Below are 57,459 nucleotides of genomic sequence, written 5' to 3' on the forward strand. Positions count from 1 at the left end.
TTCCGATTGGGCGGCCAAGGGCCCAGGACTTCGGGACATTAGGGAGGGCAGGAGAGGCCTGTCCTGTGCCTGGAACGTTCTGCACGCCAAACCCGCCCTTTCACACCCACTGACGTTGCTGCCCCCGCCCCCCAGGAGGGTTGCAAGGATCACTCAGCACCCGTAGGGCCGCTTCTTCATCTGGGGAGAGACGGAGGCAGCAAGCAGGTCCCCAAAAGCAGCTTTCCGCTGCCAGTCTCTCTGGAAAGCTCATCTCTGCACAGCCTGTGTTGCCTTTTTTTCTATTCAGTGGTGATTTTCTTGTTGATCTGTAAGTATTTCCCCATACTGGGGGAGTAACCCTTGCTGGGTAAACAAATTCCACATCCAGCTGGGGCTCCCCTCTTTCCTTCGGTCACAACACTTTACACCCTAACCCCTGGACCTGCTCCCACGTGGTCCCCCTGCCTGCAGCACGGGCTTCCTGGGCCTCCTCTGGGAAGAGTTGCCCCTCGGCACTCTGTGCTGCACACGTTCTGGGTGTTTTTTAGAACTTGTCATCATAGAAGGAAAGGGGCGACGTTGCCACCCCAGAAAGCAGGAAAGACAAGCACTTTTTGGTGTCCTGAGGCAGGCTCTGCATGTTTGTGTCTCTCCCCCCAGGCAGGGGTGCCTGGAGGAGGGTGGAGTGTGGGGAGGGCTGGCCAGAGACCTGGGAGTTGAGCGTGTCTGAGGGCCCCAGGGCAGGACTCAGCTCACGGGGGGGGGGGGGGGGGGGGGGGGGGGGGGGAGGAATCTGCTCACAGCCAAGCCACCCCCACTCCTGTCCCTGCCCCTGTCCTCCCCACCCCAGATGGACCTTCCGAGCTCCCCAGCAGTCCTGCACACGTCTGTCCCCCCAGACGGTGGGCTCTGCGAGTGCAGGGCTCGCACCTGTTTATAAGTAAATGCGTTTATCTCCAGCCACAAGTGGCTATACCGGCCCACAGGTGCACCCGCCTTCCCCTCTGCGCGGAGGGTCTGAGGAAGGCCCCCAGCCTCCGGTCAGAGGGCCACCAAGCACAGCACTCATCAAGCCTGAGAATGACGGCAGAAAGGTGAGCTGCCCCTTTAGTTTCTTCCCAGGCAAAGCCTCCAGACTACAAAAACATTTTCATTTAAATTCTCATTCCACATTCATTCACAGAGCAGCTCTGAGCAGGGATTTCATTAAAGGCTTTAATAGATTTTATAGGACTTGTCACATCCGGAAGGTGATGGAGCAAATGCATTTTCTCTGCTTCCAGAATTTCAACAGCGACTCAGAAAACAAATTTACCGTGAAAATGCAGAGCAATCAGCCTCGTACCAACAAGGAGGAAGGAGCCTCGCTCCAGGTAAACAGCGCACGGGTGACCCGCCCTCACTGCCCCGGACACCAGGGCCACGGCCACCGTGGAAATCAGATGACGGGCGAGGCCCAGGGTGTGCAGAGGATTTTGTCGGGAACAAGGGAACAAGGGGGGTCCCCTGTGGCAGCACGCCCGGCGGAGCCAGACACCTCGCCTGGGAGCCGGTGGCGTGGTGGGCAGGGCTGCCCTCTGTGTCCACAGGTCCCCTGGTCTGAGGCAGGGGAAGCAGCTTGAACTTTGACCTTTCCCGCAGGACCCCGGGTCCTCAGACGGGGGGCGGGGGGCGCGGGGCGGTTGTGGGACAGCTGCCACTTAGCTCACCCACGTCAGAACAAAGATACACAGGGGGGGCGGTCAGCTCATAAAGATTTGTCCGGACTGTCCTGCTGTTAAAACTGAGAGCCTGGAAACACCCCATCCAGGCAAACCAGGCTCAGCCTCTCAGCCCGCCGTCTGGGTCCCCGAATTCTGCTGTCACCAGCAGAACCAGTCTCTGTCCTTGGATGCCCCTCCCCTGCCAGGGCACTGGCAGCCTGCGGGGTGGGCCTCCTGTGGTCCTGGACCCTCCCCACAGCCGCCCCAGGGAACCTTCTCCTTCAACCCGGCCAGGAGCTGTGCGGCACCCCTCTGCACACCGCCTCCCACGCTGCCCCCACGCTGCTCCGCGCCACCCTCGGTGGCCCCGGGTCCCCTGCTCCCCGCACACCAGGGCGCCGCCATCAGCAGCTCCTACAGGACGACGGTCAAGCCCCTCTCTGGGTCTGCAGCAGACCCAGGCTCCTTCTCCCATCCCCGCATCTGCACGTCAGGGCCCCGCCCACGAGGACCTCGCCCACCTGGACCCTGAATTTCCAACAGCTAGGCCCGGTGTTCAGGGCATTATCAAAGCAGGGTGCCAAAAACAATTGTTTTAATAATTGGGCTTTTTGAGGATGAGCCTGAGGCCGCAGAGGCCAGCATGACATTGCAACAGCCTGAGGCGCGCCGTGTGTTCTCCCGGCACCAAATATGGTACTTGATACCTAGGAATAAACCTACCTAAGGAGACAAAAGACCTGTATGCAGAAAACTATAAGACACTGATGAAAGAAATTAAAGATGATACAAACAGATGGACAGATATACCATGTTCTTGGATTGGAAGAATCAACAATGTGAAGATGACTATACTACCCAAAGCAATCTACAGATTCAGCGCAATCTCTATCAAACTACCAATGGCATTTTTCACAGAACTAGAACAAAAAATTTCACTATTTGTATGGAAACACAAAAGACCCTGAATAGCCAAAGCAATCTTGAGAAAGAAAAACGGAGCTGGAGGAATCAGGCTCCCAGACTTCAGACTATACTACAAAGCAGTAATCAAGACAATATGGTACTGGCACAAAAACAGACATATAGATCAATGGAACAGGATAGAAAGCCCAGAGATAAACCCACACACATATGGTCACCTTATTTTTGATAAAGGAGGCAAGAATATACAATGGAGAAAAGACAGCCTCTTCAATAAGTGGTGCTGGGAAAACTGGACAGCTACATGTAAAAGAATGAAATTAGAACACTCCCTAACACCATATGCAAAAATAAACTCAAAATGGATTAAAGAGCTAAATGTAAGGCCAGACACTATCAAATTCTTCAAGGAAAACATAAGCAGAATACTCTTTGACACATATCACAGCAAGATCCCTTTTGACCCACCTCCTAGAGAAATGGAAATAAAAACAAAAATAAACAAATGGGACCTAATGAAACTTAAAAGCTTTTGCACAGCAAAGGAAACCATAAACAAGACAAAAAGACAGCCCTCAGAATGGGAGAAAATATTTGCAAACGAAGCAACTGACAAAGGATTAATCTCCAAAATTTACAAGCAGCTCATGCAGCTCAATATCAAAAATCAAACAACCTAATCCAAAAATGGGCAGAAGACCTAAATAGACATTTCTCCAAAGAAGATATACAGATTGCCAACAAACACATGAAAGAATGCTCAACATCATTAATCATTAGAGAAATGCAAAGCAAAACTACAATGAGATATCATCTCACACCATTCAGAATGACCATCATCAAAAAATCTACAAACAATAAATGCTGGAGAGGGTGTGGAGAAAAGGGAACCCTCTTGCACTGTTGGTGGGAATGTAAATTGATACAGCCACTGCAGAGAAAACTTTAGAGATTCCTTAAAAAAGTAAAAATAGAACTACCATACGACCCAGCAATCCCACTACTGGGCATATACCCTGAGAAAACCATAATTCAAAAAGAGTCATGTACCACAATGTTCATTGCAGCTCTATTTACAATAGCCAGGACATGGAAGCAACCTAAGTGTCCATCATCGGGTGAATGGATAAAGAAGATGTGGCACATATATACAATGGAATACTACTCAGCCATAAAAAGAAATGAAATGGAGGTATTTGTAGTGAGGTGGATGGACCTAGAGTCTGACATACAGAGTGAAGTAAGTCAGAAAGAGAAAAACAAATACCATATGCTAACACGCATATATGGAATCTAAAAAAAAAAAAAAGGTCTGAAAAACCTAGGGCCTGGACAGGAATAAAGACGCATATGTAGAGAATGGACTTGAGGACATGGGGAGAGGAAAGGGTAAGCTGGGACAAAGTGAGAGAGTGGTATGGACATATATACACTACTAAATGTAAAATAGATAGCTAGTGGGAAGCAGCCACATAGCACAGTGAGATCGGCTGGGTGCTCTGTGACCACCTAGAGGGGTGGGATGGGGAGGGCGGGAGGGAGACACAGGAGGGAGGGGAAATGGGGATATATGTATATGTATGGCTGATTCACTTTGTTATAAAGCAGAAGCCAGCACACCATTGTAAAGCAATTATACTCCAATAAAGATATTTAAAAAGACAAAAAAAAAAAAAAAATAATTGGGCTTTTTCTCCCAGAAGTTTCCAAATTGTCATCCTGGGGCAAATCGTCAATGCTTAGGACTTTGTTACACCAACTAATGGCTTAACGTTGTTTTAATGTTGAATTTTACATCAAGGAGCATCCTAACTTTTTGGGCGCGCTGAACGAGTGAACGAACAAATGAGTGAAGGACGGAGGGGGCAGCAAGGGGCCCTCGTTCTGGTCCCCCCTTTGGGAGGAGGGGGGACCCCTCCCCAGCCCCACAGACCCTGCTCTGTTCATCTCCACACGCCAGCCTCAAGCCCCACTGCCCCAGGGACCAGATTACTGGGCAGTCCCAGGCAGGAAAGGCCATCACAGACGTGTCCAGCTCGTGGTCAGCTCATTTCACACGGGCCCTTCCCCTCGGCCTCCGAGCCCTCTAGCCCCTCACCCAACCCTGCACCCTGGGGGGCTCTGTCCAAGTCCCCTGGGGAGTCCTCAAACCACCCATTTCTAAGTCAGTGTGTTGGCATAATACCTGGTTCCCCATCCTGTGCTGATGTGTCTGGCATCCAGCCAGGCCCACTCTGCCCAGAGCCGGAGGTGACCTGCAGGTGTGCCAGTGGACCACCTGCCTCTGGGCTGCTGGTGGGATCTGTCCAACGGGGAGCCCCCAGGAGATCAGGGCGCCGTCCTCCCTGCACGGGCCTCACTCCCAGGTCTCAGCTCCTGTTGGGCAGGTTCTCCGGTCCCCTCAGCTCTAAGGGTGGACCCCACTTCTCACTAGTGGTTTCTCTACCCCCTGCCCACACCTTAATCCCTTTATTCAGCTCTCCTCAAATTTCCCAATTTCAGGATGACGTCTGTCTGCTACTGGACCCTACCTGACACAGATTCCTAACTCGGATCTTATACCAAAATAAGTTCTAAATGGGTCAAAGATGTAAATGTTTAAAAATAACCATAAAAGTACCGGAAGGAAGAATGCAGAGCATATTATGAGCTCACAAAACCAAACTGTAAAATTACATGATTTAAAATTTTCTACGTGGCACAACTACTTTAAACAAAGCAAAAGTCAAATAACAGACGAGGAAAAATATTTGCAAATATCTAAGGATAAAGCCTTGCTATGTAAAGAGTCTGTCCAATCAATAAGACAAGGTCCGACAATCCAATAAAAAAAACTGGGTCAAGGCTGTTTACAGAACAAGGGAAACTATAACTTTAAAATAAATTAAAAGTTGTTCAACCTGACTCACGGTACGAGAAATGCAATTCTGAACAGCAGAGATGCTCTTAGATTGCAAAGATCCAAAGGTTTCCTAACACAGCTATGCTGGGAGGCTATGGGGGACAAACCACTTGACTCACTGACGTGGGCAGGTATGGGGCGAGCTCTGCGGAGGGCAATGTGGCAGCAGATCTTTCAAAGCGAAGACCGTCCGGCACGTGCAGGAGCCTATCCTAAAGCCCGCCCGCCGCTTGCAAAGGCACAGGCCCAGGGACATCGTGGGCGACACTGTCCATGAAAAAAAGACCACCTAAATGTCCATCAGCAAGGGCTAAGCAACACTGTGGACGGGACTGCCCTGCCCCGCCCCGTGTGGACAGGCCCGTGGGAGTGAGCTGTCTGTGGTGCTCAGAACGGCCTGCAGGCCCGCAGGCCACTGACGGAGGGACCACAGGTCCCTGGGGAAGCGGGGGAGAGGGGTTCTTTTTCACCACGTCCCTCCTTGCTGGGCCATTTTCCTCTTGAATCATCTGCATGTACGGCCTATTCCCCCTCCCAAAAAAATAAAAATAAAATATATTAAAATATTTAAATACACATTGTTTAATTCCCAATCCTCTAGCTTATCCACTCGGGATAAGAGGCTCTGACCCTGGGGCCTGGGGATGGGGACCCCCAAGTAATTCTGAAGTGTTGGTGGCCGGGGCTGGGGGCAGCCTCTCTGAGAGTCTAGCGGGGGGCGTGTTCCGCCCACCCCACAGAGGGGCCCCAAGAACGCTGGCAGCTGTCCTGAGGGTGAACGCGGCGAGACGCTGCCCCTCTCTGGAGGGTGAGGGAGGGGACTTGGTCTGGGGACCCAGGGGGGTCCCCAGGACCCTGTTGAAATGGGGTTAGGGTTCGGGTTAGGGTCACCTGGGCCCACTTCTGTGTGGTCGGGCTCACTGTGAGGGACCTTTCTGGAACGGCCGCGGATCCCGGGGAGGAAGTGTGGCCTGACGCCCCCCACCAGCCCCCGGGGCTCCAGCAGCACAGAGCTCAGGCCGGGGGATCATGAGCACGGGCAGGGAGGAGGGTCCCCGCAGGATGTGAGAGAGGGGCCAGGGCAGGCCTGGCTGGGGAGGACATGGGCTGCCCGTGCCCCCCTGGCCCACAGCCCCTGCTCTGCCCGGGGCGCAGGCCCAGCCAGAGGCCTCAGAGCGGCCGTGAGTAGACACGGGAGACATGCTTCCACACAGCGGGATCTGCACCACAGCCAGTGTGTCTATACTGCAGAGGGTCCTCCCCGCATCTCCCGCAATGCGTCCACCTTGCAGCGCGCACACAGTGACGCGGCGACACTGCAGCACACTCGTCCTCCAGCGCGTCTGACCGCGGGGGCATCCGCCTCGTGATCTGTCTCCGAACACACGTGCGTCCGTACAGGCACACGTCTAAGCCACCCTCAACGCCCCGCCTTCTTCCACGCGGCCTCCCCCGGCCTCCCTGCAGGAGCCTCCGCACAGACACCCACGCTGCTCTCGGCCCGGGAGTTAGCACACAGCGAGTGAAATAATAGCTTTGGACACGAGGGCCAAGGTTTTACCTTCGAAAATTTATCCTTTAACATTTTCTAGAATTAGTTGGTTTTTGGTTTTTGTTTCAAAAGCCTCATGCTGCCTTCCGGGAAAACGTCCAAGCTCCTCCCAGTGACACACCCCCACCCCACCACACCCCACCTCCCCCTCCATCCCGGGCCAGGCTGCACCTCCCACCAGGCTCCGCCTTTCCTGCAGGCCCCGCACTGCCTTCTTCCCTGTTTGGAGCACCCTGGCACGTGCACTGTTTGTGTTTCCTGGCCCCCCACCCGCCCTAGCAGAAGCCCACAGACTGGGGGGCTTAAAACAACAGAGATTTATTCTCTCACAGTCTGGAAGGCAGATTTCCAAAATCAAGGTGGGGGCAGGGCCACCCTCTCTCCGGAGGCTATAGCTGAGGCTCCTTCCTCACCTCTTCCAGCTTCTGATGACCCCAGATGTTCCTTGACTTACAGACACATCACCCCAATCTCTGCCTCTGTCATCACCTGGCGTTCTTCCTGTGTCTTCTGTGTCTGTGTCCAAATTTCCCTCTTTTAATAAGGACTTGACTGCAACTAGTCACATCTGCAAAGACCTGACTTCCAAATGAGGTCGCCTTCACAGGGACTGGGGGTCAGGACTTCAACATGTCTTTCTAGGGACACAATTCACCCCACAGCAATCATTAATGAAGAAACCAGTAACATTTTACAACCCAGGTCAAAGAAGAATCCAAACCACAGACACATCCACGGGCAACCCAGAATCCTGAAATGAATTTGTAAGTACAAGCAAGACCGGTCAGTACCCAAAGGGCAATCATCAATTGCTTTCCACTGGACAAAGTTAATTTGCATTTCTATGAACAAGAATTGTTTGCATTACTATCAATTTTCTGCCATTGTAGAGCTATAAAACAGTTCAAAGACAATGAAAGACAAAAAAATCTGGAAGAGTGAGCCAACAGGACACCCAATACATTTTTTGACATTTCAAAGTCTTTTGCAATTTATCCTGACAAAATTTCAAACACACACAAAAATAGAGAGAAGAACACCAGTACCGCCCACGTGGGCATTGCCAAACTCTAAGATCAGCTCCGGCCACCTTTGTTTCGTCTATTCTACACCCACATCCGCAGGATCATCTTGACGCAAATCCCAAACACGATCACATCATTTCATTCATGAGTATTTCCATGAGCAGTCTGCAAAGGCTTTCAGAGAGAGACAGGACATGATCCTACCGGCTTTTAGAAAAACCACTCTCGTTACCAAGTAGAGAAGGGACTAAAGGAAGAGACTAGGAGGAGGCAGGAGGGAGGACTCCACCACACCACACACACACGCACACGTGCGTGCACACAAAACATGCAGTGTGTGCACGTGTGTGGATACACCGCACATGCGCGCGCGCACACAGGTCCACACGCAGGCATGCACACAGCACGTGCACGCACACCACAGGTGCCTCTGCATACTTGCGTGCCCACCACACGAGCCCCCCTTCTTGGATGACGCCTTCACACAGAAATATCAGGTCCCCAGAGCCCCTCAAGCTATGCAGGCCTGAGCCCTGCGGCTGCCCTCAGCTCCTGCCTCATCTGTCTAACCTCTTGGCTCCAAGCAGCCTCCGGCTACCCAGACTTCTCTCCAGCCTCCAAAGACCCCCGGCTCCTCTCCTCTGCTATCTGGAAATGTAGGATTTGACCACACAGCGTTGCCCTCCAAGCTCCCCGCTGCCCCTGCGCAGCTGAGCAGGAAGCCAACTGAGGCTTCAGGCAGGGACCGAGTCCAGGCCCCCCACAGGGGCCCAGGTTAGTTTAGACACTTGAGACCCATTAAGCCCCTCCCCACAGACCTCTGCACCTCCCCCATCACCATGTCAGCTGGCAGCCGAGAGTCCGGCCTAGGTCTCCCAGCACCAGGGCTCCCCTTCTTCCTGCCCTCAGGGCTGCTGGCACCCACAACTGCCCTCCAAGCCACACCCCCACGTTCAGCCAGTCCGTCCCCAGGCCCTGCCTGCCGGGGCTCTCCTCCCCACCAGGCTGGCGTCTTAGCAGCTCCATTTCCCACCAGCCACCTACTGCCAGCCTCCACCCTTCCGTCCACCTTCTGTCCAGCAGCCACTGAAACGCAATGTGACCGTGTCACTGCTCTGCCTAAAACCCTCTTCGGCCCCAGGTCTACTCCCAGCGCAGCCCCGCCTGCCCTGCCGCCTCACCCCTCCCCAACTCCAGCCACGCACCCCAGCCTCTCCCGCTCCCCCCCATGCTCCTCCATCCCTCCCTGACCCCTAGGAGCACAGCTCAGAGGCCACCTCTCAGGGCTGGCCCGTCCAGACAAGCCTCTAGCATGACGAAGATCAACTCCAGATGGGGCTTCCCTGAATCCCTGGGTCACGCCCCTCAACAGGAGCGCACAGCTGGGTTGAATGAAGCCCTGCCACCAAGCCTGGGGTTCCACCATGGGGCCTTCGTTGGGTGTGTCCAGGCTAGACTTTGGGAAGGGCGGTGAGGCTCCTGGGCTAGGTCACAGGACATCCCCCTGGGTCACCCCCCAGGCCATCGGTCCCAAATCCTCGGCAGCAGTGCTCAGAATTGGCCACTGGGGGTCAGGGTTGAGCTGCACGATGAGAACCCGGCTCCGCTGGAAATGGAGAGACCCCACCCACCCACCCAGCCCTGGGGAAAATGGCTACCCCTGCGTGGTCAGGCAGAGCTGATCCGGGAGGGCCTCTTGGAAGAGGGGGGCTTCGAGGTGCTTCCCTCACGACAGAGCTCCACACCTCGGGCGAGCGGCTGGCCACCAGGTTTCCCAGCTCCCTGCACACGCTGGTGACCCCCTCACACGCCTCCTCCAGGAATTTCTTTCTGCCTGCAGGTCTCGACCTCTCAGCGGCCTCCTGTCCCACTCACAGCGGACGTGAGGCCAGAGTTCACTCCAAGCCCCCATCTAGCTGCCGGAGCCCAAGGCTGAAACCCCGGACCAGGCCCAGAGCAGCACGGGCAGGTGGGACCGGGGCGGGGCTCCTTCCAGCATCAAAGGCACTGAGTGGGGCAGAGCCCTTGCCCGCATCATCTCAACTTAACCTCTCCACGCTGTGAGGCAGGAGAAGTATGATCCGCATTGGACAGGTGAGGAAATGGAGGCTCAGAGGTGTTGAGTACCTCACCCTGGGTACTCAACAGCAAGGACAGAGCTGGCTCTAGACCTGCACTCCCGACCGTCGCCTGGAGGTGTGGACAGACCTCAGGTGACTCCTGTCTCCACAGCACAAGTGCCAGCTCTGCTCAAGCCCACACTCCTCCACCCTGGGAAGGAAGCCGGGCCTCGGAGTTTCCAGCCGCTCTAGCGTCCGCCCATGGACACTGCTGACGGCGGCAGCTCCCTCGGGAGCTACACCTGCCTGTTGCTCAAGGATGGCACCTGCCAGGGGACCCCCTACCAGAGCCTCCTGCTCTCGCCTGTGAAGTGGGGCCAGAGCAGCCCTGCCTCCTGGGTCACCGTGGGATGGAGAAGGCATGGATGTGCCAGGGCTCCGCCAGTGCCTGGCACACAGCAGGCATTTAAACCAGAGGAGACAGACCAAGGGGATCAGCAGAGGGGCCTCGGGCCTGGGTGGCGACGGGGGGACAGGGGCTGTCTTCTGGCCGAGCCCAGGCCTGGCCACACCAGGCAGCCTCCCCTGGGGGCAGCATCCTCTCACGTCCCCCCCGACAGGCCCCCCGGGTAAGTGGTTTGTCCAGGACCAAGGGGTTTCCTGGAATGTGGACGTTCAGGCCTGAAACGTGGACAGTCACAGGTAAACGGGGGGGGCCGGCCACCCGCCGTCCCAAAACGGGGACATTGGCGGTGACAGGGTCACGGGCAGAGAGGCCCTCGAGAGGACACAAAGCGGACACCGGGAAATGTCCCTGAACGAGACCTGTTGGGACGGGGTTGCCATGGTGACAGGAGCACCCACACATGGGCAGGGGCGGGTGGGAACTGGCCCTGCTGCTGACTCAGCAGGGCTGGGTGGGGGGCCCACAGCCTCCTCCGGACCCGGCAGTGCCTGGAGCACCAAGAAGAGGCCCGGGAAGGAAAGACACCCAGGTCCTGGGCTCCAGACGCAGTTCTGAGGACACAGCGGCCACACTCCGGGCCTCAGTCCAGCAAGGACATAGAGAAGAAGCCCCTGAAGTACCTGCAGGGCCTCTGGGCACAAGAAGGTGGCCCTGATCGGGGCAAGAGGCCACCACGCAGCCGGGTCCCGGCTGACACTGCCACGCGTCAACCAGCTCCTCCGTGCCCAGGCTGGGCTGGGCTCTGCTCTGCTCCAAGGTGGAGCCATGAACTCCATGCCCACAGCCCCTGCGGACCCTGATCTCCCCTCAGGGGCCCTCCCAGACCACGTTGGCCCCTCCCAAGACACCCTCGCCCAGCCCAGCCTCTGACCTCCTCTCTACCACTGCCAAGTCCACCACCACGGCACGAAGGAGCTGTCTGCACAGGCGACGTCCCCACGCACGCGTGCTGCCTTCCCACCCTCCCGAGTTCCCGGCTGATGCCAACGGAAGCTAAAATTGTGGTGGGCGAGGTGAGGGGAGCTGCCCTGTCTGGATTCAAACCTCTGTCCTCCCCCAGCGCCAAAAACACCGGTGCCCAGGGCCTATGCAGCTGGACTCTCCCCACAGATGCTCTAGGACCCAGCAGGCCAGGCCAACCGGGTCAGCGGGGCTGTCCCTCCCTCCCCACTGCGACCCACAATTTGGAGCCAGATGGGGGCTGAGGTCCCAGGCAAGGAAGTCTGAGCTCCGCCCGGGCCCCAGGCCTCACGTGGGCCCCGGCACCAGCCCAGTCGAGCCGCCCTCGCGACCTGCACGCCCGCAGCCGCGGGAGGCCTGCTGCGCACGCTCCGCTCCAGACGCGGAAACGCCGCTCCTGCCACGCCTTCCTCTCCTGCTGGAAGCTCCCACCGCCTGCCATCCCTGGGGACGGAGGAAGGGCGCCTCCCTAGAGCCCAGGGCTGAGCGCACCGTGGTGGTGACAGGGTGGTCCCAGACCCCAGCCCAGGGCTCTGTGGAGGGTCGGGCGGAGAGGACAGATGTGTGCCCCACGGGACACACGACCAAAAGGGCCAGGACAAAGGGCCTCTAGACCTGAGTCATCACCCACAGTTCCAGCCAGCTCAGACCCTCCGCCCGAAGCCCCTCCCCCACCCCAAGCCGCCGGCTCTAGGCTGGGTAGAGCCGCAGTCCTCAGCTGGGCCGGTGGGTCCAGCCCCCTCTGCTGACCGCTGCCAGGGTGACAACAGAATGGTCCTCCCACGAGCCCTGGAAAGAGGCTCCCCACCCCGGGTCGGGCACACAGAGAGGCAACACTGTCATGTGGCCCAGCAGAGCTCATGCGAGCACAGGGCCAAGGGCTAGGGGGGCGTCCAGGGCAGCCCCACCTTTAGGAGACCCGGGTCCCCGAGCTGCGGGTGCCTCCCTCTGGTCCTGGTGGCACCCCTCCTCCAGGTACTCGCTTGTGCAGCCAACGCCCAGCCCTGCTCAGAGCCCAGGATGCCGCCTCCCTGGGCCCCCTGCCCGGCCGAGCCCTGCCCCCTCCCCGGCACTGCCCCCCTGTACCGTCTCCCCAGCCCTAGGCGTGGCCCCTCGCAGACCCCCACGTGCTGATCGGCGCTCCTGCCACAGAAGCCCTCCCAGCGTCGGGTCCTGCAGGGCCCTCAGAGCCCTGCGGACACCAGGCCTCCCCAGGCGTCGCCCACAGCAGGACCCCAGAGGCCACGGAGAAGGCCTGGCGGTGGACAGTGCCCTGGCAGAGGCCCCTCCCGGGGTTCTGAGCCTTGTGGGAGAGCCTCGGGCGCGCAGACGAGACACAGCAGGGCGGCGGGGTGCTGCCCCGTGCAGACCTGAGGGGGCCCAGAGGTGCGTTAACAAGCCACGTGTGCACGTGTCAGCCTGAGGGGGAGCACGCTGAAACACACACGTGTTCACCACACGTGTGCATCAAGCATGTGACCACGGGGCTCCCGGCCTGCCCTGGCCACCTCCCCCATCACAGATCCCCCAGCGAGTGACGGCCCCTCACCTGAGCCCAGCCTTCCCCTGCGGAGGCCCAGTCTCTCAGAGACCGGGCTGGGCAGCGCCCACTCCAACCCAAATGGACCTAAAGGCAGCAGGCAGGACACCACCGTGCGCAATCTGGAACGAACCGGGAGGTTCATGTGAACGTCGGGGAGGGAGGGCGGAGCACCAGGACCTGCGGGGGGCGGGCGGGGAGGGGGGGGCATCGCGCGCTGTCCTCGGCTTCTGCCGCAGGCTCAGGCCAGGCTGCACCCTCTGAGCTTGGGGTTGGCGCCAGGCAGGTGGGAAGGGGGAGGGAACAAGCAAGACCAGAGGCCCCTGGCCCAGCAGGACCCATCACCCTGGCCCTACCAGCTGCCGGCTTGGTCTGTCCTCCCCGTCCCACGGACAGAGAGCTTGGTCCAAGGTCAGCGAATCTGGCCTCTGGAGCATCCCAGACCCACTGGGCCCAGAAAGCAGCTGAGCTGTGTGGCCATGAGGCCACGTGGAGGGACAAGCACTGCCCCCCTCCAGGGTCATGGGGAGGCCTGGTCTCCTGTCTGACTCAGGATTCCGCAGGAGTTGACTCGAGCATGAACCAGCCTTGCCTGCCCACCAACCTTCAGTAAGAATTCACGGACAGGGACTTCCCTGGTGGCGCAGTGGTTAAGAATCCGCCTGCCAATGCCTGCCAATGCAGGGGACACGGGTTCGAGCCCTGGTCCGGGAAGATCCCACACGCCACGGAGCAACTAAGCCCCTGCGCCATAACTACTGAGCCTGCGCTCCAGAGCCCGCGAGCCACAACTACGGAGCCTGCGCTCCAGAGCCCATGAGCCACAACTACGGAGCCTGCGCTCCAGAGCCCGCGAGCCACAACTACGGAGCCTGCGCTCCAGAGCCCGTGAGCCACAACTACGGAGCCTGCGCTCCAGAGCCCGTGAGCCACAACTACGGAGCCTGCGCTCCAGAGCCCGTGCTCTGCGACAAGAGAAGCCACCGCAACGAGAAGCCTGCGCACCGCAATGAAGAGTAGCCCCCGCTCGCCGCAACTAGAGAAAGCCCGTTCACAGCAACGAACACCCAACACAGCCAAAAATTAATTAATTAATTTTAAAGAAAAAAAAGAGTTCATGGACAGACCCGGAAGCCAGGCTCACGGATGCTTCCCTCCTGGGTCCGTGTCTGAGCGCTCTGCCGCCCGCATACACACTCCCGCCACCCACGTGCTTGTCCGAGGGCCCAGTCGCACCTGTGACCCCCTCCCGCCCGAGACACGGAGGCACCTGCTCCCCCCCTCCCACTCCTGCCTGCGCTCTGAGTGACCGGGGGACCAGTCCACAGACACTCCGTGGGCAGTAAGCCCTCCCAGGAGACAGGCCCCAAGCTCGCGCAGGGCAGGGGGCCCCCGTGAAGCCCCCCGCCGGGCCCAGTAGGCCTGATCGTGGTGGCTGGCGTCTGGGCAGGAAGGAGGGGGACAGGGCCTTACCGCCCCCGCCCCTCCTCTTGCTGGGGAGGGGAGAGGGAGCCCTCTGGTAACCGACTTAACAACCCCCCCAGGCTGAGAAGGGCTGGTGCCCAGGGGAGCTGCCCGCCTCCTCCGTGCTTCCTGCTTCTCAGCACGGGGAGGGGGCGTGCGGGCAGGGCAGGCCAGGGGGCCTCAGGGCACCCAGCCTCCAGCCCAGGCTGCCCCTCCAAACCCCACATCGCGAAGGCCTCGGACGGGTTTGGACTCTGCACTCCATCCTGACCTCCAACCTTCCCGCCCCTCCCAACCCCCAGGCCAGGGCTCCTGCCAAGGCGCCCTGCTCCCCGCACCCCACACCCCTCGGACCCTCTTGGCCTAAGGACCTGGCCGACCCATCCTCCCCTCCTCAAAACTCTCAGGAAGGCCAGAGCCCGTGTCCCTAGAAGGGCGGACCAAGCTCCTCCCTCTCCCGTGGCCGTGCCCCACACACGCCTGCCAGGCCTCTCCCGTCTCCTTGGTTTCAGCACGAGCATCACCTTCTCTACAGGACCACCCTGTTGATGGACAGGTGTCTCTCTGCTTTCTTCCTCCTAGAGCCCCTGCCCTCCAGCTAAACCTTGCGATGCACTTGGCACTTCCCGATGTTGTTTCCTGCCTCCCCCAGTAGAGGGGCGGCCCTAGGAAAGCAGGAGTTTCCCCTTCTTTGTTCACTGCTCTTTTCCTAGATGAATACTTGCAGAGCAGACAAATGACTCTGGGCCCAGGGCTGGGATATTTCGGAGCTGGCTGAGCAGGAGCCCCTGTGGGACCCCAGTCTGGCTGCCCCAGGCCTCTCCCACCGGCCCTGAGCCCAGGGTCTCCCTCCTGGCCTAGCCCAAGGAGATCAGGAACCGTCAAGAACCCCCAAGCCATGACCTGCCCCTGGGGACGGCTCAGTGCCACTAGTGCTGAAGGAGAGAGAGGCAGCTGGGCGCCGGGTGGCAGGGCCAGGGGTCCGAATGGCTAGGTTTGAAACGGGCCCTCTCAGTTTGGCCGAGTTCTCTCTCTGCTTCCCTGGAATGCGCTCTGAATCACCTGTCCCTTCTCCGTGAGCTAAGCCTCCCAGCCACCTACTCAGAGGCAGCACTTACCGTTCAGGGCTATCTTCTGAGCCCTCAGTAGGAGAGCAAGAGAGGGGACGGGCCTGGGGACAAAGCACACACAGAGGCACGCAGGGCCGCACGCATCCGCCCGCGCCTGCGCGTGTACGCGTGTCTGCGTAAGTGCGTGCGTCTGCCGCGTGCATCTGTGTGATGTGTGCACGTGTGTGTGTGTGTGTGTGAGACGACCATCAGGTTCAGGTGGAAGGTGGTTGCCACACCAGGTGAATCACACACAGCTGTGAAAGCCGCTCGACTGAGCTTGCCCGTGACTCGACGCTGTCTCTGGTCTCCGGGCCCACCAGCCACACTGGGCTGGGTCAGGGCGGCTGCACCCCCCTCCCTTCTCCCTCCTCCCTGCGCAGGGGTGGGGAGGGAGGCTCACCGCCAGGACCTGCTTCCCCCCCACCCCCCCGCCCAACAGCAAGCGGCTGCACAGACGCGCACACGCGCGCACACACACTCACACTCACACCGCGCAGACTCCCACGGGCTCCCATTGCGCAGGCCCCAGCCCCCGGAGACCAGGCAGAGGCCTCGCCCCTCCCCTGCGGCCCCCACCTCTCTCTCCACAGCCTGAAAGCCCTCACAGGCTGGTTGGAAACAGCCGATTCATTTCTGAAAATGGAACTCATCTCCCCAGGATGACACGCACACAATGCCCCACCCACGTGCAGACAAAGCCCCCTGCTGCCCCGAGGGCCAGAGAGCAGAGGCTGAGGCGCCCCCCACCGCTGGGCCGGCGTGAGGGGCACCTGGGGGGTCACCACACCTGCAGGCCTGGTGCCCCCTCCTCAGCCCCCCCAACCCCTGCTGCCCCGGGGCCCCCATCCTCTCAGCTTCCGCCCCCAGCCCCCTCAGACGTGACGGGCCGGGTGGGGAGCCAGCAGCCCCCAGGACAGACTCAGGAGAGCAGAGAGCAGGCTGAGAGGGGCTCGGAGCCCCAGACCCTGGCAGACACTGGTGGGGCGAGCAGGGACCCCAGACTCACGGTTTGCCTCAGAGGAAGCCAGGGCCATGCTGGGAAACCGCCGGGAAGGTTCTTGTAGCTCTGGCACTGCCTGCTCCTCCCGGGGCTTGAGGGGAGACCTGCCTAGAGCAGCCCGGCCCCGGGCAAGTCTGGGGTGGCATTTGGCATCCTGCTGAGCTGGGGCAAGAGCAGGAGGGGCAGGAGGGTGAAGAGCCCCCGTCACAGGCCCACGCTCGGGGGGCACCAGTCGGCCATGTGCTGAGCCCCGGGCCCCCCCAAGACACTCAGGAAATAGGGACCCCCAGCACCCATCCCGCGGGACACCCACAACCAGGCCCAGAGAGGTGAGCCCTGCCCCACCCCCAGGACAGCCGCTGAGCGACAGGAGGCCTGGGCCACTCCCTACAGGCCCAGCACCAGGGCAGTGGTCAGCCATTCACCCCCCAGGCCAGCCCGCACGCCGGCTCACACATAGGCCACACGGTCAAGGGGAACGGGCGGCCCATACACCAGGCCTGAGCCTCTCTCCGTCCTGTCTCTGGTGTCCAGGAGCTGTGACCTGACCCAGCACCCCTCCCCACGCACGAACCCCCCCCAAAATCACGAAAGTCAGCCCCAGATGCAGGGGCCTCTCCTCACGCTCACCCATCCCCTGGCCTCGGTGGGTCTCAGGCTGGGGCACCAACGACCAGTCCAGAACTTGCCCCACCCAGACCAGAGGGCAGCTCCCTCCCTCCCAGGCCAGGCCCAGCTGGTCACCTTCTCTCTGCTTCTCAAAGAGAATCTCCTCGTCCAAAGCTGTGAAGCTCGTGTAGCCCACGTGGGACCGTGAGTATCCCGAGGAAAGTTCTAGCCCCAGTGCCCCCGTCCCCACCTCACACCAGAAACAAAAGCCTGTGTGTAGAGGCCGCTTGGAAGCACAGGGTTCTTGGGGGACCGGGGGACTAGGGGTCCCACCTGGGGGCAGCCCACTGGACGAAGGCTCGGCCCTGCTGGACAGCTGGAGCCCCTGGCCAAGGCTCGCAGCCCTCGGTCTCCCAGAGCCTGCAGCGCTCGCAGCCCAGGGCTCCGCGACAGCCGGGGGACCCCCTCCCCCCCGCCTCCTGGCACGTAGCAGCGCTGCCACGAGGCTGGAGACTCTTCGGGAAGCCAGCTCCCTCCGAGGCTGCCAGCGAGCAGGTCCTAAAAGCCCCCCCGGTGGTTAAGGACGGACTGGGACGCTGGCAGGGGGCCCATCGGTGGGGGCCACACCTCCCCCCTCCACCCCTGAGGCCGCCTGAGCTGGCCACCACCACATGTCACCCAGGCCACCAACTTCTGGCCATGTGTCTCCAGACAGGTCAGTGAGGAAAAGTGCTGGTGGCCACACACAGAGGGTCTGCAGCTTGACTGGGAGGGCACCGCTCCAGGACTCCCGATTCGAAGGGGGCCAGGAATATGATGGGAGGTGCATTTTCGAAGGGACTGTCTTGACTTATGTAGCTTGTGCTTTGGGGTGTGGCCGGGACAGGGGCTGGGGTCGGGGTGGGGGGGCAGATCCAAGCCCTCCCTTCCCAGAAGGGTGGTTGGCAGCTGCTCTCTGCAAGAGGAGGGGGCCTTGGGGGAGGAACCCAACCAGCCGAAAGTGCTGCCCAGGAGGAGGTGCCCACGCACTCTGCCAGGCTCTCTCTTGCCACTGGAAAGGGGTGGATGGACAGAGACGCCATGAATCCTTGACCCCGGCAAAGTGGCCACGGCTTCTGCCAGAGAACTTGAGGCAGCTACCATTCTAAGCTGACAGCCAGATCCCAGAGTTTCTGGTTGTTTCTTTCTCAGAATCCAGCCCAAGGAGGCCCCTGCCCAGATTCCCAGCTCAGAAGCACCTCCCACCTGCCCAGGGCACAAACCATTATCGGTCCTGCCTCACGGTGGAGGCCACGGGGCCGGAGGGCCTGGACAGCCGAGGCTCCCCCTTGCCAGGCACAACGGGCGCCGGCCTCTCTTGGGACAACGGCACCAGACACAGCGTCGCGTTCCCTGAGCCGCTGCCGGCTCTCCACGAGCTCCTGTCAGTGGTGTACTCTGTCATCTGCGCCGTGGGGCTAACGGGCAACGCGGCCGTCATCTGTGTGATCCCCGAGCGCCCAAGGTGAAGACGGTGACCCACGCGGTCATCCTGAACCTGGCCACCGCCGACGGACTCTTCACACTGGTGCGGCCCACCAACATCGCCGAGCACGTGCTGCAGCGCTGGCCCTTTGGGGAGCTGCTCTGCAAGCTGGTGCTGGCCATCGACCACTGCAACGTCTTCTCCAGCGTCTGCTTCCTGGCCGCCGCGAGCATGGACCGCTACCTGGTGGTGCTGGCCACGGCGCAGTCCCGCCGCATGCCCCGGCACACTGTCCGCGGGGCTAAGATCGCCAGCCTGTGCATCTGGCTGGCTGTCACTGTCACAGTGCTGCCCTTCTTCACCTTCGCCGGAGTCTACAGCCATGAGCTGCAGGTCACAAGCTGCGGGCTGAGCTTCCCACGGCCTGAGTGGGCCTGGTTCCAGGCGAGCCGCATCTACACGCTGGTGCTGGGCTTCGCGGTGCCCATGTGCACCCTCCGTGTTCTCTACGCGGACCTGCCGCGGAGGCCGCAGGCCCTGCGGCTCCACTCCGGAGCCAAGGCTCTGGGCAAGGCCAAGCGGAAGGTGAGTCTCCAGGTCCTGGCTGTGCTGGCCGTGGGCCTGCTCTGCTGGACGCCCTTCCACCTGGCCTGTCGTGGCCCTGACCACAGACCTGCCCCAGACGCCACTGGTCACCATCATCTCCTATGTCGTCACCAGCCTCAGCTACACCAGCTCCTGCCTCAACCCCTTCCTCTAGGCCTTCCTGGACCAGAGCTTGTGGAAGAGCCTCCGCCCCACGTTCCGGTGCCCGGGGGCATGAGCGCCCCTCCTTCGCGGCCCGCGCAACCGTAGAAAAGCTCTGTTCCTGCAGAGCAGCACCCCACCTGTTCACGCCCCATCACTATTTCCTCCAGACAGAAAGAGAAAGACCCACGAAGGCTGGCCACCGAGCCCGCAGAGGTGGCCATGGACCCACCCCTGTCTCTGCCTCCTAGACAGCCCTTGGGTGGCCAGCTGCAGGGATTCAGGTCCTGGCACAAGAGACATCCTGGGGGGCACCTGGGGCAGCAAAGCCAGGTGTTGCTGTAAAAGCCGAAGGTGCACATCAAAGGAGGCCACGAAGCACACTCTCACAGCCCGAAACTCAGGTGACATTTCACCAGGAGGCCTGTGCCCGTGTCCCCTCCTGGCTCCCTCAGCAGGGCTCAGGCTCCCTTGAGCACCCCATGCCCCTTGTGCCCTTCACGCCAATGCCTGTGGTCCCCCCCATGTCCTTCTTCCAGGACCTCTGGACCCCCACCGTCTAGAGGGGGCACCTGTCACTTAGACAGGCTAGCACCTGGACCCCTTCCTCCCTGAGGTGTGGCCTGCGGTCGAGACTCAGCCAGCAGGGGCTCCACACTGAGCCTGGGGGTGGGATGGGAACACTTAGGGGCTGGCTGCTCAGAGACCATTTCTGCCACTGGTGGGGGGTCAGAGGACAAGTCCCTGAAGACCGCTTTGGTAGGCCTCGGCCAGGCTCCGCACTCTTGGCCCCGTGGCTCCCAGCTGCTTCCAGGCCTGGAGCTCCAGCCTTGCCGTTCCGTAAGTCACCTGCCTGGCACCCAATAACCCTTCGAAGCTTATGGGGCCCCAGGTCGGTTTTAGTGCTGTGACACAGCTCTGGCCAGTCTGTCCAGCTGGCAAGCAGGACACACCTTTCGCCACGCGGTGAGGTGGCCCCCAGGCTGCATGGCCGCCTCCCCCCCACCCAGTCACGTGGAAGAGCTCGGGCCCACACCCCTCTCCCCTTCCCTCTCTCAGCCTGAAACAACTCAGAGGCTACCTGCGTCCTGTTATCTTTCTGACCACATGGTATTAGTAAGCCATTACTGTATAAAAAATTCCCCCCAAATTAGCAGCTCAGAACAACATTTACTAGTTCACAACTCTTGTGGGTCAGGAACCTTCCAGCAGCTCTCAGCTGGCTCCAGCTCAGGGTCTCTCACGACATTTCAGGCAGGACTTCAGCCGCGGCCCCAGTCACCCGAAGGTCGCACTGGGGCTGGAGGCCGCTCCCTCTCGTGGCCGCTGGCAGGAGGCCTCGGTTCCTGGCCCTGAGGGCCGTCCACAGGCTGCTTGGGCATCCTCCAGGGGTGGCAGCAAGCCCCCAGGGCAGCGTCCGAGAGAGAGCCAGGCGGAAACCTCCACACCTTTAAGGCCTATCTGCAAAGCCATTCGGCTACTTTCTATTCCTTAGAAGGGAGTCCCCAAGTCCCACCCACACTCAGGGGCTGTGGCCACTTCTCAAAGCGCCACTAGCACCCAGCCTCTCCCACGAAGAACTAGCTGTTCCCGATCTGCTCTCTCACTGCGTTGCAGTCACACCTCTCCAAGCAGCAGCCGTGATTACCTCGTCAGCGCTCATCCTGCGCCCTGCGAGCTCCTTGAGAGGGGAAGCTGCGCTCCCACACCCCAGCTAAGACCCCAGCTGGGCCGAGGCGAGGCGCGAATGCGCGGGGCGTGAAGGCAGAGCAGCAGGGGCGGGCGGAGCTGTGTCAGCCGGAAGCCCACGGGAACGCCGAGCCGAGCAAGGGTCTCCCACCCCGTGCCCAGCAGAACATCTCCCTAGCACAGGAGGTGCCAACCAAGCCTCCTCAGCGGGCCCCACACTCTGTTCCCTGGGGTGGCCCCCGCCCCACAGCCAGCCCAGCAACGGGAGCCACCGTCTGGCACCGGGAACTCCGTGGTGGGGACCGAGGAGAAGCAGGCCCAGCCAGGCGGTCCACATCCGATGGGAGGGAGGGTCTTCACGCAGGGCCCGCGAGACACCAAGGCGGGGGGGAGCCGTGGGCCAGCCAAGGTTGTGGGGAGAGGAGAGCCCTCACCGGGATCCCGCCCGGGGAAAATGCCGCCCCCTCCACCGTGACTCCGGAGACGGACTGGGGAGCGCGGAGGGAGTGTCCCCGTGCTCTGGGCTCCTTTCCCAGAGAGAACTGGCCCTCTCCTTCCGCTCCCCAAATCCCCTCGCCGTGGCCCGGACCCCGGCCCGGCACCACCCGGCGCGGCCCCTGGGCGCAGTCTCCCGCGGGCCACAGCGCCCCTGGTGGGCAAAGTCCAGAGCGCCAGGTGAGCCCGCAGCTTCCCCGGTCCAGCCGATCCGCTGACCCCTCGCCCACCCGGCCTTCCCCCACTACCCCGTGAGGAAGGTTCGGCGTCCCTTCTGCGCAGGCGGGGAAACCAAGCCTCAGGGAAGCCGGGAGACTTGACCGAGCCCAGCTGGTGGGGGTTGGGCGGGGGCGGGGATTGGGGCGAGGAGAGGGGCAGGGGGCGGAGGTGGGGATGCAGGCTGGAGGCCGGGTCGGGGCGGTGGGGCGTGGAGGCGGGGGCGGGGCTGGAGGCAGGGGGCAGGGTCGGAGGTGGGAACCGAGGTGAGGTCTGGGTGCAGGTGGGGAGGACGAGCCAGGCGTGGTCCCGCTTCCGAGGTCCCGCGGGCTGCCGGCCGGGCCCTCAGCCCTGCCTGGACGGGGACGAGCGCAGACGCCCGCTGTGGGGTCGGCCTGGTCGGCAGGAGCCCACCCTGAGCCGCCTCCTCCGCCAGGACCTCGCTGCCTCCTGAGCGCCCCCCATGCTAACTGCCACTGACTGTCTTGCACAAGGCGTTCCCAAACGGCCAGACGCCCAGCAGGACATCTGTGCCCTGGAAGGGCAGTGTCAGCAGCACCGAAGTGTCTGCCAGGGCCACATTAAAGATGTAAATGTTGGTAGCTGTCTTCATCTTGGTGTGTCTGCAGAGAGGACGGGGAGGAAGAAGGCTTCATTTGGCCACCTTGGCCGACCTGGCAGCAAAGGGCAAGGGGCCCTTCTTCTTGGCCATCACAGGGGGAACCCTAAACTTTCCCTTGATGCTAAATTTTTGTGTTAACAGCAATTTGCTTGTCATTAAAACTTATATAAACCCGGACATTGGCCCCTCTGCCTGTGCCCAAGCACTGCGACCGAGCTGGCCCTGGATGCCCCTGAGAAGCCCCTCTCTCTGACAGGGTTGTCTGCCCAACAGTCAGCCTGGGTAGAACCGGGCCCACGCAGGAGCCAGGAGGATATCAGAATCTCAGGGCTGCCAAAGGAAGCAGTTCTGTCCATCTGTCATCGAAGTCCCTTGGATCCGCCCGAGGAACGAGAAAGGAGCTAGAGTGGGGGGAGGTGGTCTGCTTAGACTAGATGGAGTGAAGAGAACCCACAGCCCACTGTGGGGAAGCGCCCACCCACCGGATCCACAGGGACCTCTGGCTACAGGGGCAGGGAGTGCAGCGCTTGATTGTTTGGGGAGAAACTTTGTGCTGAAGCAAAGACAGGCCCCCAGCACGTCATGAACTAGTCGACACCTTCCCAAAGTGGGAGCTTCCCGGGGGGACAGTCTGCCAAGCACAGAGCCAGGTGAGGGGCACAGAGCAGGCTGGAGGACGAATCAACTTACACCCCACGTGCTAATCCCAGAGAATTTACCCCCATGGCCCCCCAAAGAGTCAGAAACACCTGTTGCAAGCAGAGCGCCCTGACCAGCGTGCAGGGGGTTATTCTGACCCTCCAACACGGCCCCTGGAGACAGTTCAGGGCTGGTTACGTGCAGGGGAAATCACACTGTCCACATGCATAGATACAGGGAGACACATGTTACACCGGCACAAATGCACATGTCTTTCAGCCTTGGCACGAAAATGCTGCAGCCATAGCGGCTCTGGTTCTCAGAGCCTCCCGCTGCTGGCAGCACGGACAGAGCCCCGTCCTCCCCAGGAACGATCCCACAGGGCCGGGGCCCCCAAAGCAGGAGAGGCCAGTCCAGAGTCAGCACCTTGTCCTCCTTCCAGGTGCCTCAGCTAACCTGGCCAGGTCTGCAGCTCAGCTGGCAGGCAGAGGCAGCTCTACCACTGCAGATGTTTCAGCAGCTTGTCTGCAGGGAGAACGCTTGCCAAGTCACCGACCTGCAGCCTCCATCTGCAGACTGGGAGGGTACTTCTCTGGGTGGTCACAGCGGGCAGGGTCCCCACGGCTCAGATGGTCCTTGCAGCCTCCCTCAAGCAGGTCTGCCAGCCCCAGCTCTCCTTCCAACTCTGCATACGAAGCCGCCTCTGACTGGGAAGCTCAGGCATCCCCCCACAGGTAACTGGAGGCTTGTAAGTGAAGTAGGGCGTCAGTCACTGGGGGTGCAGGGCAGAACCTGTCCCAATTGGCATCCTTCCAAGGCCACCAGGACCCAAGCAGGACACAGGGTCCTGACAGCTGCACAGCCGCTGACCTCTGATGGAGTCTGAAAGGGGGGCTTTGAGGCACAGCCCGAGGGGGGGCCCAGGCAACCCAGACAGAGCACCACAGAGCCCTCCCCACCCCACAGCTGAGACCAGGCACATGGGGCTGCTTCACAAATGACAGGGTGGCCTGCGGCGGTCCTCCTGGCCACCTCGCAAACCTGAACGGCCATGTCTGCGGCGCAACAGTTCATGCGTCCTGGAGGGAACAGGCTTGCTGAGAAGCCTCCTAAAGGAGTTCCACTCTCAGGGCGAGTCCCACTGCCCAGGGATGCCCACTGGGCTCTCCAGGCAGCGCCAGGCCCATCCAGCTGCCCAGAGGAGACACTGCAAGGCTCCGTGCAGACAGCACACAGCATGAGGGGCACGTGGGACTGTACAGCTGCTGTCACGCTTCCAGCTGTGTGCCCACCCGGAGCGGGAGGCAGCAGGGGAGAGGCCAGAACAGTCCATGAAGCTTGGCAGTGCCGGGGTGGCTCTTGCCGAGCATGCTCACCAGTGAGTCCTTGCACCCCCTCCCCGCCCTCCACTAGGAGGGCAGCTTTAGTATGACCAGGGCCTCGGGGCAGCCCTAATGCTCTGACCTGTCCCATGATGTCACCGGACCCTCCAAGGCCACAGGGTGGCCCGTGGAGGCTGGTGATGGGCAGCTGCACGTCAGCCTAGAGAGCGGTGACCTGGGTGAGCTCCGTGTTGGGCGTGGATGGGCTCTGCGGGCTGACAGGCACCATGGGCAGGTCCACGCCTAGTCATGCCGGCCGTGGCACCATCTCAGCGGTCTTGCGAGCAACAGCCACATCCTTGGCAACGCTGCGCACGCGGTCTGACACCTGCATCTCCCGGCGCAGGCTGGGCGCGCAGCAGAACTTGCGGAAGCAGGCCTTGAAGTTCTCGTCCAGGAAGGCGTAGAGGATGGGGTTGAGGCAGCTGTTGACGTAGCCGAGGGCCGTGCAGAAACGTAGGATGGCCACCGCAGTCTCACTGCCTGGCTGGACGCCCAGCCCTTGGACCAGCACAAAGACCTGGACGGGCGTCCAGCAGCCCACGAACACAGCCACCACCACCAGCACCAGGCGCGTGATGCGCCGCAGGTTCCGGTCCTTCTCCCGGGAGCCGGAGAGCAGGCGGACGCCTCGCAGCCGCCGGACCATCAGGCTGTAGCAGACGGAGATGATGAGCACGGGGATGATGAAGGAGAAGAGGAAGATGCAGACGGCAAACACGGGGCCCCAGTAGTCCTGGGGGGCGGGGATTTCCACCAGACACTCGATCTCTGCAGGGAGAGAAGCAGGGTCAGGGCAGGCGGGCAGGGAGAGAGCCACCCAGAGCCAGGCGAGCGTGGCACTGGGGAGCAGGGTCCCCTGCACTGACCTTCATCCTCAACCTGTGCCGAGCCCATGATGGCAACGGGAACGCCGACAACAGAGGCCAGGGCCCAGATGGCCACGTTGACAGCCTGGGCCTTGCTGGATGTCCGGACGTCAAGGGCACGGATGGGGTGGCAGATGGCTACGTAGCGGTCCACACTCATGGCGGTCAGCGTGAAGGTGCTGGTGAACATGTTGTAATAGTCAATGGCGATGACTGCCTTGCACAGGGCGTTCCCAAACGGCCAGAAGCCCAGCAGGACATCTGTGCCCTGGAAGGGCAGTGTCAGCAGCACCAAAGTGTCTGCCAGGGCCAGGTTAAAGATGTAAATGTTGGTAGCTGTCTTCATCTTGGTGTGTCTGCAGAGAGGACGGGGAGGAAGAAGGCTTCATTTGGCAGACCTGGCCGACCTGGCAGCAAAGGGCAAGGGGCCCTTCCTCTTGGCCATCACAGGGGGAACCCACTCTGCCCCCTGCTAAAATGTAGGTTCATGGGCCCAGCCCAACGCCATGGAGCCTGAAGGCAAGTATCTTAACAAATTCTTCAAGTACTTACAGCACACAAAAAATGGTTCGCAACCTAAAGACTTGTCTGCCTTGGAAAAGATGGGTGTGGGGTGGGGGGAGCAGAGTGTCTGCCTGACCCTGCATGAGAGCAGAGACAGGACTCATAAGACAAAGAACCTGTCCTCCTCCCTTTCAAGTCTCCCCCAAGACCCTTCTTGGACCAAAATGTTGGCCCTTCCACCACCAGAGGTTTCCAGGGACTCCAGAATCTGGAAGAGCACACCAAACCAGGCCTCACTGTTGCCTAGCAACCGAGACAGGAAATGGTGACAGGGATGGGACAGATGCTAATGGGGTCTGATTGTATGCAAGAACCTGGCATGGGTCTGGAGAAATTGTGGGTGCTTAATAACTATCTGCTAAATGAATTAATAGTTGTTATAGTGGTGATGGTGGTAGTGTTGGTGATGGTGGTAATTATGGTGGTGGTGGCAATGGTGGTGGTGGTGGTGGAGATGGTGCTAGCGACAGTGGTGGTGATGGTGGTGGCAGCGATGGTGCTGGTGATGGTGGTGCTAGTGCTGGTGGTGGTGGTGCTGGTGGTGGTGGTGGTGATGGTGCTGGTGATGGTGGTGGTGGTGCTGGTGATGATGATGGTGGTGGTGCTGGTGATGGTGATGATGGTGGTGCTGGTGCTGGTGGTGGTGATGGTGGTGGTGGTGCTGGTGATGATGGTGGTGCTGGTGGTGGTGGTGGTAGTGCTGGTGATGGTGATGGTGGTGGTGGTGGTGCTGGTGATGGTGATGGTGATGGTGGTGGTGCTGGTGATGGTGATGGTGATGGTGGTGGTGCTGGTGATGATGGTGGTGCTGGTGGTGGTGGTGCTGGTGATGGTGATGGTGATGGTGGTGGTGCTGGTGATGGTGATGGTGGTGGTGCTGGTGATGGTGGTGGTGCTGGTGATGGTGGTGGTGGTGGTGCTGGTGATGGTGATGGTGATGGTGGTGGTGCTGGTGATGATGGTGGTGCTGGTGATGGTGGTGGTGCTGGTGATGGTGATGGTGATGGTGGTGGTGCTGGTGATGATGGTGGTGCTGGTGATGGTGATGGTGGTGGTGCTGGTGATGGTGATGGTGATGGTGGTGGTGCTGGTGATGATGGTGGTGCTGGTGATGGTGATGGTGGTGGTGCTGGTGATGGTGGTGGTGGTGGTGCTGGTGGTGGTGGTGGTGCTGGTGATGGTGATGGTGATGGTGGTGGTGCTGGTGATGATGGTGGTGCTGGTGATGGTGATGGTGGTGGTGCTGGTGATGGTGGTGGTGCTGGTGATGGTGGTGCTGGTGCTGGTGATGGTGATGATGGTGGTGGTGCTGGTGATGGTGGTGGTGGTGGTGCTGGTGATGGTGGTGGTGATGGTGGTGGTGCTGGTGACAGTGGCAACACCAGAGACAACAATGTTCCATGTCAATTAAGCTGCCATGAAGGAATCTGGGGTTTCGTTCTGCCTCTTAGAGAGAGATTAAGAATAAGCTCAAAGAGGCCTTAATCATGACCAAATAACAAGGACAGTGATGATGGCAGATGCCTGTGCCAAGTTCTTCACTTGGATTTTAACTCATTTAAGATTCAGAAGCACTATTTTGATGCCCAGTCTGCACAGGAGGACATTCAGACTCAGAGGACCTAAATGGTCTTCTCAAGGCCACAGAGCTGGTAAAAGGAAAAGTGGGTCAAGAGAACTAGAAGAGCAGCCACAGACAGGAGGAAAGATTTGCCGAAGACCCAACTGACAAAGGACTGCTGTCCAGAATGCACGAAGAACTCCTAATACGCAACGATAAGAACACAGACAGCCTGGTTAAAAATGGGCCAAAGACCTTAACAGACCCTCAGCAAAGAAGATATACAGACAGCAAAGAAGCACATGAAAAGATGCTCCACCTATGTCATCAGAGAAATGCAAATTAAAACAACAATGAGGACTTCCCTGGTGGCTCAGTGGATAAGAATCCGCCTGTCAATGCAGGGGACACGGGTTCGAGCCCTGGTCCGGGAAGATCCCACATGCTGCGGAGCAACTAAGCCCGTGCGCCGCAACTGCTGAGCCTGCACCCTAGAGCCCGTGCTCCACAACAAGAGAAGCCAGCGTAATGAGAAGCCCGTGCACCGCAACGAAGAGTAGCCCCCACTTGCCGCAACCAGAGAAAGCCCGCGCAGAGCAACGAAGACCCAACGCAGCCAAAAATATTTTTTTTTAAACAAAATAAAATAAAACAACAATGAGATACCACTACATACCTATTAGAATGACCAACATTTGGAACCCTGACACCACTAAATGCTGGTGAGGATGTCAAAAGGTACAGCCATTTGAAAGACAGTTTGGCAGTTTCTTACAAAACAGACTCTTACCATAAGATCCAGCAATCACCCACCCTTTGATATTTACCCAAAGGAGTTGAAAACATATCCACATAAAAACCTGCACACGGATGTTTATAGCAGCTTTATTCATAGTTGCTGAAACTTGGAAGCAACCAAGATGTCCTCCAGTAGGTGGATGAATAAATAAACTGTGGCTCACCCAGAAAATGGAATATTATTCAGCAGTAAAAAGGAATGAGCTGTCAAGCCATGAAAAGACATGGAGGACCCTTACATGCATATTGCTAAGTGAAAGAAGCCAATCTGAAAAGGCTACAGACTGTATGATTCCACATTCTGGAAAAGCAAAACTATGAACACAGTAAAAAGATCAGTGTTTGCCAGGGGTTGGGAGGTGGGAAAGGAGGAGAAGGCAGAGCATGGGATTTTTAGGGCAATGAAACTATTCGGTGTGATGCTGTAATGGTGGATACGTGCCATTGTATATTTGTCCAAACCCATAGAAAGTACAACACCAAGAGGGAACCCTAAGGTAAACTATGGATTTGGGGTGATTATGATGTATCAATGTAGGTTCATCAGTTGTGAAAATGTACTATTCTGGTGGGGATGTTGATAATGGGGGAGATTATGCCTGGGGAGGGGAGGGCAGGGCAGGGACTATATGGGAAACCGCTGTACCTTCTCCTCAATTTTGCTGTGAACCTAAAACTGCTTTAAGAACATTGTCTGTAAAAAAAGAGCAGGGACTGGAGCTGGGTGTTTCTGGCCGCTGAGGCAGTCCCCCCAAGCCCCACGGCTCAGAACACATCGCTCTGCCTCTGAGCCCGGCGTGCTCACAGCAGCTCGCGGGCACCACTCTCCGTGGGGACTGCTCGTGGGCAAGACGACCTCCCCTCTCTGCTCTAATCAAGACGTGCCTCTGAGGGTTTTGATGCCCCCGCGCAGAGGAGAGGCCCCAAAAGAAACACTCACAACCGGAAGGAGGAACAAGCCCACCCCCACCCACATTTCTCACCCATAGCACACCATCCAGCCACGAAGGGGCACGTGAGTCTAGTACCCCGGGGTCAGCACTGGGGGAAGGGCGGCTGCTCCTCCCAGCCCCTTGTCTGAGCACACACACGACACACACCAGCACGTACAAATGTACAAGGGCATGCTTACACACATGCACACACACGGACACAGCCACAAGGGCGTGTGCACATGCACACATACATGTGCGCGCATGCACACGTGTGTGTGCATACACACACAAGCACATGTGCGTGTACCCACATGCACACATGTGTATGTGTTCACGCTCACGCATTCACGCCCATGCTCACATACATGTACAAACACGTACATGCTCGTGTGTATTGTGTCCATGCACACAGATGTATGTACAAAGTGCAGTACACACACGTATGTGCACACACCCAGACATGCACACACTCACATACGTGTACACATTCACACGGGTGCACACTCCCATGTGTGTACACACAACCATTTACATGCTCACATGCATGCGTACACATACATGTATGCACGTGTGTACACACATGCACACGTGCGTGTGTCCCCACGCCGTCCCGATGCCATCCCCACACTGTTCCCACCCTGTCCCCACACTCCCCCCCCATGCTCTTCCCACTCTGGCTCCCCATGCCATCCCCACGCTGTCCCCCACGCTGTCCCCCACGCTGTCCCCACGCTGTCCCCCATGCTGTCCCCACGCTGTCCCCCACGCTGTCCCCACACTCTCTCCCACGCTCTTCCCACTTTGTTTCCCCATGCTGTCCCCTCATACTGTCTCGGCCATCCTTCCACAATGTCCCCACACCATCCCCCATTATGTCCCCCCAGCAGCGTGGCTGCCATCCTTGACCCCACGAGCGTTCCCATTCTGAGCGCCAGCAAATGCTGGAATCGGCCCAAACACCAGCAGTGAACACGGAGCCCCGGAGCTGAGGAAGGGGCTTTGTGAGGCTGTCCCAGCGCCGGACCTGGACGCCGCCGACAAGAGCTGCCTTCCGGGATCACTGTGGGGGCCCGTGGGGTACTCACGCGGCAGCCTGGCTGGGAGCCTGGCCCACGGCTCAGGTGGAACGTCACCTCTCGGGAGTCAGGGTGACGCTCCATGTGGGACGGAGCTGCACCCCCTCCCACGCCCGGACTGGCCCCTGCCTCTCCCTCCCCCCAGTCAAGTGCCTCCCGAGGGGCTGAGCCACCAGGGCCTCAGGACTGACCCTGCCCGGTGGCAGGGGGACCGGGAATTGAAGAGGGGAATGGGAGATCCCCACCTGCCAAGCCTGCCAGAGCAGGCAGCTCTCGGGACCCACCAGTGGGAAACTGGGTCGGGGGGGGGGGGGGCCCAGCCTACCTGAGGATGACATACATGACGAGACAGTTCCCCAGCAGCCCCCCGATGCACACAGCCAGGTAGAGCCCCACGATGGTGACCTTGAGCCCGAGGGGCAGGAAGGCGCCGTGGCTGGCATTGAGCAGCAGGTGCGGGGGCAGCAGGCTGTGGTTGGGGCTCAGGAGGGACAGGTTGCCCTGCAGGTGGCCGCCGTAGAGGACCTCCCAGAACGGGGCAGGGAAGAGGGACTCCATGCCCCGCCCTGCGCGCAAAGCCCCGCGGTACCTGGGAAGGCACAGGGGCATGTGAGCGCGGCACCCAGCACCCACCCTGCCCCGGGCCACAGACACGGAGGCACGTGCGTGCGCACACACATACACACACACACCAGGGCACATGGAGACACGCAAACGTGTATGCCAGGGACAGGGATACACGAACACAGGGGCACACGTGCACACACACAGGGACACAGTCTCAGCTGGCCTGCGGGCTCCCACATGGGATGCGCTTACGCAGCGGGATGTGTCCACCCACGGGGGCTCACAGACACACACACGCACACACACACACAGATGCCCAAAGCTGCCCTCGTGCAACACGCAGACACAAAAGGGACCAAGACACGCCCAGAAGCACCTGGAACACTGGACACAGGGCAACCGAGCCCAGGGCCTCCTGCTGCCCCTCCCCAGCCCTGCCTGAGGGCTGCGGCCACCGCAGGTCACCTCCACGCCAGCCCCCAGCGGCTCAGCCTTACCTCGGTGACCTCCCTGGGAGCTGGGACCCCGGAGACCCGAACCCTCGGCCTGCGGCAGAGCAGGGCTGGGAGCGCCAGCCCGACTCAGCTCTGGGTCTGGACGGGACTGCGGCTGCCGCTCAGTGGCAGCTGCTCCTTCTCCTTCTCAGACGCCAGACCAGACGCAGCAGCCTGGTGCACGGAGCTGGGGGAGGGGAGGAGGCTGCAGCTCCAGAGGGGGAGGGGCCGTGCAGGATGGAGGAGGGGGCCCCAGGCCGGATGGGGACAGATGCAAAGGGACCAGGGTGCACCCTTAGAGATGAACAACAGAGAGAGGCTTGGACCCACAGAGCCCAGACAGAGACAGGCTCGAACACATGGACACAGGGACAGAGGTGCACGTGAGAACTCAGACGCGTGGACGGACACACACACACACACACACACACACACACACACACACGGACACACAGGGACTCAGGGACAGACACATGGAGACACAGCAACAAACACACAAGAACAGACACAAAGGGCATGCAGAAACACACAAAGCCATGGAACGGAGACTCGGAGAGACACACACAAGACAGAGACAGACGTGAAGCTCCATCTCACACAGAAGCAGGGCCTTGGACGGACTCAGACCTGCCCCAGCCGGAGTTCCATGCCCAGAACAGCGCCCCTCAGCTGGGATCCCAGGGCAGCTCAGCCACAGGGGGCCGCCGGTTGGGTGGCTGGGGCCGTGCCCAGCCAGCCCTGATCAGATCAGAGCCTCATAAACAAGCAGGATGTCTGGACTGTCCAGTGTGTCCCGTGTGCCTCCTGGGTGCCAAGCCCATCACAAGCACGAGCTTGTCCATCCCCACTACCCCTAACTGGGCCTCAGCACCACCTTTGTGCCAACAAGAGCAGTAAGCCTCAGCACCTCAGCAGTGTGAAGCCACCTGTCAAAGTGGCAGAGACAGCGTTCAAAGCCAGGTCTGTCTGCCACCTGAAGACCCACCAAGGGCACCTCTGCCACAGCTGGGTGCCTGAACAACATCTGAACATCATTCCCTCACAGCCTGGGCCCCCAGCACCCACACAGCAGAACATGGAGCTGCCTCCTTCCCATCCCTGAGGTCACATGCCTTGTGGGTGACCCCTGAGCTGAATTGCCAGCCCCACCCACTCAAGGGGTCGTTCTTCCTGCCCGGGCTCTGCCCACACAGCCCAGACCCTGCTTGGAGCATCTGTCTCCAAGGATGGGGACCTGGTTGCTAGGCGACTGGCAGCAGCGTCGCTAGGATACCTGGCGAATCCGGAGAGGACAGAGCAGGCAAATACCCTAGGGCTCAGCATCCCAGGCTGTCCCCCAGGACTTATCTCTGCATCTTCACTGCAGTCGACCCAGGGACACGTGTGGAGACATGGGGCACATCCACAGAGGCACTCAGGACACAAAGACTCACAAAAACACACACAAAGATGCCCAAATAGGCACACAGGTGAACAAACAGACATGGGTGCATGCTCAGAGGACGCACAGACACTCGAAGGGACCCACAGACGCATGGGCCACACCCACGCAAACCCACACTAGGGTGCACGTGAGGCACGAGGTAGACACGGGAGAAGAGGCAGATCAAAGCCTCAGATGCCCAGGGGACACACGTGCACCACATTCTCCAGGCAAAGCTCGAAGCCCCATCCCATTGACCCTGGGAGCCCCGCAGGGCAGGAACCCCAGGGGCTTGCCCTCCTGCAGCCTCTCCGACCTGGGCTTCCCGAGGCCTGAGCAGCCAACCTCAGCCCCTCCCACTCCCACTACCTGGGCCCACCTGCCCGCCAGTTTACGAAGCTGCATTTCCTAATGGCCTTCAGCCTGGGGAAAGGGCGGGGCTAGGAGGCTGCCTTGAGGCTGGGTGTGAGTTCCCGTCTCGACAGACCTCCCAGGAGGGCACATCTGGCGGAGACAGCACCGAGGACGAGGACGCCTGGGCCCACCTGCCCGCACGGGCAGTCTCAGCCCAAGGACAGGACGGTGGGGGGCCAGGCCAGGGTGCTGACGACACTCCCTGGGGATGGTAGCCCCCAGCCCTGGACCCTGCAGGGTTCCCACAAAGGGGGCCTGGCCCAGGAAATGGCCCAGCCTCTCTCGACCCCTGTACGGCCAGAATAAGACACAGAACGTATGTGTCACACATGGGGCAGCAGGAAACACGTGTGAGCATCTGTATCAAAGCAAGACAACCTCAAACACACACATCATATGCAGGCCAAACAAAACATGCAAGGGTACCAGCGACAGCCCAAGACACGCAGCTTACGTGAATGGCAGCACAGAACACAGGTCCGCAACATATCAAGTGACAGCCTGACCAGGGCTACACTTGGAGGTCACAGGCATTCCGGGCAGGACCCAGGTCCCGGAGTGCCGGTGACACCCACAAACTGGGGTGAACGCACCTCACTCTTGCACGCAGTGACTCAGGGCCCGTCAACGCCAGATGGCACACTGTCTGCTGCCCCTCGGTCCGTATATGCTTTGCCACCCCCCCACCCCCGGGAGTCGGGCACGGGAATCAAAGCACAGTCGCCAGCAGCCTCACCCAGAACAGCCATCCCCAGGGATTCAGTCACCAGGCCAGTTGTGCTGTTAAAAAGTAAAAGGAATGGGGCTTCCCTGGTGCCACAGTGGTTAAGAATCCGACTGCCAGTGCAGGGGACACGGGTTCAAGCCCCGGTCCGGGAAGACCCCACGTGCCGCAGAGCAACTAAGCCCATGCACCACAGCTACTGAGCCTGTGCTCTAGAGCCCGCGAGCCACAACTGCTGAGCCCGCGTGCCTAGAGCCCGTGCTCCGCAACAAGAGAAGCCACCGCAATGAGAATCCCGCACACCGCAACGAAGAGTAGCCCCCGCTCGCCTCAACTAGAGAAAAGCCTGCGTGCAAAAAAAAGTAAACGGATTTTCATAATTCTGGGCTTCTTCATAAAATATTACTTTTTCCTTGTGATTTTAACTTCCTAATATTCACATACAGTGACAGAGAATTGTAGATTTGCAATATAATGTTAAATTTTGCAGTCATTTCATAATACTTATTAATACTATTTTGAAGTTTTACTTTCAGGCCTTGGCGTTGATCAGCATGCTCTCAGATCTCAGCATTTCCATCAGCCCTTGAAAAACACGTGAATCCTGGACACAGAAACAGGCGGGAGACGTGGCCCGGGGCCTCCCAGTGGCTGGGGCCCAGACGCAGGGATCACCCCCCCTCCCAGGGGAGCCGTAGGGGGGTGGAGAAGCAGGAGGAAGCTCCTCTCAGGAATGTGAACTGTGCCAACACCAGGCCCTCTGGGAATTAGGGAGGAGAGGGTGTCAAAGGTTTTCAATCCTACAGAAACAGGGGGAAAGTGACAAGCCCTTTCTTGCAGGAGAGTGTGCCCATTCTCCTCCTCTCCCCAAGTGCAAGTCACTTCCTCCCCACATCTCCCTGGCCGGGACCCTGGGAAGCTGAGAGGAGGGCCCAGACTCCTGTCTCAGAGAACTCACTCCTGTGGGAGCGCAGAGTGAGGGCCAGAGGTGGTACTGGCCTGGGCTGTGTGTATCCAGGAGGACTGCTTGAAGGAGGTAGGTCAGCCTGCCTAAGCCCTCACTGCTTCTTCTGGAGCCCAGAGACCTTTGCCTTCAAAAGCCCCTCAGTGATGCTGAATCCCAAGGCCCAGGCCTCCCCCTAAAGACACAAGCCCGGCGGCGGGAAGGGGAAGCATCCAGGAAACAGCTCCTGCAAAGGCTTGGGGGCTGGAAGGATGGACAGTTCCATGCAGCTTTGGGAAGGAGGGGATGGCATGCCAGCTCCGGAGATACGGGGCCACAAAAGGGAGGGGATATGGGGATATATGCATGCATATGGCTGATTCACTTTGTTGTACAACAGAAACTAACACAGCATCGTGAAGCAATTATACTCCCATAAAGATGTATTAAAAAAAAAAAAAAAAAGCTTACCCTCTCACTGGGAGGCCAGAGCAAGCTTCCAAAATCAATGGGAACAGTCAACAGCCTGCTTCAGAAAGGCCAGAACCTCAGCTGAGACCCCACCCCCAAAGCCAGGACAGTCTCTCCCCTCAGGGACTCAGGTTGTGAACTCCCAAAGCGGCACCATCCATGGGCCTCAGTGACCACCTTGGTACATCCATGAATGAAGGGGAGAGGCATGTTTACACTGTGGGAACCACCAATACTTTAACAAATTATGGACTTAATGCACTAATTTTGGCCTAACATCAACTGTGGAATGAGTACATGGATTAATGAATCCAGAATAATCTGACGAGTGCACGAACAAATTAAAGAATTAATCAATTAAGTGAATCAGTTATAAAATATTATGCAATTAACAAATGCACAAATAAATTACAGAAATCTAGGACCCAGGACCCAGAAATCAAAACCCGAGTCTGGGGACTTCCCTGGTGGTTCAGTGGTAAAGAATCCGCCTTCCAATGCAGGGGACGCGGTTTGCTCCCTGGTCGGGGAACTTAGATCCCACATGCCACAGGGCAGCTAAGCCCGCGCACCACAACTACTGAGCTCACGCGCCTCAAGGAGAGAGAGAAAACGTGCACACCACCACTAGAGAGAAGCCCGCGTGCCGCAACGAAGAGCCCACATGCCGCAACTAAGACCCAACACAGCCCAAAAAGAAAAGGAAGAAAGGACTTCCCCGGTGGCGGAGTGGTTAAGAATCCACCTGCCAATGCAGGGGACACGGGTTCGAGCCCTGGTCCAGGAAGGTCCCACATGCCGCGGAGCAACTAAGCCCGTGTGCCACAACTACTGAGCCTGCACTCTAGAGCCCTCGAACCGCAACTACTGAGCCCCTGTGCCACAACTACTGAAGCCCGTGCGCCTAGAGACCCGGCTCCGCAACAAGAGAAGCCACCGCAATGAGAAGCCCGCGCACCACAACAAAGAGTAGCCCCCAGCTCTCCACAACTAGAGAAAGCCTGTGTACAGCAACAAAGACCCAATGCAGCCAAAAATAAATAAATGAATAAATTTATTTGAAAACAAGGAAGAAAATAAACATTTTTTTTTAAAAAAACCAATGGTCTAAAAAACAAAAAACCGACTCTGTTCCGACACCACCCCTGGGACCCCCAGACTTGCCCTGGAAGAGGTGAAGAGTCCTGAGTTCTGCTGTGGGAGGCCTCCTGGGCCATGAAGAGGGGGAAGGGGCTCACTCACGAAGGTCTCCTCAGATCTGCGCCCCTTGACCCCAAAACTAGCCAGCAAAGACCTCTCCAGCCAGGAAGCTGGGCCCACAGCCCGCAGAAGAGTGCGTTTGGGGCTCTTCAGAAAGGAAAAAGAGCGCACCCGGGCTGTTAAAGCTGGCGGTCATCTCCCTCGTGGTCCTTGACAGCCGGGAGGTCCCGGGGCGGGGCATCTGGCCGAGGACCTCAGCGCACTTGGACCGCGGTTCTGACCACGCACCTCCCCGAGGGCTCGCTCCGCCCCCGTTGGCTTGGGGGAGGGGCGGGCCTCCTGGTTGCCGAGCAACCGCGTCAACAAGTCCCAGAGAGTCTGGGCCGCGTTGGAGGCCCAGACCCGAGAAGGCGGAAAGTATGGGGTGTGGAAATGGGAGGCAAGGGCCGGGCACTCGACCGCCGCCGCTAGGGACGGGGCGGGGGAGGGAGCGGACGCCAGCCTCTGTCCCAGTGTGGGCCAGGACCCGGCCCAGGATCTGGGGTCCGGGGTCTGGGGTGCTGTGGGCTGGGCCGGGCGAGGAAAGGAGCCCTGCAGGGCTGCACCGGGACTTCCGCGGTGTTTCCCTCTCCCACCTCGTGGGCCCTTCCCCCTCTACCACCTTTTCCCTGGGCTCCTCTCTCCCTTTTACTCCATCTAGACCCAGCGGGGGACAGGCTGGGGGGATGGCGTCTCCCCTGCAGCAAGCCAGCTGTCCATTCGATTCTGCGACTCCCCCGCACACAAGTGAGACCTCCCACAGACACACAAACGGACCCACACAACAACATCAAACGCACACACATCTCCCAGAAAAGCATGAGTCCTCTGCCCAAGATATAATGAAGGCCCACCCCCTCCATCTCCAGCCCCTAACACTAAGACAGAGGGATCTGAGGCCTACGCAGACATGGGGGACTGAACACAGCGAGGGTCCTGGCATGGGAGGAAGTGTCCTCCTAGCCTCACCCAGAGCAGTCTCAAGCTGTCTCCACCCCTGGGTAGTGCCTGAGGTCAACTCAGGGCGGCAGAAACAGCCCGTGGGCAGGAAGGGAGTGGATCAGAAAGTTCTAGCGGAATGCAGGAGTGAGTAAGGAGGCCGAGCTGACCCGGGACGTGTGCGAGGTGCGGCAAAGGTGCAGAGGTCAGAGGTGCGGGCCCTAAGGCGGGCTGCGCGGGGTCCAGAGGGGCCGGAGCTGGGAACCCACGGCGGGGCCAGGTCAGACCGAAGGAGCGGGCGCCAACGGGACATCGTCTTCCCTCGGCAGGGCCCGAGGATGCAGCCAGAGCCGGCGAAGGGGACCGCGCGCAGGGTCCCGCGGGAGCGAGCGGGCAAGGGCGCGCAGGGCGCAGGGGCCCGCGTGGGGTGTGCCAAGGCGGAGCCCCCGACGCCGGGCTGGACCCTCGCGCTGGAGGGGCTGGCGGCCATGCGGCCCGCGCAGCGCCACAGCCACCTGCTCTTCGGCGACCTGCTGGAGGACGTGGGCGCGGCCGCCTCCGTCTTCCCGAGCGAGTCAGCGGAGCTGGGGTACCGCATGCCTGACCCGCGCGCGTGGACGCTGCCGCTCGAGCCGCCCGCGCAGCGCCAGGACCGGGTCCTCGGCGTCCTCAAGGCCGCCGAGGCCCGCGGCCGAGTCCGCGCTCTCCGACTGCGCTACGCCCGCCTGCAGGTGAGGCAGGGGCGGGGCCGGGGCGAGGTCGGGACGGGGGTACCACCCGGCCCGGGGCTCTGCGGGCGCGGCGGGGCCGCCCGTCGCTAAGGCTCCGCAACACCCCCGCGCCCTGACCCCGGCACCCGCAGGCGGAGGAGGTCTCGCTCCTCATCCTGCGGCAGAAGTCCGCGCGCGCCGCCCTCCGGCTGGAGCTGTTCCTGCCGCCGCAGCTGAAGGCCACGCGGATCCCAGACCCCTTGGACCGTCAAGAGGTGCTTGCGAGCCCGGGAAGGGCGGGAGGGGGGAGCCCGCCCTCCGCCCCGCACACCCGGCCCCAGCACCTCCTCCCCCGCAGCGGAGGCGCGTGGAAACCATTCTGGAGGAGAAAGTCGACGGCAGCATCTTCCCGCGCTGATGGCGACCCCACAGTGCACGACTGCGCCCCACCCTCCTACATAAAGTTCTCACTTTCCAAGCGCCCCCTGGTCTCTAGGCTTCCTTTCTCTAGGTCCCCTGGGAGGCAAGGGGGACGGATGGATGCTGCGTCTCCCACATCCGATGTCACAGACACTGGGGGTACTCAGAGTGCAGCTCCTCCAACAAAGTGGAAAGCTACAAGCTGGCTGACATCAGACTCACAGGGGGCAGGGACGCCCCTAATCCCCCAAATCCCACGCTGCCCCCATCAGGCAGTCTGGTGCCCTGCGAGTCCGTGGGAGCCCCCAGCCTGGGCGTGATGGGGAGAGCCTGCAGCAGCAGCAGTCACACCCCCAGAGGTAAGGGCAGCCGCAGGGAGAAAGTGGTACCCAAGTGGGCCGCCCCCAGACTGCAGGTCACTCCATCAGAGGGTCAGAGAGGAAGGTGACATTCTGGACAGGAGACTGGGGAAGGGGAGACCCCTTCAGGCAGAAATCACCCTCGGGTTTTCCTTTCCATCCTGATAGTCCTCCTCTGCCCCTGTGATCCCCCTTACTGGACCCCCCCCACACACACATACACACACACGTACATACACATGCACACACACAGAGGACAGGAAGGACACCGCCCTTGTTCCATTCTGACAAACCCACATCCTGCAAACCCCCTGGATTCTGAAGAACCTCCCAAGTTTCTGCACAGATCTCTCCTTCGAGAACTTACTCTCCTGCCCAACACAGGCTCTTTGCAGAGACTGAGATTTCTCTTAGCCGGCTCTCCCTTTTCCTCCCTCCCAGCAGTCCAGCGGGCTACAGAGGTGGGGGCCTCAGACAAGGCCCTCCCCTGCCAGGAGGCTCTGGCAGAGTTGCCAGCCTGCAGCAGAGAACTGGTCCTGGAGGGGTGGGCCCTCTACTGGCAGAGGTCAGAGCTGGGGTCCAGCAAGGACTCCTGCTCTGTGGCGGCCAACACCCTCCCTGACGCAGCTCAGAATGGGGACCTGAGCCCTCTGTGTCCTCAGCGAGCCCTTCCCCCTCACAGGACCCTTCGCCTGTTCTGGGTTGTTGCACCCTTGGCATTGATCCAAGCCCAGAACTGTGTGTGGAGCTGGAGACTGGAAGCTCCATGAGGGAGGGGGGAGCTCTCTATGGGCGGGAGGGGGCGGGGGGCGGTTCAGGCAGGTAGGGGAAACAAGGAACAGGGGAAGAGAAGGTGGCTTGGGCGAGGGGCAGAGAGACAGGGAAGGGGAGCATCAGGCACGCACTTGAGGACAGAGGACGAGAGAGGCACCCACCGCCCTGAGGAGGCCAGCAAGAGGGCGGCCACACAGACAGCTCTGCACCAGGTGTGGGGCTGGCACATGGGCATCCTTTGATCCCCACACCAGGGAGGGGTCCTCGGTCTGCAGAGAAGGCCCGGGAAAGTGCCCGAGGACATTTCTGCAGGGCCTGAAGGAGGTTTCTGCTATGGGAAAGCAAAGCATGTAGGCCACAGCCCAAGGTACTGGGGGCTGTGAGGGATCAGGTGGGTCTCTGGGGCTGGGAGCTCATGCTCTAGACAGAGGGTCCTGGGTTCAAATCCCACCCCCAGCATTACCTGCTGCACAGCCTTGAATGAGCCCCTGCCCAGCCCACTTGGTTCCTCCTGTGAAACATGGGATAGACTCCCCAGAGGAAGGGCAGAAGACCCAGGAGGGCTGAGGCAAGGGGCATGGAGAGGCCTAAGTGGCCGGGGGACATGCGGGGGTGGCGAGAGGAAGGACAGTGTATGGAGGGCTGGGAGGGGGAGGGGCGGGCCAGAGAAGCGTATAGAGTGTGGCCTGAGTGGAAGAGAAGTGCGCTGACCCACACCCGCATCCAGCTGCCCCACACGTCTCAGGAGGTGGGTGAAGATGCCACGTCAAGCACCATGGCATAGGCAGGGCTGTGTGACCTTGACTAAGCTCTGGCCCGTCTTTGAAGGACCTACCTCCCAGGACTGTTATCTAGGCTAAATAAGAAGCAGCCACCTCCCATCTGGGCAGGCTTCCAGCCTCTGCCCTGTTCCAGCCAGCCTGTCAACATGGCAGCCAAGCCCCCCTGGGCACACGGCATCAAGAGGCCCCCCAGACTGCAGGGCCCCTCTCTCCTCCCTGACCTTGGCCCGCACTCTCTTCAGCTCAGCTCCTGCCCTGCTGCTCTACTAGCGGCTCCAGCTCTGTCCTGTGCTGAGCAAGAGGCAGCACTGAAACACCCACCTCCGCGCTCTGTGGTTCTCCTTAGCCCTCCTCACCTCTCACCCAGTCTGCAAGTCCACTTCTTGTCTGCTCCGGGGCTTGTCTGTCCTGCTCACTGCCAGGTCCCACTGACTGGCACACAGGGGACACGCAGACATTTGCTGGATGAATGAAGAGCGCATGTAAAATCTCCACTCCCCTTTATACCCCCAAGAGCACTGAAAAAAGTGATCACCTACAACTTGAGCAACTGGAAGGCATTTTGTGAGCGGGCCCTGGGCACCAGGGGACAGGCGCTGCGTACGGTCGGAGGCCAGGGGGACTCAGACACTCTGCAGACCACTTCCAGAGCAGGCTCAGGGCCTCCCAGACACTGGCCCAAAGCATGCTGGGATAAGGAATTTAACTCACAGCTAGACCAGGTCATAAAATATGAGGAGAGTTGTCCAAAGAGAAGGGACAGGCATTCGTAGCAAAGGGGAGGTGTGGCTTTAAACTGTAGAACATCTGGGGGCAACTGGAGGGGTTGAAAGGGACTCAGCCAGGCCCCACGGACAGGGACATTTGGCGACCCCGGATATAAGAACCAGTACCCCCGGCATCACTGGCACCGAAGCCCAGGAACCCCCTTCCTTGGGAAGTCCCCTACAGCACGGTGACAGCGCGCCCTTAACCCTATTTCACAGGGGAGGACACCCAGTGCCAGAGAGGCTAGGGCCGGGCCGGGACTGACCACGGGGGACAGTCCTTTCCAGTGGCCTCTCCCTCGAGCGGGGCAAGTAGCCTATGGGGACGCCCCCCCACCTCCACCCCACCCCACCCCACCCCACCCCGTAACGGCAACGCTGGACCGGCCCCGCCGAGCAGAGCTGGGGCACGGCCACACCCCCAGCTGCCGCAGTACCAACTCAGCCGGCCCGGGGGGCCAGAGGCCCCATCATCAGCACGGGCCACCCTAAGCGACGGTGGGTACGGAAGCGCCGCGCTCCTGCGCGCGGGGCGGTGGGGAGTGGGCGCGTGGGGCGCTGAGCCGGCCGAGCGCGGGGCGGGGCGCGCCGGGCGGGGCGGGCCGGGCCGGCGTCTGCCCGCGCGAGGAAGTCCCGGCCCCGCGCTTTGGGGAAGTGAGGCCGAGGCGCCTGCGCACTGAAGCCTGCGCCCGCTCCCCGACGATTCGGCCGGACCTCGGAGCGCGCGGGCCGGCGGCTGCGGCGCGAGTGGCTCGGGAGCGCGGCCGGTGAGTGCGCGCGCGCGGCGCCGAGGACCGCGGCCCTGCCCCTCCGGCCAGGGCCCGGGGGCCGTGCGGGGCGGGAGCCTCGGAAACCGGCGCCCGAATCTGCGCCCCAAGGACTCCGCCGCGGGGTCCACGTGGACCCTGGGCCGCGGCGGGACTGGAGCCCGTCCCCGCGCGTGGGGGAGGGGCCGTTGCAACCGGGTTCCCCTTTTCTGCAGCTCAAAGCCTGGGGAAGTGATTGCTCAAAGCGGGGGTGGGGGGGCCGGAAGAACCCAGGTTTCCGCGTCTCCCGTCCCCCCCCTCAGCCTGTGGGGAGGGGCCGAGGCGGGACACCCGGTTTGCCCCCGCCCCCACCCTGTTGGCTCTGGCAGCCACTCATCCCTGCCAGTCGCAGGGGAGGCGCTGCGCCCCCGGCCCGAGCCGATCGGGGGCTCCTGGCGCCAGCCTCGCTCCAGAACGCGCAGGAGGACCTCCTGCCGTCTGACTTGAGTCCTGCTGCTGCAGTACACGCCCCTTCGGCAGCCAGGGTGGGGCCCAGAGCGAACCTGGCCCCTCCCGCCCCTGCCTCGCCTTTGGGTCGCTGGTGAGTGGGGCGCATGGCGAGTTCCTTGAGATTGGGGTGGGGGCGTCAGAGGCTGGAGGAAGGGGCAGACTTCTCCAGGCCAAACCCTACCATGAGAGAGAGGGAGAGAGAAGTGGGTTGCCCCCACCATTGTAGAGGTGGGCCGTGGCGAGGGTCACCAGGGCCAGGAAGACCTGGCCTGCCTTGGAGGAGCCAGGCTGGGACTTCCCTACGGGGGAGGGGGGCGGCGCAGCAGACAGGAAAGGTGCTGAGGAGGATGAGAAGAAGGGAATGGAGCCCCTCTGTCAACCCCCCTCCCAAAGGTTGTGGCATTTCTTTCCTGGGATTGTCACATTTTCTTATTCTTTTTTTGGACTGGGCGGGCTCGGGGACGTTCTTTTTCCTTCTGTGGAGCAGAGCAGCAGCCGCTCCCGAGGGAGCCTCGGTCCCCAGAGGCCAAACTTGCTGCCTGTCCAGCTTCTCCCATCCCAGACTTAGGGGCCAAAGCCTGGAGGGGCTGGGGAAGGGGAGGGAGCCCCCTCCCACGTGCCCGAATGAGGGGCGGGAACCCTGGTTCAGACCCTGGACCCCCACCAAGAAAGAGAGCAGGTGCCCCAGGGGTACAGGTGGCCCCAGCCAGCCTGAGGAGGGTGCAGGGAGCCAGGCCCAGGGATGGGTGACCAGGTGCAGGGCCTACAACCAGGACAGAAGGGGCGGCCTCTCCGCCTGCCCCTCCCCACCCCAGACTCGGCCCCAGCACCTGGGCCCTGCACCCTCAGGCAGCTCCCCTTGTCCAAGTCAGAGCTGAGTTGGAGAAGGCAGCCTAGAGGGGTACAGCCTTCCGGGTGCTGGGGGGGGGGGGGGGTTGGGGCCCTGCCCCCACTCACAGTGGGTAGGGGTGCAGAGGAGGAAGAGCGGCTCTGCCTGGGGAAGTCACAGCCCGTCTGGGGTACAGCTACCAGACCTCAGAGGTTGCCACACCCCTTCCTTTCCCTAGAAACTTGACCCCTGAGGGTAGGCATGCTGTCGGGCTGCTTCTTCCCCATCTGTTTGCTGGAAGCCAGTGGGATCCAGTTTGAGGGTCGCCCCCAGCGATCTCAGGGGAAGCCAGGCAGGTGGCCGAGTGGCCAAGGCCCCGTGGGACCCTACACCTGGCCCCCAGATTTGGGTCAAGGCCGAGGCCTCCGCACGCCCAGGCTCTGGAGGCAGAGGTGCCCCAGCTGTGCATATCCCGGGCTGTCACCTCTGAGCGCAGCACTTGGTCAGTGGCTGGGAGGCAGGAGCTACCTAGCCTGGTGACTGACCCGGGGCCTGTCCCAGAGCGTCCACTTTCCTCTCCTGCCATCGGACACCCCACGAGGCCAACATGGACCAAACAGACGTTAAAAGGCCAAGAGCTGAGGGATGGGGGGCAGCAGGGAGGATGATCATTTAGTGAGAAAATAAAGTGAAACCAAGTCCTGAGCATCTCGCGGCGGGTTTTCAGGAAGGTCCGCGCGGCAGACGTGCCAGGGGGCGCCCCCGGCCCCGGCGGTGGGGCGGGGCGCCTCGCCTGGGCCGAGGTGGGCGCAGGCCGAGGTAGAGGTTGGGAGGCAGGTGGGGAGGCGTTCAAAACTGCCTCCTGGACCCTGATTGGCCGCCCCCGCGGCTCGGGTCCGCGGGTTTCCCGCGGGGGCCGCTCACCAGGATGGGGCGCCGGCGTCCCCCGCGCGCCCGCACCGTGGAAGGTGCGCCCCGACGCCGAGCGGAAGGGACCCCGCGGCTCCGACCCGCCCGGGAGCAGGACGCGCCCCCTCCCCCGCCGCCGCCCGGCGCGCCCGCCCTGCCCTGCCCTGCCCTGCGGCGAGGCCTGGGGCCGCAGCGGTTTCCGCAGCCTGGCGGGGGGGGAGGGGAAGGGAGGCCGGGAGACCCTGGGCGCGGGAAGGTGCCAGCCGAGTGTTCGGGTGCCGGGCCAGTGACCGGGCCGAGAAGGTGGCGGTCCCTGGCGGCTCTCGGCCCTCCTCACCGGCTCCTGCTGCACTTCCCGCACCCTCAGGACGTCCCGCCCCAGCCCCAAGTCCTACTCAAGTCCTCCTTGTCGCAGGCCTGGTCTGCTGCCCCTACTGAGTCCCCAGGAGCAGGTGGGGAGCCTCCCCAGGGCTGATCCGGACTCCTTCGTGGGGAGCAACCCTCACCACCTCCCACCAGCCGAGGAAAACCTGGGATGGAGGGAGCTGGGATGGGGGGGGGGGTCTAAATGTCTGACCACCACCCCTATGCACCGCCCTTATAGCCCCAGACTCTGAGGACCTCCAGCCCCCCTGGGAGGGGCCAGGAGCCGGAAACCAAGAAAGAGGAACCCTGGCTTCCGGCTTCCCAGGGAGCGAGCAGATGGGGGTGTCCCAGAACCTCCTGTGGAGATCTTGTCTGGGGTCCCCTCCTTCCTGACCTCACATCCCCTCACAGCCACAGTGTAGACTGGAGTGGGGGTCAGGGCCTGGGCAGAGCGGTCTGGAGGCGGGAGGCCGGGCAGGGGGCGGGGGGACGCCTCCGGGAGGATCGGGACCTCTCCAGGGCGGCAGGCCGCCACCGGTGTCAGGTTCTCCGTGAGAGTCCCGGCCTCTCTTCTCAGAGCCCCAGGCTGTGGTGAGGGTCCTGGAGCAGGCACCACGGAGCCCCGGCAACCTCTTCCACCCACCCATGCCCACCCCGCCTGAGGCTGAGAAGCAGGTGGGCCGCCTCCACCGCTGACTCTGTCCCTCGGGGGCTGGGGGTATGACTAGGAGTTGGGAGACCCTTGGACACCTGGGAGGCCAGAAGGGTCATGCCCCCCCCCCGGGAGCAAGCACGGCCCCCAGCAGGCAGGCGGGGGGCGGGGGGTGAAGCAGGTGGTTCCGACAGGTTCTGCCTGGAGGCTGAGGTGGCCCCGTCTTCCCCCAGCACACAGGGCCAGAGGAGGGGGACCAGCCTCCCTCCATGTCCAGTCCTGATGCGGCCCCCCCGGCCCCCCCCGGGCGAAACCCCTGCTGCTTGTGCTGGTGCTGCTGTTGCAGCTGCTCTTGGTACGTGGGCCTGGGGTGCACCGTGTGCCCGGCGGGGAGGGGGGCACTGAGCGGACCTGGGGCCCAGGACCCCACTCAGCCCCTCGGGGGCCTTTGAGGCATCACCCACAGCCCTCGTCCAGGGGCCTGGTGACCGGCGGCCAGTGCCCAGGCCCCTCTGTGTGTGTGACTTTCATGGCTGGTGTACCGAGGTTGTGTCCACATGCAGGCACCTAGCCAGCACGTGCACGCGCACGTGTGTGCGCGCGTGCGCGCGTGTCTACTGTAAGCCGGCCCAGACTGGCCCTGGGGACCCACAGCAGAACAAAAGCAGGTCCTACAGATTGTGTCAGGTGGAGGAGCTTTAAGCAGAGACCTGGCCCTGGGACAGTGCAGGGGGTGGACATGGGGCCTCCAGGGGGACTGTGGTTTCTAGGCACGTAGGGAACCTGTTGGGGTTTTTGTGCCTTGCAGAGGCCTGGCCCTTTTCGGGCTTCCATCTCTTGGCTGTTGAGTGGACAGCGCTGAGGGGACCCAAAGGGGGATCAGCTGACCAGTGCAGTGAGCAACTGAGGCCTGAAACAGCAGAGGGAGCGCCTGGGGGTAGAGACACGAGGCCGTGAATTGTTAGGGCCCGCTGAGCATCTGGCCGTGGGGGCCAAGCGGGGAGTCTGGCGTCTGGCGGGTGGGGGTAGGGTGGGACTGAGTTCTGCCTGGCCCTTTGAGTTTGAGGTGTCCATTAGCTGTCTCAGTGGCCCTGGGGAGCCAGCACTGACGCTGTGCCAGGAACGCAGGAGAGAAGCAGGACCCCGAGGGAGAGTCAGGGGTCAGACACACGGGCTGGGGGCTTTCTCCACATCAGCCGGAGTCTCTGGGAGACAGCAGTGGGGGTCGAGGTCAGGCCAGGGAGGGAGAGGTACCCCAGGGGCCTGTGAAGCACCAAAGGCAAGAAAACGGGCCCAGGGCCGGACTGGAGTGTGGGAAAGGAGCAGACCCACCCTGCAGGGGGTTCACACGTGTGCTGAGAGCCCCTAGGCCTCGTGCCCATACAGACACGTGTCGGTGTCACTGTGTGACCAGCCTCCTGCGCGCACACGCGTGCCGCGGAGGGCAGTGCCACCTTCCCCTCTGCCGGCAGGAACGAGGAGCGGCGGCGAGCGTGGCGGGCCTCCCGGGAGAGCAGGCTGCAGCCCCTCCCCAGCTGCGAAGCCTGGTGAGTCCTGGCCGGGGGTCTGCGCGGTGTGGGCGGGTGGGGGGATCCGGGCGGAGGGGGCGGGGCCTGGCGCGGCCGGTGGCGGATACCCGGATGCGCATTCCCCGCAGCGCCACGCCGAGCCCCGAGGAGGTGCGGAGCTGGGCGCAGTCCTTCGACAAGCTGATGCACAGCCCAGCGGGCCGCAGCGTGTTCCGGGAGTTCCTGCGCACCGAGTACAGCGAGGAGAACATGCTCTTCTGGCTGGCGTGCGAGGAGCTCAAGGCCGAGGCCAACCAGCACGTGGTGGACGAGAAGGCGCGCCTCATCTACGAGGACTATGTGTCCATCTTGTCCCCCAAGGAGGTGCGCCGCGCGGGGCCGGGGTGGGGGGCGGGGGCGCCTGCGGGCCCCTGACCGCGGCCCCTGTCCCGCAGGTGAGCCTGGACTCCCGGGTGCGGGAGGGCATCAACAAGAAGATGCAGGAGCCGTCGGCGCACACGTTTGACGACGCGCAGCTGCAGATTTACACGCTGATGCACCGAGACTCCTACCCCCGCTTCCTCAGCTCCCCCGCCTACCGCGCCCTGCTGCTCCGGGGGCGCTCCACGTCCTCCAGTGAAGCCTAGACTGCCCACCGTGGCTGCCTGGACGCGGGACCCCTCCCGCGGGCAGAGACTCCTTTCACAAGAGCGCTTCACGTGTGGGGCACACCCGCCGGGCCCAGCGCCCCGGGCGGTCCCAGGCAGGAGCTCCGGGTGCAGGGCAGGCCAGAAGCCCCCTTCCCCACCCAGAGGACCCAGCGCCCCAGGATCCAGCCGAGAGGCAGGCGTGAGGGCCTCTGGGCCTAGGCGGCCCCTCCAGCACCACCACCCCCACTGAGCGCTTCCTGCTGGGGTTCCCACCTGGTGAAAGGAGGCGCCCTCCCTGAAAGCATCCTGGACCCACAAAGCTCACAAGGTCCTCCTCCCCGGGCTCCTGGGGGCCCTGAGAAATGCCTTTGGTGGAGAACAGAACCCCTGTACTGTCTAGTTCTGTGACAAGAGGAGACCTCCAGCTGGTGCCATCTGCACCCCGGGATCAGACCCAGGACCTCAGAACGAGGCTCAAGGCAGCAGGACCCGGTTTCTCTTTTATATGTTCATTGAGTTTAAACCAGGAAACATGGCACTGTGTGTTTTATCAAAAAAAAAAAAAAAAAGTTTTCATATTTAACTCCACTCCTCTTCCCCGCAAAATAGAATCTTATTATTGAAGATATTTTTAAAGTAAAAGCCTCTCCCCTCTGTCCACATTTGTGGGGGCAACTAGGGGAGGAGGAGTTGCCCAGGACCCCCAGCAGGGGAGCAGCCAGGCTCAGTGAAGGGACCCTGTGCTCTGCTCCAACCCCACCCCTCAGAGCAGCAGCCTCAGCAGGCAGCTGTGCTCCGCCCTCCCCACGCGAGGGCGCTGTGGCCCCAAAGGCACCTGGCCACCAAGGGTGGCAACGCAGCAAGAGGCACCGGCCAGGTCCTGGGCAGGCAGGGTCCCTGGCAGGGGCTGGCCGGCTGGGGCAGGACACTTACGGGGGAGACCTCCCCGAGAACCTGGGTGCTGGGCGGTCACCTGTACTGTCTCACGGGCCCCACAAGGCACACACTTGCCACCCTGTTCCCTGAGTTTCTGCTTGGTAAAGCGATTCAACGCTGCAACCGGGGCGCAGAGGGTCTGGTCAGGGGTCCACCCCCATCCACACTGCTTCCACGAGCAGTGGGGCATCGTGAAGGGTTGCAGGCAGGCACGGCTGTGGGGCCCAGACTTAGCCTCCCGCCCATAATCCCTGGACCCTGAGCTGCGGTGCCTGGAGAGGTCGTGAGACCCCGGCTCCTCCGTGCGCCCGCGGCCCTCCCCACCTGATCCTCATGCTATGCGTGCCCAGCCCTGCCCCTCCCACGGGCGCACTCGGGCCCCTCTGAGAGCCAGCGGGCTCTTCCGTCCAGTGCTGTTCCACGAGGCCAAGCCTCAGCGTCACCTGACCCCAGGGAGGTGGGCTGTCCCCGCAGCGGCGGGGGTTGGGGGGATCAAACCAGAGATGAGGGGATGGGGGACCCAGCTTGAAGCCCAAGCCTGTGCATGGCCCACCAGGACCAAGGGCCAGGGAAAAAACAGTGGCAAAATGAAACATTTAATAACTGGGGGGAAAGAGGAAGAAAGGTGCACTGCAGGCAGGGTGGGGGGCAGGGTGTGCTGCCTTCTGAGGAAGGCCAGGTGGGCAAAGGGCAGGTCTCCAGACAAGCTGCATCTGTTGGCAGAGGATGGGGAAAGGGCGATGGCCCGCACTGGCCGTGGCCCAAGGCTGCAGGCACACATGCGCAGGGCTCAGCAGAACTGCAAGAAACAGGTGAGAGGCGTCCATCCAGCCGTGCGGCCCGCAGGACCCCAAAGGGCAGGAGGCAGGGCTGGGGTCTCCATCCACCATCTCCAAAGCTCCCAGGGGGCTGACTGGCATGGCCATCCATCCCCCAAGTCACACCACAGACCCCACAAAGGCCGGAGACACCCACCTCCAGAGAACAGGGCTGGGGATGGCCTGGGCTCACCCACCTACCTTCCAGCGGTTTCCACACTCGTTGCAGACGACGAACGTGGTCATAGGCTCATCGGAGCTGCGGGTCTGCACCTGTGGGGAGGGCCACGGTGGGAGGGGCCCAGCCCCAGGGCCTCAGTCACTTGCAGCTGGAGGCCCCAGGGAGCAGGACTTCCCAGGAGTCACAACCTGGGGAGCCGCCACCCATGGCCTCGGGCCGCGCTGGCCTCACGTCACCTGGGCTGAGGCTGCCCTGCAACCCCAACCTTGGAGTCGCCCCAACCGCTTTCCTCTTACAGGGCCCCCCGACATCTCTTGGGGCCGACATCAGCGTCCACCTCCACGACTCTGAGTGTAGTCCTGCTACCACCACCGGACACCCATCCTCCCACCAGCAGCAACACAGCGGGGCCGGGCTCCCAAACTTCAGTGCCCCAGGACGGGCTGGAGCCACCGCCCGAGACTGCCTACTGGGGAGCAGGGGTCCTCGGCAAGAGGGAGGCCCCAAGGGTGACCGCAGCTCCCGGCCCCATCGGAGACTAGGTTGTCGGACCCCCGTCCCAGCGCCACTCACACCGCACGTGTCCAGGCGCAAGGGGGATCCAGCCTGCATAGCAGGGGCATGGGCGGCTCCGAGGAGGGGCGGGGCCCCGGGAGGGCTGCCGACGCTCACCTGTGTGTAGGTGCAGTTCTTCTTCCTGCACTTGCCGCAGGTGAACAGGTCGGTCTGCGTGCCGCCCGCGCGCGCCATCTGGTGCTCGCGGATGGCCTCCTTGGTCATGGCCTTGCGGATCTCCTTCAGCTCGTCGCTGGCCATCTCCTGGGGCGAGGGGCGCGTGCTTAGCCCGCGGCCCCCCAGGGGCAGCCCCCCGCGCCCCCACGGGCTCACCTCCGAGGTCATCACGGCGATCTGCTGGGGCGTGATGGCGCCGCACAGCACATTGCGCCGCAGGCTGGGGTTCTTGGCGTCCTTGAGGTTGGAGAGGCGGCTCCGCACGCGGTTCTTGTACTTCATGTCCGTGTTCCCCACGTCCCGGAAGATGCGTGCGGACGTTTAAGGACCCGTAGGGAGGCCGATGCCCTGCCCTCCACCCCTGCCCCAAGTCAGCCAGGGCCTTTCGTGGGGGCCGTGTCGGAAGAGCCAGCCACAGCGGGTCGTCGACACTGACGCTTTCCCGGCTGAGACCCAACTGCAGGCTGGAGGCCCGGGACCCAGGCCCACCGCAGGCCCGGTCAGACCCCAGAGGGTCTGGGAGGAGCCCCCTGGTCAAGACAAGCAAGCCCGCCCGATCGCCCAACCCCCTGGCGAGGGCGCAGGACAGTGGCCACGAGGGGAGCTGAGCCTGGCCGGCCCCGCAAGTCCTCCAGAACTCCAGCCCCCGAGCCGCTGCACAAAGGATATATTCCTCGATCTGGGCCGACAAGCGCTCGCAGTCTGCACCGACAGCCACGTGGTCATCTGCAAGAAGGAGCCCTGACCGGCTGCCCTGCCGGCTCCCCCCTGCGCGGGATCCAGGTTCCCTGCTCCCCAAAGACCCCCGGCTCCCTGCCCCCAAGGTCAGCAGCACGGGCTTGGACTCAGGCCTCCACAGGCAGGCAGGGCCCAGGCCACCTGGGACTCAAGCGTGTGTCAGGAGCCAGGACCCCGAGGTGTGCTGGGTGGCCCCGGCCCAGGCACTCACGGTCCGTCTGCAGGGCAGCGGTCAGCATCTCGCGACACTTGTTGCGCACGGCGTCACAGGTGACCGGCACCGGAGGAAACGTGGTGATCCTGGGTGTCGATGGCGTCCTGGGCAGCTCTGGCCTCTTGCGGCTGGAGAGAGGCCCGCTCGGGCCGCGTGCACCTCCATGAGATGCCGGTCCCCAGAAAAGCCAATGTCACAGCCACGATGCCCCCAGACCCCGTCTGCTCCACCCTGACAGCGGCCCAGAACCCTGCCCATCTGCAGTCAGGTCCAGCATGTCCATGCGGTCAGGCCAGAGGCAGTGAGGATCACTGGGTGGGACACACTCCAGACGGGATCCCCACCCTCAGGGAGACCTGGAACACGGGGCCACACTGCCCGACGCAAACTGCCAGGTCAGGGACAGGCAGACGGGACTAGGGATCACCCAAGACCAAGTACCACTATGCAAGCAGCCCCACCCTTTGTAGGTCTGGGCACCCCCCTCCATGGGTTGCCTGTCCACAAGGCTCTGTCCACCCACGGCCCTCCTCTCACGCCCCTGCATCTCGTGACCTTGTGACCTCCACGGAAGTCAGTGGAAGCAGGCGGCTTCCTGGAGGAAAAATAACACGTGCAGGTGGGCGGATGAGCCCACGTCTCTGCACGGCCATGCCATGAATCCAAAGCTCAGCTTTCCCTCGCCCTTGGCCACTGCTGCCCAGTGGGGTCAAGGGCAAAGCAGCCTCTCAGCCACAGCCCATCCCTGGGGCGGCAGGAGCAGGGAGGCCTCAGTAGCCCCAAAACCTGCACCATGCCACAGCCTGGGGCATCGCCGGGGAGGGAGGGGCCGGCAGCCAGAGACACCAGGCCAACGGGGGTAGCCAGAGTTAGCCCGCGAGAACCAGACCCTGGACCGGGGCCTGGATCCGGGGGTGTGGGCGATGGGCTCCCACAGGCCCGCTCAGGCTGTGGGTCAGCTCCGTGCAGCCCGGCAGACAGGGCCTCCCCCTCAGATGCTTGGGGCTAAAAGATCCAGAGGCATCTCTGGAGGGAAAATGTCCAGCAAGAGGCTGACCCTGGGGAGAGTCCCTCCCGAGGAGCTGAAAGGGCTGATGACCTCGGCCCCCGCACCCAGGGCCCCTGGAAATCCGCACCCTGGTCTGCCGAGAAGGTGGGGCCATGGGCGGGGTGTGTGTCTGCCTTCCAGACGTGCTACCTGGGGTCCTGGGCCTCGGAGGCCTCCTTGGAGGACGATGTGGGCAGAGGCCCGCCCCTCCTCCGCTCCCTGGCTTTGGCGTCTGAAGCATCTGCATGTGCCGGGAAAGAAGGGAGGGCTGGCTGGGAGAAGGCAGACCCGGAGGGCAGGGCAGGGCCAGGGAGGGGGGCAGACCACCACCAAGGCACAGCCCCAGCCATCGGACCCTGCCCCCAGCCCCAGCTTCCTGCGAACGACTGGGGTCCTCTCTCCCCAGCCAAGGAAGGTCCTGAAAAGTCTCCCTGAGTACAGAAATCCCCCCCAGAGTGACGGCCTTCACGGATGGCACGTCTGGACTTGGACAAAGGCTGGTCACCGCAGGCAGGCCGGACATGGCCACTCCCCAGCTGGGCCTCAGGCCCCAGAGCGAGCCATCGAGTGAGTCCCAGCCTGCGCTGGGGACCTTCCCACGGGACGAGAAGCGTCCCATACGCCACCAGAATAAATACGCTTGTCCAACACGCAGCCCAACAGCCACGCAGGACTGGAGAGAAGCCCAGGACATGCAGCTCTGTTTCCCAAGGGTTTGGACAGAGCCCAGGAGGGGCTGGGAAGGGAGGGGAACCTCAGGGTCCAGTGGTGGCATCCCAGTCGCCCCACTGTCCCTAGAAAGAGGCTGCCCCTGTTCCCCCTGAGCGGCTCCAGACCCCCCTCCCTCCTCCTCCTAACCCCACCCCCCTCCCTCCTCCTCCTCCCCCTCCTCGCCCCGCCCCCTCCCCTCCCCACGTCCGGAGCTGCCCCCTGCCCTCTGACTCTTCCCCCCGGGCGACCTCCCCCAGCTCTGCCAGGTCCCCCTCCAGGGCTCAGCGCAGCCCCCTCCCCTCTACTCTTCCCCTTGCTCCTCGTGGAGTCCCTCTCCTCCCAGCCTGAGCCCGTGCTGCCGGGACTGGGCCCCAGGTGGCCCTGGCTCGGGAACAGCACAGTCTGCGAAGGGCCAGCGCATCGTGGGTGCCCCCTGCCCCCACGCTCAGCCTAGGCTGCCTGACCCGCACCCAGGAGCTTTTTCCAGGACTTGATGAGAGACTTGGCCAGCGTGACGACCTCCTCGTCCGAGCTCTGCTTCCGCAGGGCGTTGACGGACATGCCGACGCGGGTGGACTGCAAGGCAAGCGGCCAGGTTGGGGGCAGCGGTCAGACCCTCCCCACAGACCCTCGGTGACTCCCACAGGGCAGGCTGGGGACCAGCGAGGGGAGGGATGCCCTCCTGACGGTTACTGCCCCATCTGCGGGAAGCTCAGTGAGGGACGCAGTGGATTTTCCTTGAACGCCCCTCCCTGTCTCTTGGAGCATCAGAGAAAGGCAAGGGACAGTCTCCTCAGGGGCAGGGACTCATGCCAACCAAGGGCCGGGGTGGGGGGCAGGAAGCTCTGCCAGGTGCCTGGGAGCTGGGGGGGCACACAGGGCCCTACCTGCAGCAGGTGCAGCGTGACGGGCATGGCCTTCAGCTCCCGCAGCAGGTCCATGGCTCCATCCTGGAAGGAGAAGGGAGGACCCTCGTGAACGACTTTGAGGTCTCAGTGGGCAAGCTCAGCTCCTCCCACACACGAGGGTTGGGGGAACACAAGGCAGTGACAGTTTGCAGATCCACCTGGGGTCAGATGCCCAGGGAAGGCAGGCATGAGAGGGGAAGCAGCTGTGCACTTAACCCCAGCCCAGGGCCCCCGAGGGCCGTCGGGGGGAAGGGCCGAAGCCCCTCCCCAGCAGGGGCGCCGCACCAGGTGGAGGCGCAGCCCCAGGAGTGCCCGCACCTGCCCGGTCCCACATCCCCCGCCCACGTGGCTCAGGCCGCCTCTCCTCAGTGCCGCCTGCTGGGGCCAAGCCCTCAGGGGCCTCTGCTCCCCTCATGTGCACCCCACACCCCCTGCTCACTCCCTCCAGCCGCGTCACCTCGCCTGGACGGCTGTGACAGAGCCCCGTCTCCCTGCCCTGCCCGCATCGGCCGCAGCCGCACGCACAAGGGCCACACGCCTCCGCAGCAGGCAAAGCTCCCCAGGGCCCCTCAGGGGGCCGAGCCGCCCGCCCTGGGACCTCTGCCCCTGCTGCTCCCACTGCCGGCGACACGCCTGCCCCACTCTCCCTCCAGAGCTCTGTGCAAATGACACACTCTCGGCGAGGCCTCTCGCGCGGAAGACGGCAAGCAGCCTGGCACCACCCCACGCGCTCCCTGCGTTGCCTTCCTCCACAGGAGGCTCACGGAACCCACCGGTGTGGTTTCACGTGTGCGTGTCTCTCTCACGACATGAAGGAGGCAGCCATCCAAGGGGTGACAGTCTCGGGTGTCCTGCAGCCTGGCCGTGGGAGGGGCAGAACCTGCCCCATCCCTGATCTGGACGGCCTCTCTGCTCAGGCTGCTGCCCCCCCCTCATCACCCCCGCAGGCCCTGCCCCTTGGGCTACAGAGTCCAGCCCTGTAGTCAGCTCCTCAGAGGGGACAGATGGGCACCAGAACCGAGGGCACAGAGCCACTCTGCGATCGATCATCTTCCCCAAAACGGAGCCCCGGGCTGCAGAACGCCAGCTTTCTGTGGCCTCCGGACCAGAGGGGCTTAAACGTGATTCCCAGTCACGGCCCCCAACTCCCCCAAGGGGCCTCAAAGGTGCTGGGACCCACCAGGAGCCTCTGCTAGCTCTCACTCCCCACTCCATGGCACCCCAAGCCCCCTAGCCCCCTTCCCAGTCCACACCTGTCCCCCCTCCTCATTCTCCCCTGGGCTTCCATCCATGCTGTGCTCCAGCTAGATGCCCCCTCCCCCAGTCCTGCCTGGCCCGACCCAGCCCTCCGTGGGTTCCGTAGCCCATCTCTGCCCCCACCTGGGGGGCATTTGTTTTGTCTCCTTCAGAGGGGAAGCAGCTTCTTTCTCTGGTCATCTCTGGAAACAGCCAGAGATGTTCCCACATCCCTGCTCCGTGCTGCCCACAGCCTCCCAGGGGTGTGAACATCATGCAGGGTTTGGGGCAGGCGGCTGATGCTTGATGGATGAATGAAAGCGTGGGAGCCAGCCCCCTTCCCAGCCCCGGGGGGAGAACCCTGTCCAAAGACCCAGACTCAACCATGCTCAGCCCAAAAGTCACCCCCAAACCACCAGTGCAGGCACACAGCCCTGGGGTGGTTGGGCAGGCATCTCAAGACCCCAGCTGAGCCTCCCTCACGGCCCCCACCACCACTCGGCCCGCCCCAGGAGCTCAGTCTGGGGAGAGAGCAGGTCGCGTTTATTGAGCCTCTCAGGGAGCCAGCAGGACTCCTCTCCACCCCCTAGAGGCAGGTACCACCCACCAAAGATGCTTCCTGCGAGGATACCCAGATCACCAAGGTCCAAAGTTGAGAGGGGCCTGAAACTGAAGCCCCATGTGCTGTCCACCCCTACCACCACCAGCCCGAGACCGGGCACAGCCTTCCCCAAAGGCTCACTGGCCGAGGGACGACAGAAGCCGGCCGCAGAGTGAGCACAGCTGGTCGCGGGGGTCGGGGGGAGTCCTGCGCCCGCGTATTCCCAGGCCAGGCTGGGGGCTTCCTAGGGCTCTTTCCCAAGGGTGCCTACGCATCTACCCACTCCCCAGTAGCTGCTGGCTGAGCCCTGGCTAAAGAAGGGAAAGGATTTATTAGGGCAACCTGGTTCTTGGGGGGCTGAACAGACAAGGAAAAAAAAGGGCCTCCCAGACAAGAAAGGCCTCTGGCCGATTGGCCAGTGAAAATGAGACGATGGGGGCCGCAAACCCCAGGCCAGGCAGAGGTAGGGGAGGCGCTGTAGCTCCAGGGGAAAAGGGGGTCCAATCTCACACTCCAAACTCTTGAAGGCGGAGAATGGGTGTGGGAGACCTAGGGTGGGACAGAGGGCTCTGAGTCGGGGATGGGGCTCGGCGGGGAGTTCTGGGGGACTTCGAGGATGCCCAGGCTGGGGAGGAGGAAGGCGAGGAGGGCGGGGCGGCCAGTCAGGGCTGCACGGGCCGGGGCTTCCGCAGGGGCCTGGAGGGACTGGGCCGAGGAGGGTCTCCACCAGCCCGGGCTCCCGAGGGGCTCCGGAGTGAAGGGAGGAAGCGGGCGGATCCCAGGCCTGCGGGGTCTCAGTCTGGCAGTTGGGGTTTGAGTCCAGAGCGGTTGGCTCCCGGGACAAGGTCCAGACCGGATCGCGGCCTCTGCCGTGGGTGCGAGATGAAGGGCAGGGCTGGCCCAGGGCGGGGGTCTCGGCCTCCGGCGGGGGTCTCCCCGTGTCCCGGGAGTCTCTCCCGGGGCGGAGTCTCGTCCTGCCCCTCGGGTGGTCGCCGCGGCCCTGACGGGGGCTCGGCAGGCTCGGCGGGGGCTCGGCGGGGCGGGGGTCCCGGGGTCCTGGCGGCCCGCGCCCCTCACCGCGCTCTTCTTGGTCACCATCTTGTCCAGCCTCCGGGCGATCCGCGCAATCTCCTCCTCCTTGCCCATCATCGCCTCGGGGGCACCGCCCCCAGCGCCCGCCGCGCCAGCCTCGGCCTCCCGACCCGGACCCCGGCCCCGGCCGCCGCAGCCTCCCGCACCCGCCGCAGCAGACGCAGCCCCGCCACGGGCGGGAGACCCTCCGTTCAAACCCCCGACCCCCGCGGCACCGCGCTGCATCTTGGGACACGTAGTTCTCACGCCCGCCCGCCACGCGCGCGCCCGCCCTGCCCCGGACCACAACTCCCAGGAGCCAGGGGGCGCGCAGGGCATCCTAGGAAGTGTAGTCCTTCCGCGGGCAGCCGCCTGTGGACCGGTTAGCCGGCGGAGGGCGCTGCGGCAGCGTAGGGCGCGGCCGTGCGTGGGGGCCGCGGCGCGGAGCCCGCGCTTTCCTCCCAACACCTCGCGGGGGCGGCCAGGGTCCGACTGCGCAGGGACGCAAAGGCACGCTGAGGTCCGTCCCCTCTCCCCGCCCCATGAGCCCTCCTCCGCCACCTTCCGCTGTCCCGGGGCCGCTGCCCGACCTCCTGAGCGCTCCGGCCGGGATTGTGGCCTCGGGGACCCTCGGGGCATGGTCAAGGGGGGTGTCCTCAGGCTGGTTTTCCGGGGTTTCTGCATGCCCACCCCCAACCCCCAGCACCTTGTC

The 57,459-nt window shown here is 62.0% G+C and overlaps 5 protein-coding genes across 15 annotated transcripts; 3 read left to right on the forward strand and 2 right to left on the reverse strand.

The window, feature by feature from the left end:
* Positions 1-10,409: 10,409 nt before the first annotated feature.
* Positions 10,410-19,587, forward strand: NPBWR2 (neuropeptides B and W receptor 2). The gene is given in 7 exon segments (XM_059897761.1): positions 10,410-10,553; positions 11,100-11,259; positions 12,550-12,656; positions 16,545-16,668; positions 18,491-18,787; positions 18,790-19,414; positions 19,416-19,587. Coding segments are annotated over 7 exon segments (1,629 nt in total).
* Positions 19,588-24,801: 5,214 nt separating this feature from the next.
* On the reverse strand, positions 24,802-30,915 carry OPRL1 (opioid related nociceptin receptor 1). 2 transcript variants are annotated; one of them, XM_059896462.1, is made up of 3 exons: positions 30,698-30,915; positions 25,424-25,779; positions 24,802-25,325 (listed from the first exon to the last, which is right to left on the reverse strand). In XM_059896462.1, the coding sequence occupies exons 1-3, from the start codon at positions 30,913-30,915 to the stop codon at positions 24,802-24,804; spliced, it is 1,098 nt and encodes a 365-aa protein (XP_059752445.1). The 2 variants fall into 2 exon arrangements, with proteins under 2 accessions (XP_059752445.1, XP_059752446.1); XM_059896463.1 differs by having other exon boundaries at positions 25,424-25,785; positions 30,661-30,800.
* Positions 30,916-37,909: 6,994 nt separating this feature from the next.
* Positions 37,910-38,699, forward strand: LKAAEAR1 (LKAAEAR motif containing 1). Its single transcript, XM_059897763.1, has 3 exons — positions 37,910-38,302; positions 38,434-38,556; positions 38,640-38,699. The coding sequence occupies exons 1-3, from the start codon at positions 37,910-37,912 to the stop codon at positions 38,697-38,699; spliced, it is 576 nt and encodes a 191-aa protein (XP_059753746.1).
* A 3,308-nt stretch (positions 38,700-42,007) lies between these two features.
* On the forward strand, positions 42,008-48,195 carry RGS19 (regulator of G protein signaling 19). Of its 10 annotated transcripts, none has more exons than XM_059897594.1 (7): positions 42,008-42,150; positions 44,793-44,829; positions 44,982-45,418; positions 45,629-45,750; positions 46,868-46,942; positions 47,053-47,287; positions 47,359-48,195. In XM_059897594.1, the coding sequence occupies exons 3-7, from the start codon at positions 45,389-45,391 to the stop codon at positions 47,548-47,550; spliced, it is 654 nt and encodes a 217-aa protein (XP_059753577.1). In that variant the 5' UTR covers positions 42,008-42,150; positions 44,793-44,829; positions 44,982-45,388; the 3' UTR covers positions 47,551-48,195. The 10 variants fall into 10 exon arrangements, with proteins under 10 accessions (XP_059753577.1, XP_059753575.1, XP_059753576.1 ...); XM_059897590.1 differs by lacking the exon at positions 44,793-44,829 and adding an exon at positions 42,592-42,730 and having other exon boundaries at positions 42,009-42,150; positions 45,321-45,418; XM_059897591.1 differs by lacking the exon at positions 44,793-44,829 and adding an exon at positions 42,652-42,730 and having other exon boundaries at positions 42,009-42,150; positions 45,321-45,418.
* An 869-nt stretch (positions 48,196-49,064) lies between these two features.
* Positions 49,065-57,204, reverse strand: TCEA2 (transcription elongation factor A2). The gene is made up of 10 exons (XM_059896461.1): positions 56,754-57,204; positions 53,819-53,881; positions 53,402-53,507; positions 52,371-52,461; positions 51,170-51,300; positions 50,890-50,946; positions 50,377-50,531; positions 50,161-50,307; positions 49,509-49,580; positions 49,065-49,288 (listed from the first exon to the last, which is right to left on the reverse strand). The coding sequence occupies exons 1-10, from the start codon at positions 57,084-57,086 to the stop codon at positions 49,280-49,282; spliced, it is 1,164 nt and encodes a 387-aa protein (XP_059752444.1). The 5' UTR covers positions 57,087-57,204; the 3' UTR covers positions 49,065-49,279.
* Between the last annotated feature and the right edge of the window lie 255 nt (positions 57,205-57,459).

The sequence above is a fragment of the Balaenoptera ricei genome, chromosome 15 (genome assembly GCF_028023285.1).
Source record: "Balaenoptera ricei isolate mBalRic1 chromosome 15, mBalRic1.hap2, whole genome shotgun sequence".
NCBI classification, from domain to species: domain Eukaryota; kingdom Metazoa; phylum Chordata; class Mammalia; order Artiodactyla; family Balaenopteridae; genus Balaenoptera; species Balaenoptera ricei.

Bases quoted from the DNA above. Each gene is read 5' to 3' on its own strand.
- RGS19 (XM_059897592.1), top strand. From the start codon at position 45,389: ATGCCCACCCCGCCTGAGGCTGAGAAGCAG. The intron at 45,751-46,867 runs GTACGTGGGCCT...CTCTGCCGGCAG, and splicing joins TGCTGTTGCAGCTGCTCTTG to GAACGAGGAGCGGCGGCGAG. The intron at 47,288-47,358 runs GTGCGCCGCGCG...CCTGTCCCGCAG, and splicing joins CCATCTTGTCCCCCAAGGAG to GTGAGCCTGGACTCCCGGGT.
- LKAAEAR1 (XM_059897763.1), top strand. From the start codon at position 37,910: ATGCAGCCAGAGCCGGCGAAGGGGACCGCGCGCAGGGTCCCGCGGGAG. The intron at 38,303-38,433 runs GTGAGGCAGGGG...CGGCACCCGCAG, and splicing joins TGCGCTACGCCCGCCTGCAG to GCGGAGGAGGTCTCGCTCCT. The intron at 38,557-38,639 runs GTGCTTGCGAGC...CCTCCCCCGCAG, and splicing joins ACCCCTTGGACCGTCAAGAG to CGGAGGCGCGTGGAAACCAT.
- TCEA2 (XM_059896461.1), bottom strand. From the start codon at position 57,086: ATGCCCTGCGCGCCCCCTGGCTCCTGGGAGTTGTGGTCCGGGGCAGGG. The intron at 52,462-53,401 runs GTGCGGGTCAGG...CGGCACATGCAG, and splicing joins GTCCTGGAAAAAGCTCCTGG to ATGCTTCAGACGCCAAAGCC. The intron at 49,581-50,160 runs GTGAGCGTCGGC...CCCTCCCCACAG, and splicing joins AGAACTGCACCTACACACAG to GTGCAGACCCGCAGCTCCGA.
- OPRL1 (XM_059896462.1), bottom strand. From the start codon at position 30,915: ATGGAGTCCCTCTTCCCTGCCCCGTTCTGGGAGGTCCTCTACGGCGGC. The intron at 25,780-30,697 runs GTATGTCATCCT...TCCTCTCTGCAG, and splicing joins CTGGGGAACTGTCTCGTCAT to ACACACCAAGATGAAGACAG. The intron at 25,326-25,423 runs GTCAGTGCAGGG...CTCTCCCTGCAG, and splicing joins GGCACAGGTTGAGGATGAAG to AGATCGAGTGTCTGGTGGAA.